The sequence below is a fragment of the Cydia amplana genome, chromosome 25 (genome assembly GCF_948474715.1).
Source record: "Cydia amplana chromosome 25, ilCydAmpl1.1, whole genome shotgun sequence".
Taxonomy (NCBI): Eukaryota; Metazoa; Arthropoda; class Insecta; order Lepidoptera; family Tortricidae; genus Cydia; species Cydia amplana.
Genome location: NC_086093.1, coordinates 6696517 through 6748591, shown reverse-complemented (window position 1 = coordinate 6748591; position 52075 = coordinate 6696517). Strand labels below are relative to the sequence as shown.

The 52075-nt window shown below is 38.3% G+C and overlaps 8 protein-coding genes across 8 annotated transcripts; 4 read left to right on the top strand and 4 right to left on the bottom strand.

Moving 5' to 3' along the window:
- Positions 1 to 1746: 1746 nt before the first annotated feature.
- Positions 1747 to 2466, top strand: LOC134659446 (gastrula zinc finger protein XlCGF26.1-like). The gene has a single exon (XM_063515088.1). It carries the CDS (start codon positions 1747 to 1749, stop codon positions 2464 to 2466), a length of 720 nt encoding a protein of 239 aa, XP_063371158.1.
- A 1796-nt stretch (positions 2467 to 4262) lies between these two features.
- On the top strand, positions 4263 to 5428 carry LOC134659445 (oocyte zinc finger protein XlCOF6-like). The gene is made up of 2 exons (XM_063515087.1): positions 4263 to 4284; positions 4692 to 5428. The coding sequence occupies exons 1-2, from the start codon at positions 4263 to 4265 to the stop codon at positions 5426 to 5428; spliced, it is 759 nt and encodes a 252-aa protein (XP_063371157.1).
- A 1674-nt stretch (positions 5429 to 7102) lies between these two features.
- On the top strand, positions 7103 to 10151 carry LOC134659444 (zinc finger protein 596-like). The gene is made up of 4 exons (XM_063515086.1): positions 7103 to 7239; positions 7489 to 7625; positions 9424 to 9582; positions 9835 to 10151. The coding sequence occupies exons 1-4, from the start codon at positions 7103 to 7105 to the stop codon at positions 10149 to 10151; spliced, it is 750 nt and encodes a 249-aa protein (XP_063371156.1).
- A 5615-nt stretch (positions 10152 to 15766) lies between these two features.
- On the top strand, positions 15767 to 16135 carry LOC134659443 (protein krueppel-like). Its single transcript, XM_063515085.1, has one exon. The coding sequence runs from the start codon at positions 15767 to 15769 to the stop codon at positions 16133 to 16135; it is 369 nt and encodes a 122-aa protein (XP_063371155.1).
- Positions 16136 to 25733: 9598 nt separating this feature from the next.
- LOC134659678 (zinc finger protein 83-like) lies at positions 25734 to 29611 on the bottom strand. The gene is made up of 2 exons (XM_063515363.1): positions 29543 to 29611; positions 25734 to 27020 (listed from the first exon to the last, which is right to left on the bottom strand). Exon 2 carries the CDS (start codon positions 26760 to 26762, stop codon positions 25755 to 25757), a length of 1008 nt encoding a protein of 335 aa, XP_063371433.1. The 5' UTR covers positions 26763 to 27020; positions 29543 to 29611; the 3' UTR covers positions 25734 to 25754.
- LOC134659441 (gastrula zinc finger protein XlCGF7.1-like) lies at positions 28662 to 31843 on the bottom strand. Its single transcript, XM_063515083.1, has 2 exons — positions 31626 to 31843; positions 28662 to 29377 (listed from the first exon to the last, which is right to left on the bottom strand). The coding sequence occupies exons 1-2, from the start codon at positions 31841 to 31843 to the stop codon at positions 28717 to 28719; spliced, it is 879 nt and encodes a 292-aa protein (XP_063371153.1). The 3' UTR covers positions 28662 to 28716.
- Positions 31844 to 32687: 844 nt separating this feature from the next.
- LOC134659440 (zinc finger protein 57-like) lies at positions 32688 to 35561 on the bottom strand. The gene is made up of 3 exons (XM_063515082.1): positions 35498 to 35561; positions 34367 to 35359; positions 32688 to 33996 (listed from the first exon to the last, which is right to left on the bottom strand). Exons 1-3 carry the CDS (start codon positions 35559 to 35561, stop codon positions 32753 to 32755), a joined length of 2301 nt encoding a protein of 766 aa, XP_063371152.1. The 3' UTR covers positions 32688 to 32752.
- Positions 35562 to 40839: 5278 nt separating this feature from the next.
- Positions 40840 to 42034, bottom strand: LOC134659677 (zinc finger protein 879-like). The gene has a single exon (XM_063515362.1). It carries the CDS (start codon positions 41872 to 41874, stop codon positions 40849 to 40851), a length of 1026 nt encoding a protein of 341 aa, XP_063371432.1. The 5' UTR covers positions 41875 to 42034; the 3' UTR covers positions 40840 to 40848.
- Positions 42035 to 52075: the final 10041 nt, after the last annotated feature.

The following is a 52075-nucleotide window of genomic DNA, read 5'->3' as shown; positions in this document are numbered from 1 at the left end:
TCCCGTTCCCATCTTGTCAACATACTTATCATAATAAAGTAAACTGCGCTCTCGCCTCCAAAAACGCGGACGGGAAATCGTGGACGATATCATATAAAAAAGTATAAAAAAATACATTTATGTCGCCCCCCCCCCCCTCCCCCTCCGTCACATAATAATTTCATGTACCTAGTACTACGATAAAATATAAAAGCGTCCATATCATAAATGATCGCGCCCAAATGAGTCATGGCGATAAATCGTACCACGGTCTCCACGATAAAGTATAAAAACACCCATTGACTTCTGGATTGAAGTTCGCTCCTTATTCACCAGCTTGCTTGCGCAGCTTGCATTTTTTCAATGTATCAAACAAGCCTTTTAGTACAAATGTCGGTATGGAGTAATTGAATTAAAGCAATAAAATAGCTCGAAATAACTGTTATATTCTAAGGTCAGATCAGAACAATGAGAAATATGTACTGAATTTTGATAATGAAATTGTACATTTAAGTAGGTATTTTAGGATTATACCTTATTTCTATTTATCTGTAAGGCATTACCTATGTAATTTATGTATATAACACATTTACATTTCTTTTTGATAGATAGACAAATACGAGTAGATATAAAATTACGGAATGTTTCACAACATTTTATGTTTTTTGTCCTTTCAATTAACTTTAATATTATGCATAAAATCCCTGTTATATTTAGTTATAATGCGTATCTTATAAGTTTGCTTTTATTATGTAACTAAACTCTTGTAGAATTCAACATTGTCAGTGATTTTATTTGTATTTTAAGTTCTTTGTTTACTTAGAAGTAAGCTTATTTTAACTAAGTCTAGTTATTTTCCCATTTCATAATTTACATGTCAATAAAAATTGAGTTGAATCAATGTTTTTTAATTGATTTGAAGTCTACTATGAAGGACACCTGCTAAGCTATGGGAGCAGTAATATATTTTAGTCTAGCGGCCCACCATACAAGGAAAATGAGCAATCACTATAACGATAAACTCAAATAAAAGAAACCCCACCACACAAACAGATGAACCAATTTTGATAAAACATGTCTAAGAACCGCCTCTATAAAACCTGCTCATAAATGTAAAAAAAAAACAGCATCCCAATCGGTTCACCCGTTTAAGAGCTACGGTGCCATAGACCGACACTCGCCTACCTAAACCTAAACCATGAATGTGAAGTAGTTGTACAGTCGCCATCAGATATATCGGAGCAGCCAAGGTGCTCACAAATATCTGAACACGCCTCTATTGTCAAGGCGCTAGAGCGTGTGTTCAGATATTTGAGCACCTCTGCCGCTCCGATATATCTGATGGCGACTGTACAACTACTTCACATTCATGGTTTAGGTTTCATATTCGTAATTTTATATTAAAGGAAAAAATGGAAAAATTACGTAAGCGTAATTGCCGGAAGCGTAATTTTTCAATTTTTTCCTTTAATATAAAATTTGCAATATCGATCGCAGACGTAATCTGCATGTTTAAAAAATTGGTTCATATTCGTATATTAATAATAATTCATATTACATGTCATTTTATGTTACATTAAAATATAGTACAAAATAAATTACTAATAAAAATTAAAACCTTGGTGTAATGACAAAGCAAGCGAGAGAGAGCGTTGTTTTTTATAAAGTGTCTTATTATTATAAATTAATTTTACAGTCAGTTAATGGCAATAAAATCTTACCTCTCTCTCATTTCCTTTGGTTACAGACTCGCGATATGGGCAATTTATGAAAAAGTTACCAGAAGCCAGACCCGACCAGAGGTACGTTTGTCTTCTGTGCGACTTCCGCACCAATCGCAAGGCCATCTACCACCACATACGCAACCACGTGCTCAAGATGGAGTGCCCGATATGTTACGAGATAATTCCCAACAAACACGACTTCGCAATTCATATAGACCAATCACATGCAGACAAAAAGAAAACCTTACAGTTCTGCGAACCATGCAAACTTGAGTTCCCAAACACTGCTGAACTGATCCGACATAAAAAATTCTCCCATAACGTTGTCAAATGCACATTCTGCCCAGAGAGTATGATTCGAAAGAAGATGGTGAAGCATATGAGACAATTCCACGAACTCGACTTGCCAACTTGCGAGATGTGTGGCTTCAAATCCATACATAAGAGCAAAGTAACCCGGCACAAAAAACTAGTTCATTTGAAAGAGAAAAGGATGACATGTGACGTTTGTAAATACCAATGCTTCGATACTTACGCCTTAAAAAAGCACATGGTTAGGCACGAAGGGGAGAAGTCATACGAGTGTAAGTTTTGCAAGAAGAAATTTGCGCGTAAGACAACTTGTAGTATGCATGAGAAGATCCACACGGGGGAGAAGAACAAGGTTTGTGAGTTGTGTGGCGCCGCCTTTGTGCAGAAAGCGAGTTTGAACTACCACATGTTGAAATACCATCCTGATAGTGTTCAGGACTGCAAGCAATAGACCGGGCTATACATTATCGGACGATTCTCAATACCGGAATTCCGTAATTAATACCGGTACTGAAAATTACCATTACAAAGCTTTTTTTAACCTCTAGTGTGTTTAAATGGAGCAGAGTTGCTTTTACTTGTATGGTGGGGTGGGCCGCTAGAGGTAAATAAAGTAAAATCAGTTAAATAGTTAATGAAAATAGTCCTAATTCCGATATTGGTCCTCTTTATTTCGGTATTGGAATATCGTAAAAATTGGTCTGTTTGGATTTCCTAGTATGTACTTGCAACTAGCAAACGATTATTCCCGACCGCTATTGGAACGTGAACAATGTACATGTTATGAACTTATGAACGATCATTGGGTTGTTTGAAAATAATCTTTCCTTATGAGAAATTTGCTTATTTGTGCCCCACGGGTTGCCGCGGCATATGTTGAGCGGATTTTAGTGAAATTTAGTGTCCAATGTTTAAAACGAGTCGGACTCGCCCATGAAGGGTTCCGTATTTAGGCGATTTAAACCAATCGTTCAAACCAATTTTCGGTGGAAGTTTACATGGTAATGTACATCATATATTTTTTTTAGTTTTATCATTCTCTTATTTTAGAAGTTACAGGGGGGGGGACACACATTTTACCACTTTGGAAGTGTCTCTCGCGCAAACTATTCAGTTTAGAAAAAAATGATATTAGAAACCTCAATATCATTTTTGAAGACCTATCCATAGATACCCCACACGTATGGGTTTGATGAAAAAAAAATTTTTGAGTTTCAGTTCGAAGTATGGGGAACCCCAAAAATGTATTGTTTTTTTTTCTATTTTTGTGTGAAAATCTTAATGCGGTTCACAGAATACATCTACTTACCAAGTTTCAACAGTATAGTTCTTATAGTTTCGGAGAAAAGTGGCTGTGACATACGGACGGACAGACAGACGGACAGACAGACAGACAGACAGACATGACGAATCTATAAGGGTTCCGTTTTTTGCCATTTGGCTACGGAACCCTAAAAAGACATGCTAAGATTCTTTTTCTTAACGTACTATGTTCAATAAATGTATTGTATTTCTTTTTCATTCTAAATTATTTTAGTTCTTGATACTCGTAGTGTTCATAAGTATTTATAACGATTAACTTATGTAAAAAGCACAAGAACCTTGAGAGTACATAGATAGGTACCTAGGTAATCATTTTATCGGTTTTTCCGTTGGTAAGATATTTAATAATGTATACGCTCAATTTTAAAATGCATAACGATTTAATGTTTGGCTTTGAGTTAATATATATCATATATCTAAGATACTGAATGTTTTATTTTAGTCTTATCCTTCGCTCTTCTGTTTAATTAAATTTCTACCACTGAGTCCGAACAAATGATAATACCTACTTAAACTATCTACTTATGAAAACCTAATGTGCAATTCTTTTAACATTGCTAAAAAAACATCGTAGTAAGTAAGTCTTTCTAAAATATACTACTTACCTGGGGTGAATAGTCTAAATTATTTTTATTAGGGCGCAGCCAAGAGTAGTAGGTATATTGAATACAAATTGGAAAATAAAACCTTTTAAATAACCGACTTCCAACAGGATAAAACAAAATATCAGCCCTCTTATATTATGCGCTAGCAATCGGAAGTCGATGCCAAGCCAAACCTTTAAAGCGTCAACACACTGTCGATCCGAATACAGATCCCTGCTACACTTGCACCATCCCACTAACCCGGGGTTAATCGGTTAAACCGTTAACCCAGTGTCAAATTGTACTGAATAAAACTTGTACTGGTAGTGCTAACATAACCATGGTAACTCCAGTTTTCACCGGTTAACCGGGTTAATGAATGGTGCAAGTGGCTCTAAAAGGTTTTGCGTTTTTTTTCGCGTTTCAAGTTTCAAATTTCAAGATATGTAGCAGGATCCATCAAGATTTGGTGAGTCCCCTCAATTCCTCATGGTCATGAATCTATTCATTACAACTGGATTTTGACAAAAATGGGACCATTTTGGAACTAATTAGCAAAGCAAACACAGTCGTATGAATTCGACCTTATTCTGAAACTAGTAAAAAAGGGGCCTATTCGCCGGGTAACTTACTTAAAAAACTAACCTTTTACAAATGGATGAAGAATGATTGGACGACGAGCGTGTCACACACGTGGCACGACGATTGTGCTTAGACCACGTTTGATGAGCAAACATTTTCTCTTTAAGTTGCGTTTTTTTATTTGCAGGACGAAAAAGGATCCACAAGTCGAGCTCAAAATACCAAAAACTGTTCAAGGTCATCCATGGAGAGGAACTGAAGTACGTTTGCTGCCAGTGTGACTGTGAGAGTCATGATCGGTCTGAGCTGATAACGCATATCCGCAGATACCACATCCAGCAGCTGTCTTGTCCAACGTGCGGTGAAGTCTTTACCGACATAAAACAGCTACAGGAACACAAAACCCAACCGCATGAAGCGAAGTATTCGTGTGAACCATGCGATTTGAAATTCACAAAAAAAATACTGCTGACAAAACACAACAAACATCACCATGGTCTCGAAAAATGTTATTTTTGTCCCAAAATATTGTCGAAAGTGGAAGTAAAGAATCATGTGGAGGACGTCCACAAAGACATTCCGACATGCGGAGTGTGTGGTTTGAAAGGACTAACGGAAGGCGCGATAATAAGCCACCAACGGAAAGTTCACTTGAAAGAGAAAAACAAGACGTGCTCTATTTGTAAATTCCAATGCTACGGTTCCACGCAAATGAAGAGACACATGATAAGACATAAAGTTGACAAGGTGTACACGTGCAGGTTTTGTAAGAAGACGTTCCCGCGGCCGACGACGTGTCGGATACACGAGATGATACACACAGGGGAGAAAAATAAAGTGTGTGAAGTGTGCGGCGCCAAGTTTGTTCAGAAAGCTAGCCTCAACTACCATATGTTGAAACATCATCCTGATCATCACAATTAGTTAGTTCAAATTGTACTTATGTAAAGATAACGTCACAACATTTCCATTGAATCTTCTTCATATAAGCAAAAACACGCCATATTATTGTATACCGCGTAGGCTGCGGTGGCGCCTCCAAAACACGTGCGAGCAAGTTAGCTCGAGGGAGATGGTCTCTTTGATTGGTTCTCGATGGTGACTATGAATGAACGTTGCCACAGGTTTTTGGAGGTAAGAGCGTAGTCTACTTGTATGTCTAAGCTTGTACTTTGAGCGGTTGACGTTCACGAAATTTATGTAATCTGTAATGTAATATGGGTAATTTGTTATCTGCAATAAATAATATGAATAAATGAATTTAAGCAAGAAATGTATGTAATCTGTAACTGCTTACATAACATATGATATATAATTTGACTTTTTGCACCTACTTACTAGTTTTTACATCTTTTCACGACAAATGACAAATGCGATTTTGACACCAACCAACTGGCCCACTCCGTAGTTCCTGTGACCTGTGAGGCCAGTTTTTTCGATGTAATATTACTAAAATTGCTAAAATAGAAAAACATAGGTGTAAGTACCTATACACTGTTGATAAGAGCATTGTTGAACTTAAAAAGTGTGAGATTATGAAGTTGGTTTGGTTACATTAAGTTGTTTACTATACAAAGATTATTTATATGTAAGTACCTATTATCACTGGTATTAAGTAATTGGAATGTAAACGTATTTTCCGTAATTTATTTTAATAAATTAAATAAATGTTGGACTATTCGTTTCATTATTGTTTTGCTGTCCTGGGAAAGCTGAAAAACACTGGAATAGTATAAACAATGTGCTGATACATGAACGAAATTTCGGTCTTTATCGACGAAATCGAGGCGGTCAGGGATGGGAAGTATTCATTCCCATTTGTCCCCGCTGGCCACAGATGGGAATAGATGCATTTACATTCACTTCTTCTTTTTTAAATGTATGACGTTTAAAATAACACTTGCACAGTCTGTGCTAATAAAATCGCTGCCAACTTAGCTTGAACTAACTCTAATGACTTACATGAGACGTGGTCAGAACCAATCCTATACGTTCAGTAAACGTTACTGAATTTTGAACTATGGTGTTTAAAGAGTAAAACAACCAGTTTTCCTTTTAGATTGCTTTTTGGTTGCAGGATTGAAAAAGTCAAAATACGAGGATTTCATCAAAGTCATACAAGGAGAGAAACCCTACGCATGCCGCCTGTGCGACTTTTCCTGCGAAGAACGAAGACCGCTGTTCGCACATATCTGTAAAAAACACATACCTCAGATCGCCTGCCCTATATGTGACGAATACTTTCCGGATCAAAAGCTACTAAATGCTCACAAAACCCAACCGCATCACGCGAAGTATTCATGTAAACCATGCAATTTAAAATTCACTAAAAAAGAACTCCTGACAAAACACAACAAATGGCATCATAACCTTGTGAAATGCTCTTTTTGTCCTGAATTTATGTTGAAAAAGGAAATAAAGAAACATTTGCTGAACTTCCATGATGATCAAGTTCCAACATGCGGAGTATGTGGTTTCAAAGCTCGGACACAAGGTATCGTAGCGTCGCACCAAAGGGAAGTGCATATGAAGGAGAAAAATGTGACGTGCTCTGTTTGTAAATTTAAATGCTTTGGATATCCAAACTTGACGAGACACATGATAACCCATAAGGTGGACAAGGTGTACACGTGCAGGTTTTGTAAGAAGACTTTCCCGCGGCGGACGACGTGTCGGATCCACGAGATGATACACACAGGGGAGAAAAATAAAGTGTGTGAAGTGTGCGGCGCCAAGTTTGTTCAGAAAGCTAGCCTTAACTACCATATGTTGAAACATCATCCTGATCACGTTTAGTTAGTTCCAAGTACTGATGTGCCTAAGGAAACTTTCCAAAATTGCGAAATGTTTCGGAAATTTAACGTAGGAAAAATTCGGAAAATGTCTTACATTTATATGAGAATTGAAACTTTCCAATTTTAAATCTGCTTGAAATGCGTCGGGCGTTTTTCAAGGCATCATGCTATCAATGATGTGATCTGCAGGGCTCTGGTGTCGGCCAACGTTCCTTGCGTTTTGGAGCCTCCAGGGTTGTGCCGCACAGATGGCAAGAGGCCTGACGGTCTGACATTGGTTCCATGGCAGAAGGGTCGGTGCCTCCTTTGGGATGCAACGTGCGTCAGTACGTTTGCGCCGTCCCACTTGAATCTCACGGTGAGGTCCGCTGGCTCAGCCGCGGAGTATGCGGCTAAAATGAAGCATGCTAAGTACTCTTGGAGCCAATGTACGATTTTGTGCCAGTTGTAGTCGAGACTGCGGGACCTTGGGCTTTAGAGGCCAAGGAATTCGTAGGGGGTTTGGGCCGGCGGCTGAGGGACAGGGGGTGCGACCCTCGGTCCGGATCGTACCTGGTTCAACAAATCTCATTGGCCATTCAACGTGGTAACGCTGCCAGTGTGATGGGGACTTTTGAGCCAGGTACGATTCGTGACAATTGTTTTGTTTAACTTTGCATTATTGTTTAAAAATGACGAAGCCTGTTGCGGATATCATCATTGGTTTGGTTGGGACGAAGCATGTTGCGGATTTGTATTTGTGGCCACCTGACGAAGCCTGCGTTGTGGATATCCTAACTAAAAATTTGATCATATTAATGTTAGTGTTAATTTAATTTTTGTGTATATTAGTTTCTGCTTAATGTCGAGAAAATAAATGATGGTTAGAAAAAAAAAAAAAAAATTAAATAAAAATATAAATAAATAGAAATATAAATTTCCCATATTTCCTAGTGAAAGTTTCATCAACTTTCCGAGTATTTATAGAATTTTATGGAAACTTTCCGCAACTTGCACATCTGTAGTTCCAAGTGTATGTAAAAAGATAAGTAGGCCTTAAAAGTTAGAAGCAAAGATTTCTTAGGACTGACAGAAAAATCTATGCTGATGCTGGCGCCATCTTTAAAATACTTACATAACATTATAGTTATGATGACAGATTTTGTTAGCATAGCATTTAACATAAGTATCGTAACTTTCGTACGAAGGTTGTTTTCACTGAAATATAAATACCTAATTAAAATATATTACGTATACTTAACTAAAAATGCTAAAATAACAAAGGAAACCCTATTGATAAGATCATGGTTGTCCTTAAAAAGTGCATAATTACGCGGTTGATTTGTTTACATTTTTAAATCTGCAATTTCTGTTGAACTCCACGATACAAAAAATGTCAATATTATTACTGATATTCGAAATTTGTACATGTTCATTACTTACGAGTATTTTTCCTATTTTATTTTAATAAATAAAGTAAAAGTTGGTCTATTCGTTTCATTTGGTTTACTATCCTGCGGGCTCAGCACGGATCCATTTTTATCCACTATCACTATGCCCGTCACTTTCGCACTTACCTACTTGTTAGAACGTGACAGGCATGGTGATAAATGATAAAAATGCGACCGTGCTACTAGGGCTGGAGAATCTGAAAGTCACTCATCCGCTAATTGTAAATAAATAATGGTGACAGTCTTTAGCCTATGTCAGTAAGCATTCGCATATTGCAACTAGTAAATTCTAATTTCACTAATTATATTTTTAATTGTTATATACCATATACCGGTTTCCGACCCCTGACCATTATACTACGATAACGTAACTTGTTTTTTATTAGGCCAAATGTTGTTGATATCGATTGATGTACCTACTTTTATTAATTTTAAGACGATGGATAAAATATTGTATCCCCGCCATGTGCCACGGGTAACTTAAGTATATCATGTCAACTTGGTACTAGCTACCAAAACAGTTATACATTAAATATTTGTGTTTCTTATCCATCCTTGATCTTATCAACAGTTTATGTCTACTTACATAAATCTTTATTAAATATAAATTTCAGGGCCCTATACACTGATGAGTACTTAAACGTTAATGAATCGTTCACCATCGTATTAAGTAAAACAACCATACCTTTTTCAGTTGCAGGATTGAAAAAGTCTAAATACGAGGATTTCATCAAAGTCATACAAGGAGAGAAACCCTACGCATGCCGTCTGTGCGACTTTGCCTGCGAAGAACGAAGACCGCTGCTCGGACATATCCGTGGAAAACACATTCCTCACATCGCCTGCCCTATATGTGACGAATACTTTCCGGATCAAAAGCTACTAAATGCTCACAAAACCCAACCGCATCACGCAAAGTATTCATGTAAACCATGCAATTTTAAATTCACTAAAAAAGAACTCCTGTCAAGTCACAACAGATATCATCATGACTGTGTTAAATGCTCTTTTTGTCCTGAACTTATGTTGAAAAAGGAAATAAAGAAACATTTGCTGACCTTCCATAATGATCAAGTTCCAACATGCGGAGTATGTGGTTTCAAAGGTGTGACACAAGGTATCGTAGCGACGCACCAAAGGAAAGTGCATTTGAAGGAGAAAAATGTGACGTGCTCTGTTTGTAAATTTAAATGCTTTGCCAACGCACAGTTGGCGAGACACATGATAATCCATAAGGTGGACAAGGTGTACACGTGCAGGTTCTGTAAGAAGACGTTCCCGCGGTTAACGACATGTCGGATACACGAGATGATACACACAGGGGAGAAAAATAAAGTGTGTGAAGTGTGCGGCGCCAAGTTTGTTCAGAAAGCTAGCCTCAACTACCATATGTTTAAACATCATCCTGATCATCACGTTTAATAGTTGGTTCCATAAGTATGTTAAAAGAACACATACCTAAGCAGGCCTTCTAAGCCAAGATTTTAAAAGTAAAGTAATAGCGTCAGGAGGCCTAGCCAAGGTGACAGGAACAGAAACGAAACGCTAATGTGTCTCTATCGCTTCCATATTACCTAGTGTGATAGGGACAGGTTCGTTTCTTTGCCAATGGCACGCGGTTGACTGTCATAATCACATAATGTAGTTACATGACAACTTAAAACTTGTTATTAGCAAGAGATTAATGTAATCTATAATTGTTTACATTAGATGTGAGATCTCGTCTATTCGATTTTTCTGTAATAGGGCAATAGCCTTTCACGACACAACTAGTGAGTACCTAGTCATTAATAAAATGCTGCACTACGCATTTCGGATTGCGACTGGATCGCGTTGGTGTTACAAATGAGATTTTGACACCAGCGAACTGGCCCCACTTCGTAGTGCACGTAAGGCCAGTCTTTACGCTTCGAGAGCTTGAGCTTGTAGAAAACATGACATTTTATATCGTGAGATTCGTGAATATAGACCGTTGGAATGATTTTTGCGTTGTATTCAATCGAACTCAACCCCTCAACGTTCGTATCATCTACAATGTCTATATGTAATCTTTGTTGTTGTTTACATTCCAAAGATGTACCTGAACATACAATTTTAAATTCACACGCGTGCTGTTACTGTCATTGTTAAATATTTGTTGTTTGGTATTAAAACCTTCACGCGCTTTACTAGAGTTAGACCAAGAAAAGTCTGCAGCGATTTTGATGGCCCACGCAGTGCAAGTGTTATTTACACGTCATAATTTCATAGAAGTAGTAGTAGTAGTAATCACTTTATTGTACACAACACAGGTTTACATAATGTTTACAGAAATAAAGGTTTGACGTTTAAAATGACACTTGCACTGCGTGGGCTATCAAAATCGCCTCAGACTTTTCTCGGTCTGACTCTAGATTAAAACCAATGACATGTAAAAATAGTGTCACTTTCTCGATTTAATATTGTACTAAAAACACGTTATTTTATATTTAATAAAGAATCAGTGGAAAATATGTGTTTGATTGAAAACACTCCTTCGAACCTGATAAATTAATAGCAGTTTTTTTTATTTAACTTAAGTGGAGATCAGTACAAATGAAAAATACTAAAACATTCTTGATTAGGTGGCAACTGTCAAAGGTTTGTATAGATAGCGCCATCATAGGATTTACCTGTCTATATCGATTAATGTATTTTTATTAATTTTAAGACTATTGATAAAATATTGTATGCCGGCCACGGGTAACTGTGGATACGTCTTAATTTAAGTATATCATGTCAACTGTGTACTCTAGCTCCTTAATCTTATCAACAGTTTATATGTCTAATACTTAACTAAATCTTTATCACAACACCTTATCTAACAAAATCCCCTACCGTGCCGCGTCTGTCTGTTTGTGTGGTCTGATTTCTTGCGGTTTTATCTATCAATAGAGTGATTCTTGAGGAAGGTTTAGGTGTATAATTTATTAAGGTTTTGTGTAACCCGTGCGAAGCCGGGTGGGTCGTAGATTAAATATAAATTTCAGGGCCCTATACACTGAGTACTTATGAATAATATCGAGTAATATAGAGTAGATATGAGTTATATCGTTCACCATCGTATTTAAGTAAAACAACCATACCTTCTTCTTTTTAGATTGCTTTTTGGTTGCAGGATTGAAAAAGTCCAAATACGAGGATTTCATCAAACTCATCCAAGGAGAGAAACCCTACGCATGCCGCCTATGTGATTTTGCCTACGAGGAACGAAAACCGCTGCTTGGACATATCAGTATAAAACACATTCCTCACATCGCCTGCCCTATATGTGACGAATACTTTCTGGATCAAAAGCTACTAAACGCTCACAAAAACCAACCGCATCACACAAAGTATTCATGTAAACCGTGCAATTTAAAATTCACTAAAAAAGAACTCCTGACGAAACACAACAAAAATCATCATGCCCTTGTGAAATGCTCTTTTTGTCCTGAGTTTACGTTGAGAGGGGAAATAAAAAAACATTTGCTGCAATTTCATGAAGACAAAGTTCCGACATGCGGAGTATGTGGTTACAAAGCTCAGACACAAGCTATCGTAGAGAGTCACCAACGAAAAGTGCATTTAAAGGAGAAAAATGTTGCGTGCACAGTTTGTAAATTTAAATTCTTTGGCAACGCACAGTTGGCGAAACACATGATAAGCCATAAGGTGGACAAGGTGTACACGTGCAGGTTTTGTAAGAAGACGTTCCCGCGGTTATCGACATGTCGGATACACGAGATGATACACACAGGGGAGAAAAATAAAGTGTGTGAGGTGTGCGGCGCCAAGTTTGTACAAAAAGCGAGCCTCAACTATCACATGTTAAAGCACCATCCCGACCATGTTTGATTTGTTTAAACAGTGTTGCAAAATACAAAAGGTACTAAATAGTGGACTTAATTAATTTTTATTGTTTGCTCTGAAAGTAACTGACGGTATATGAAGCGGGTTGAAAGTGGTACATTTTGACCCTGGCAAAGAATAAATAATAGTACTAGGTACAGAAGATTCACTCTCTAACAAAACGCGTCTGTCATGATTAGGACAGATATGACCGCTAGGTGGCGACAGGCTTATGGCTAGCCACAAAAATGAGGGTTTCCGCGATCGAGATTTTCACTAGATGGCAGCACCGTGACCGTGACGAGAGGTATTTTTGACAGCTGCTGTCAAAATCCACCAATAAAAAAAAACATGGTTAAACATGATTGGTGCATTATGACAGCTAGACAGCTAGACCTCTCGCCACGGTGCTGTCATCTAGTGAAAAACTCGATCGCGGAAATCCTCATTGGTGTGGGACGGACGGATGTAGCTACCTGTTGCAAAGCGACGAAATCGCGGAGTGAGCCATGCCTGACCCGGGGGACATTCATTTTCGCAATAAGTATATATTTTTTCACGATTATCGAAAAAGGGTTAAATTTGTCACATGATTTTCATTTAGATACCTATACTCTGGCAAGTCAACTTTGTTACTGTCAGTAGAAAAAGGCACAAATTTCAGAACTTGTATGACAATCCTAATGTGCCTACATTTTTAAAATTTGCCGTAAATTCCTACTACCAAAGGTGGCTTGTCAAAGCGTAGGTAATTTAATTCTAGATTCCATGAAAGACGGTTTATTTACTTACCGCAATTTTTTACTAAGACAACTACAACGGTACCTATTTTTACTTATGTTTTATGAAGTACGTATTTGTGTACTTTCAGAAATAACTAAATTTCCAAGTAACCCCAAAGTACCCTTCATGTAGCTATTTTATTTACTATTCTCGTATTTGAAATGAAAGTTCCCATTCTGCCTTTCATCCCTTTTTCCTTAGTTCAATGTTTACTAGTAGGTAACGGCACCAATCATACAGTCACAGTATAATAAAGAGTACTAGCATAATACAGTGATCGGCAGAGTTGGTGCCTAACGGGGTTAATGACCTCAATCATTATGCTAATAAAACAAATCAAATTTGAGAGAACATTTGGAGTATTTTTAACCTTTGATGCAACAAGTGATATATGTTTGACGCCAATGTCTTTTCAATCAATGTCATGTCAATGTGCCTGTACTGTAATGGGGTTGATAATGTGTTGTTCATGGGGACTATAATGGAAGTACAGATGTAGTGCATAATTGTATTCTTTCGTATTTTCTTGGAAACGTTGGTATTTGTCATGCTACTTCAGTCAACCTCAGTACTTTTTGTACTGAGGCTGACTGATATAGCAAGACACGTTCGGACGTTTCCGTGAAAATACTAAGGAAAACAATTATGCACTACCTACATCTGTAGTCATAACCCTCCCACATTTAAGTCGCATATTTTATTGTGAAATAGTTATTTGTTTTAACAAGGGGGCAAAGTTGTTGTTTAACCGCTCGTGCTAATAATGATACCCGAGCAAGCGAAAGATTCCAAAATCTAAAAATGGAATCTTGAGAGTTACGAGAGTTTCAAAGCTAACCTAACCTAACCCTCGTTTAAACAAAATTTGCCCCCGAGTGAAACAAAATTTTCATCACACCAACCCGACGCAAATATTAAATGTAAAATATCAAACAAAATCAAACCAAATAAAATCCAAATGGATGTTATTAAATTTATCATCCAAAATCGTCATTTAAAAGTAAATTCTACCAGCAAACATAAGAAAACAACTCAAAATTTGCATTTGATTAGTTTGCCTCACATGTGAATGAAATGCAACTTTGCTATCAGTTTTTGAAGTGCAAAGTAAGCCTTTCCGAGCTGGTGTGGTGAAAACATAATAAAGGCATTTAGGCACGCGGCATTAAATGGATCTTCAAACTATTTTAATGTAGAAGTGGAAGTAAACGTGGTTTTATAAGAGCATGCGCGAGATTTGTACAGTTTAGGTATAGTTTGTAGCTTTCTAATAGACCCCGAAGGCTAATCCTATTGTCTATTGTTAAGAAAAACCGCTCGTGCCACGTGCCACAACCACCTGCATAAAAAATCGGTACTTCGGTTACTGAGTGCCGGCGAGTCGAACGCTACAGAACCAGTCTAAAATGTGTCATCGAGATGCGTAACAAAGGCGCGTTATCGGAGAGCGCACCTACACTGGTTTTTTGAGCGTTGGACTAGCCCGCGCTCAGCTGCCAAATAGAATAATTAGGACCCTTTTTTGCAGGTAAGTAGCACGTGCGATTTTACTGAACAATAGACAATAGGATAAGCCTTCGGGGTCTACTAGAAAGCTACAAACTATACTTACATACTTTACTTACTGCTGAGGCACGACGCCGACAAGACCCGAAGTGCACATTAGTTCCTCCTCTGTCTAAAGCCGTTCCTGTTCAATCGCCGGCTTTGTTTCTCCACCGGTGGGCACCTAGTACTACCTAGCTAGGAGATTCGTACTGATGTCTCAAAACTCTCATGTAAAATGGACGCCAGCTTTCGTGAACGATTTTTCACTGTGCTAATATTTCGTATCTAACGATTTTTGTCAAGATCTAGATAGGTAGGTATATGGGTTTACAAAATGAGGATCATTTCTGGAAAGATTCTTTTTTCCCGCTGTAATTTATGTATAGAATAAAATCGACGAAACCGACATTTGTTCCCATCTAAACTATTTATCTTACATTCGCGAATTTGTAGTTTCATTACAATTTCCATCTTAACATTCCGTTTTTTTTGTTACAGTATCCATACAACCGAAATACCGAGATTTCATCAAAGTTATCAATGGAAAGAAACCGAAGTACGCCTGCCGAATCTGCGATTATGAGATTAAAAATCGGGCACGGCTGATACTTCACGTCCGCTCGAGTCACATTCCGCAACTGACCTGCCCTACATGCGGCGATATCTTCCCTGACCAAAACCTATTACAAGCCCATACATCCCAGCCACATCGAAAAGAGTTTCCATGTCTATCATGCGAACTAATTTTTCCCACCCATGCAAAGCTAACGCATCATAGAAAACATAACCACACCCAAATACAATGTTCTTTTTGTCCCGATGTGATATTCTACACAAGTAAAGAGCGAAGGATTCATATGTTCAAGTTTCACGAAGACCGCCTGCCGACGTGTGGAGTATGTGGTCTCAAAGCCATCTCGCAGGGTGAGATAGATAGACACCAACGAAAGGTGCATTTGAAAGAGAAGAATGTGGCATGTCCAATATGCAACTATCAATGCTACGACAATGCGCAGTTGAAGAAACATATGATAAGGCATAAAGTGGACAAGGTGTACTCGTGCAGGTTTTGTAAGAAGACGTTCCCGCGGCCGACGACGTGTCGGATACACGAGATGATACACACAGGGGAGAAGAATAAAGTGTGCGAGTTGTGTAATGCGTCGTTTGTTCAGAAAGCGAGCCTGAACTACCATATGATGAAACATCACCCCGATCATGTGTAGTTCCTTTTTTATTTTGCAACAAATCGTCAGGTGCCAACCAAAACTCACAAAGGGTATAGCCGGGTAAGCATGGCCAAACTGCCCTTAGCGAAAAAAACAATTTCCTTTTACTGGATTATTAACCTATGTATATGTAGTGCTTTCACCAAATATTAAGCCTCAAATGCTTCAGATTTAAAAAAAAAATGCAAAAAAAGAAAAATCATTTTTATTTTATTACAGCCAAATTACTAATCCGATTTCTTTGTAATTTGGGTATATTGTATATACAATTAAGGTCGCTTTCTGAAAAAAAATAATATTGAATTATCTCTTAAAATAATAGTAAAAAATTTAGATGAAAATTTTCAGAAAAATAAAAAAAATACATGCGAAATAGCGACAGTTATCAAATTTACATATTTCATGTAGAATTTAATAGTGTTTAACATATATTTTTTTCAAAAATTAAAATCGGGATTAACAGTGTTAAAAACTCGAATTTGTAACATCCCATAATACTCTCTTCATACAAAATAACTTGTACGTTATACTAGAAAGTTATATTCTCAACGCAATTTGAATTTAGAACGCGACTTATTTCGCTGAGCGCGGACCTTAAACTCCGTGGCTGTATGCGGCTAGGGCGAACGGCATTCAGAGATTTAAAAAGCGGCCAAGTGCGAGTCGGACTCGCCCATGAAGGGTTCCGTATTTAGGCGATTTATGACGTATAAAAAAAAACTACTTACTAGATCTCGTTCAAACCAATTTTCGGTGGAAGTTTACATGGTAATGTACATCATATATTTTTTTTAGTTATATCATTCTCTTATTTTAGAAGTTACAGGGGGGGGGGGGGGGCATTTTACCACTTTGGAAGTGTCTCTCGCGCAAACTATTCAGTTTAGAAAAAAATGATATTAGAAACCTCAATATCATTTTTGAAGACCTATCCATAGATACCCCACACGTATGGGTTTGATGAAAAAAAAAATTTTGAGTTTCAGTTCGAAGTATGGGGAACCCCAAAAATTTATTGTTTTTTTTCTATTTTTGTGTGAAAATCTTAATGCGGTTCACAGAATACATCTACTTGCCAAGTTTCAACAGTATAGTTCTTATAGTTTCGGAGAAAAGTGGCTGTGACATACGGACGGACAGACAGACGGACAGACAGACAGACATGACGAATCTATAAGGGTTCCGTTTTTTGCCATTTGGCTACGGAACCCTAAAAAAAGCGCGGGAACAGGAAAATAGGCACGAATTTTATACAGAGCGTTAACGATTGAAAAATGTCTGTTCTTTTGATGAATAAAATACGTCACATTCTAAATTCAAATTCGTAAAGACTGCTGCGTTCACAATATACTTCATTCGTTTATGACTACTTAGCTTTGCTTGTATGAAGAGAGAGTATTATGGGATATTACAAATTAGAGTTTTTCACACTGTTAATCCCGATTTTAATTTTTGAAAAAAATATATGTTAAACATTATTAAATTCTACATAAAATATGTAAATTTGGTAACTGTCGCTATCTCGCACGTATTTTTTTTATATTTCTGAAAATTTTCATCTAAATTTTTTACTATTATTTTAAGAGATAATTCAATATTTTTTTTTTCAGAAAGCGACCTTAATTGTATATACAATATACCCAAATTACAAAGAAATCGGATTAGTACTTTGGCTGTAATAAAATAAAAATTATTTTTCTTTTTTTGCATTTTTTTTTTAAATCTGAAGCATTTGAGGCTTAATATTTGGTGAAAGCACTACATATACATAGGTTAATAATCCAGTAAAAGGAAATTGTTTTTTTCGCTAAGGGCAGTTTGGCCATGCTTACCCGGCTATACCCTTTATCACAAATAGAGGGCGATTGTGAACCGTACTAGTATCAAAACAAGGTTGATTTTTACTACATTATTTTTTTGCAATTCGGGAGTTTTGGTTGTCACTTGATGATTGAACCCAGGGTTTGAATGAGAAATATGTTAGAGTATGTTGGAAGCTTACAATTTTGTAGATACGATTTGATGACATCAATATTAATTATCAGTTCAACTTACTTTACTCTTCGTATCAGTTTCATTAATATGTGTTTGTAACCTTGAATTACTATCTTAGCGGATAAAGTGTACATTTGCGCGCAGATCTTGAATGATAACGAACTCCTAAGAAGTTTTGTAAGTTTAATTTTTTGTTTCAATAAATATTTTCACGGGGCGCATTGCTTTATTTTAAAAGTTCTACGTAAATGTTACATATTTCCTGTGTCTGGGTCTTATTTTGTAAACCTGCAATCTTAACGAAAACATTGCTAGAACATCTGCTAAGAAATATTATGTACTTACATACCTATAATTGCAGTCTCCCTGCATGGACATCTGCAACACCAGAGGGGTTGCAAGTACGTTGCCGGATTTAAAAAGGGAGTAGGCACTATCCACGCTCTATATTATTTTTATTTATTTATTTATTATTTGTATCTCTTTTTATTATTATTAACATACAGTACAAGGCTTAAATCTATACAGATCCCTGCAAAACTGTATTTACAGTTATAGGTACATATTCCTCTGCTTGTTTGCCTACTACCTATATTTTTAAAAAACTTAGGAATTGTGTAGATAGGTACTCGTACTACATACCATAGATTCTATGGCATAGAAACATGATGAACCAGTGCTTGTTTCTGTTGCGACCCGTTCCCCCAGTGATGGCGCCACTGGACGGCCGATGCTCACGAACCTAACCGCCCCGTTACGCTCTCAGTAACATAAGAACACCTTGTAATACCATGGTTGCAATAAAGAATTATGATTATGATATGACATTTTGAAATAACATGAAATTTGACATGAACATTCAAATAACGTATATCTATGTCTGGTACTAGTTATCTTTGCGAAAAGATATAAAAAGAAAATAGAGAATCTAATTTCTTTGTATTACAATTTCTAGCGGCAGCTAGGGCCTTAAAACTGTATTCTGTTACAGGAAGGATTTATAACTAAGTACTGTAGGTACCGAAGAAATACAAGGATCTAATTTGGAATGCCAATTTATTAATCAATAATTAGGTACGAAATATTAATATGTACGATCGTCGAGCCTGTTTGACCATCAAATCTTACTCTGTACTTGACAATTACATTTTGTTCGAGCTGCTGAGGTGAAAACTTAATTGTTGGTATATCTTAAGAAAACATGACTTAAAAGAGGTAAGTGATGAACAAGGAATACATTTATCGGGTTCTCTAATATGTTCTCACTGCTGAGGTGAAAAGTTTTGTGAACTACACGAGATCAAAGTTATTTACATCTCGTGCGCTTTTGAGTCCCTTACTACGCTCAAGATTCTAAATTAGATTCACTCGCTACGCTCGTGAATCTAGTATAGAATCTTTCGCTTGCACGGGACTCAAAATAAGCACTCGAAGAAATATCAAACTTTGATCTCTTGTTGTACAAATAACTATTCTCCGGCTCAGCTGAACGTTGGAACAACTAGTCTATTTTTTTATTCGGTAGACTGAAATAACATTTCATAGTATGAAATGACATATTATGTTCATACTATGAACTGTCATTTCAGTCTACCGAATAAAAGAATAGACTTTAATGAAACCTATGATAGGTAAAATTGATCCTTGTCTCGTACGTGTATTCATTTAAAAGTTTTAATTACGAAACAATAAAGAAAGATCGAAGCGTATTAGATACAGATGTAGTGCATAATTGAAGGGATGTTTACAAAAACAACATAACTGCTTAGAGCGGTTGACACTTTTTTAAGAACATTGTTAATCGTTTCAGGTGTCAACCAGTGTAGTCAGTTATGTTGTTTTTGTAAACATCCCACATCCCTTCAATTGTTTTCCATTGTATTTTTTCGGAAACTTTCGTAGGTATTTGTCATGCTCATACCTCGCAACCGAGCTAGCAAATCTGTAGCAGTTGTACGTCAGGGTTATGACTACTACGCATAAACTAAAGTACAAAAAATATTTTTTCTTTGTTTTCAAACACACCAATATTTTCAAGCAGTGAAAATTCCATGGTAATATTTGAAAGAAATGCGTAAAAAAACGTGATTTTATAAACAAAATAACAGATACATTGAAACGCATCTAATATTGACATTGACCTGTTAATTTATATTATTTTGACAGTAAATTAAACCGGGTTATATCGGAAGAGGGTCAACAAGGTTCTCGATCAATTTTATTAATCTTACATACAATAAAGTTAAAGCAAAATGGTTCATCAGAATCGCCAACCCTGACACAAAACTGTCATATGCTACGGTTTTGCTAGCTCCGTTGCGGGGTATGGACTCATGCTGCTTCAGTTAACCTCAGTACTTTTTGTGCCGCGACTGACTGAAATAGCAAGACACGTTCGTACGTTTCTGTGAAAATACGATGGAAAATAATTATGAACATACAGATGTAGAGATAATGGCAAAAGCCTATCTCGGGCAGTTTGATAATACTTACTCATAGCGTCACATTCGACGTTCAAATCTCGAAATCAATGCCATAATACTATTTCTGTGTCAACGCTGAGTACTTCCTCCTGATGTAGTCGGGATATCGGGATAGCGGTGATCTTGTCTTGCAGCGTGTTTCAAGGTGGACTAGTAAGGTTTGGCGTAATCGGGTAATTCAGACTGCTTCAATATGTCGGATCATTCCGAAAATCACCCATAATTCCATCCTAATAGAGTCCATTTTTTGAATAACCCGACCTTAATATAAGTACGAGTATTTGTCAGAACGAATGAGTTTGTACTTTTACTTTTTTTTAAACAGTTACAGTAAATGCAATACGTAACTACAGTCCCCCTAATCTAACTTTGCACCAACTTGAATAAAACAAAGTGTGTCTCATAGAAATTTTAGATTAATGACGACATTTCCACACTTTGTTATTTCAAACGCCATGCAGGATTAGTTTGGTCGGACTCTAGACTCTACACTCATTTACATAAATATAAATAAGACATAGTACATATTTGAGTACCTAATTTTATAATTTCAAAGGATTTGATGTTTTTGGACTCCGCCTCTGCATCAAATGGAATGTTTTAGTGTGGACTGTAAGCGACCTTTGGTTATCAAACGTCTTGGTGCAAGCCTGACAGTTCAGGACTACCGGCTTCACCCCATGAACCTTCACTTCGTGGTCGTTCTTCTTAGTGTAATCCGTGAATTTTTCCCCACAGTATCCGCATTTGTTCCGCTTGTTCATCAGAACGTGGACGTTCCGTTCGTGTTCCTGCATACGTAACTTAGCATCGAACACTTTAGGACAATAGCGGCAGCTAAAGTCACCAGTGATATGCCTGTAGCTGTGAGCCTGTAGTATTCTCTTAGTAACAAACCCAGCCCCGCATATTTCGCAAATGCAGTTCCTGTAATGCTCGTTCATGTGCGCTAACAACACTTTAAAGGTGAGAGTCAGGATGGCGGGTGTATGTAAATAAAAATAAACAAAAAGCATACCATATTTTAGTACCTAATTTGTACTATTTGGTACCTCATATAAAAAAATTAGTACCTCACGGAATTTAAAGTTATTACCAAAACACGTTACACCCGCCAACCTGACAGTCAGAATGGCGGGTGTATTTTATTACGCTATGATCCCGCGATTATTGATAAATTCTATAAAAGCCAAATTTTAGTACCTTTTTAGTACTTTAATATTCAATTATAAATTGAGCCATTTTATTTGTGGTTTCCGAGTTTTACTAATTTTACAATTTGCATTGCTATTAAAAAAATTCAGGCGCTTTAATTTTTCACCGTATCTATATCGTTTTTAAGAAAAAACGCTACGCTACAACTATTTTTATTACGCCAGGATTTAGTACCTTTCATGTTTAATCTGTTACCCTTTCACGGTTAATCTGTTAGGTTCAATTAACTATGAAAATTACGTCTTACAAATGGCCAGGCGCCATGTCAAAGGATGCTTCCTAAGAAGAAATTCCGCTCTTCATTGTGCATGTAATTGTGCACCTAATACCTACTCTTAAGTACATGGTGATTAATCAAATAAAACTTGCAAATTATGTCTGTTTGTCCCTATATTAGTGTGATGAATATACTTCTTTGTGGGATCCCGTTGATGTCCTTGTTTTGCTAAGATATGCTAAGTACCACATACTATATTTTTACTGTGAGTACGATTGAAATACATACCTTTTACAAGCAATATTTTCATTTAACTATTCTTACATGAGGTTTTTCTATCGTCTTGGTTAGTTTCTTAACTTATACATAACTAACAAAATACCACACCCGGTAGTATTTTCATGTTTAATATCCAAAAGGTTCTATACAGGGTGGATTTTCTTTTTGAGTCAGTGAGGGCAGCTACCAGATCCCGTGCTGCTACGTGAAAACGGTCTTAGAAGACCTTCCCTCGATTTCAAATTAATAAAGATTGGCTTTTACAGATTTTGAAAAAAAAATACAGGGTGCGAGAAAAAGGTCATTTTTGCAAACTTTTTTTTGATGCCAATCGATCTCATTCCTATTGAGGATCAAAAGAACCAAAAGAAAATCCGACTAGAAAAGCCACAAATCGAGGAAAACTATTCCCATACAATTTGTATGAAAATGAAAACTTTTATTTTTCACATGCTATTTTTGTATGAAAATCGATTCCATTCCTATCCAGTATCAATAGCTTCCTAGGGGTCAACTTCCGATAATGTACTAAAAAGCCACAAATTAATAAATACTTTTTCCATACATTTACTATGGAGAAAACGAGAAATTTTATTCACAATTTTCTATCTCGCCCATCAGTCTTACAGCAGTATGATGTCTTCATACAGTATTATGATCTTTAAATGTAACAGGAACAGGACTGATTGGGCAGATAGAAGAATGTGAATTAAATTTCACGTTTTCTCCATAGTAAATGTATGGAAAAAGTTTTTTTTTATTTGTTGACTTTTTAGTACATTACCGTAAGTTGACCCCAAGGAAACTATTGATACTGAATAGGAAGGAAATCGATTGGCATACAAAAATAGCATGTGAAAAATAAAAGTTTTCATTTTCATACAAAGAGTATGGGAAAAGTTTTCCTCGATTTGTGGCTTTTCTAGCCGGAAGTTTTTTTTTTGGTTCCATACAAGCTTTTGATCCTCAATAGGAATGGGATCGATTGGCATCAAAAAACAAGCAACAACGGTTGCACTCCGGGAGTGCCGATAGAAGTGAAAACTCACCACACTATGTTACCGACGCCCTGTAACACGATACATACGTTTAGCGGAGGTATTCTATTTATTTATTATATATTATTATCATTCTCAAATAAGATCACACTTTTTCATTGACATGTTTATTTACATACTGCCATGACAACGTCAAATTATTTGAACATAGGTAAAGAGTCTTGAAAAGGAGTCCGCAACATAAATGTCAAATAACATTGAGTTTTTCTTTATTCATTTAAATGCCACGTGATCGCCTTACGCCCCTTACGGTCACGTGATCGCCTTACGCTGTCTCGAGTTTATCATTTTTTCCCCACCTCAAAAAGTGCCCAGCGCCGCCAAAGAAGTTTTCACTTCAAAAAGTTTGCAAAAATGACCTTTTTCTCGCACCCTGTATATTTTTTTCAAAATCTGTAAAAGCCAATCTTTATTAATTTGAAATCGAGGGAAGGTCTTCTAAGACCGTTTTCTCGTAGCAGCACGGGATCTGGTAGCTGCCCTCACTGACTCAAAAAGAAAATCCATCCTGTATCCACCTTTTGGATATTAAACATGAAAATACTACCGGGTATGGTATTTTGTTAGTTATGTATAAGTTAAGAAACTAACCGAGACGATAGAAAAACCTCATGTAAGAATAGTTAAATGAAAATATTGCTTGTAAAAGGTATGTATTTCAATCGTATTCACAGTAGAATATAGTATGTGGTACTTAGCATTTCTTAGCAAAACAAGGACATCAACGGAATCCCACAAAGAAGTATATTCATCACACTAATATACGGACAAACAGACATAATTTGCAAGTTTTATTTGATTAATCACCATGTACTTAAGAATAGGTATTAGGTGCACAATTACATGCACAATGAAGAGCGGAATTTCTTCTTAGGAAGCATCCCTTGACATGGCTCCTGGCCATTTGTAAGACGTAATTTTCATAGTTAATTGAACCTAACAGATTAACCGTGAAAGGGTAACAGATTAAACATGAAAGGTACTAAATCCTGGCGTAATAAAAATAGTTGTAGCGTAGCGTTTTTTCTTAAAAACGATATCGATACGGTGAAAAATTAAAGCGCCTGATTTTTTTTAATAGCAATGCAATGTGTAAAATTAGTAAAACTCGGAAACCACAAATAAAATGGTTCAATTTATAATTGAATATTAAAGTATTAAAAAGGTACTAAAATTTGGCTTTTATAGAATTTATCAATAATCGCGGGATCATAGCGTAATAAAATACACCCGCCATTCTGACTGTCAGGTTGGCGGGTGTAACGTTTTTTGGTAATAACTTTAAATACCGTGAGGTACTAATTTTTTTATATGAGGTACCAAATAGTACAAATTAGGTACTAAAATATGGTATGCTTTTTGTTCATTTTTATTTACATACACCCGCCATTCTGACTCTCACCTTTAAAGTTACTAAATTCTGCAGAACACTCGACGCAAGTATGCAAGTTGGATTCGAATCTGAACGGGACTAGGTGGTTCTTCATGTCTGTGATTATAGGACGGTCGTGAGCGACTTTCAAGTGCTCCATTAACTGTCCTAAATCCCTTGTAGTCGAGGAACAGATGTTGCATCGAAGAGACGTTATGTCCAGCTTTACGATGAAACCTACGATGGACTCGCCTTTCATGTAGTTAGCTTTAGTTGTGTCGTCGTGGGCGGTTATAGTATGTTGCTTCAAGTCTGCAGGATCGCGGTACTGGTCGCTACAGAAACAGCAAGCATACCCCACGCTTCCTCTACAGCGAATTGGCGTCGCATTCGAGCTAAGTAGGATTTCCTTTAGATTAGCTTGGTGTTTGTGGGCTTCGTTCAGTTTCCTAAATGAGACATTTACGGGTGCCGGCTTAATTTCGATAATCTTACACCGTTTCTTCCGAGGTTTCTCTGTCTTTGGACTTATGACGATCGTTTTCAGTTTAGATTTGGTGTTCTTACTCTCACGGGGTGCGATCATGGATCTCCGGAGCTTCCATCCCACACCTATGGAAATAGAAATCGGCATTAGAATTCCACATGCATTACATTTCAGATAGGTAAGTACCTATAGTACTTAAATATTTCCTTGGTTGATGCTACTAGTTGTCTCTTCTGTTGGTAACTTTTACCGTGCAGAAATGAAGATGCCTTGAACTAAGGACTGAAACTAAAACGAGAGAAATCTTTTACCGCGCGGTTTAGGCCGCTTTTAGGGACCTCTTTAAAATATTGTTGTTTATAGTCGCTGACACGTAATTTCTTAAAGTAAAACAAATTTATCATATAATAGAGTAATTAAGGTAAGTACATATATTATACAAAGATTATAATAATTTTTTATAACATTAAAGAAAACGTTTATTAAATATCAATACAAAATCAAAGCAATTTACACTTCCTCCCCGTGTTTAGATCTCATGTGCCCCCTCCAGCTACATTTCTGCACAAACGTCATTTCACAGTATTCACATTTAAACCGGCGATCGTCTGCGTGTATCCTCATATGCTCTCTCAGCGTGCTCTTCCTTCCGTACGATTTGTTACAGATCACACAGTGAAAGTCTCTCTGCCCTGTGTGCGTCAGCATATGGTTCTTTACCTCGGGCGTGGAGAAAAACATTTTGTCACATTCAGAACACTTGTGCCGTTTCTCCATCATATGAAAGGTCCGCTTGTGGATGGCGAGGTATTTATGGCTTTTAAAAGCCTTTTCACACGCCGGACACCTGATCTCAATTGCGGGTTTGCCGTGGACATTTACCATATGGATATTTTTGGCTATAGTCCCGTTGAAGCGCTCGTCGCAGTAATCGCACTTGTTACGTTTGTTGAACCCTAGATGTACGGATTTCTCGTGCTCTTTCAATTTGAGGTCGTTATTGAAAACTCGCTGACATGTCTCGCATTTATGCTCTCCGTTCGCGTGTTGTCGGACGTGGTTTTGCAAACTCCTCTGGTTTACGTATCCGCTGCCGCAGGTGTTACATACGAAATTAGGGATGTGTATGTTCATATGATGAACCAACGTTTTAAAATTGTGGAATTCATGATCGCAGTTCACGCATTTCAGGTCTGTTCTGTTAGTGTCGAATCTAAAGGGTACCATGTAGTTTTTATCAAACGTATGTATCGTTTCTGAATGTTCCTTTTTTAAATGCTCCATTAACTTCTCGATGCTGTGAACTTCGCACTGGCAAATTTTGCATTGCAGGTCTGTTATATCCACTCTTATTATTAGTTGCGCGATATCCCGGCCAAAATAAGCGTTTTGTCCAGTGGGGTGTTTCTCTGCGGTATGCCTTTTCAGAGCCGCCGTATCATCGAACCGTTCAGGGCAACAGCAGCAGGTGTACCACTTGCCGTGCAGTCTTAAAGGCGTGGCGTTCGAGCACCTCATTATCGTACGGAGATTCTGGATATGCAAATCAAACTCATTAGGTTTTCTGGTTGTGTCACTCTTAGCTACAGACTTTTTAGTTAGCCCTTTGCTTTGGGAACTTCCCTTCTTCTTAGCTAAATTCTCATTTTTGTCAATGGTTCGATCTTTCTTTAGCTTTTGTTTATCTTCTTGTGCCAACTCGACCTCGACTTTTATTTGGGAACTCCTTTCTTCAGGTACATCTGCAAAGATAAGTTTTGTTTTACAAAGGCCACACTTTTTCGCCACCTTCCTGCGTATATTGAAACACGTAAGTCAGCTTATTATTATTTATTATTCACATTGTAGACATTTTTTTACAAATATATCTTACATATGTATAAGGGTGAACTGGGTAGCAAAATCACACTTCTTCTCCATGCTTAGATCGCATGTGCCCCCTCCAACTACATTTCTGAACGAAAGCTATACCGCAGTGTTCACACTTGAATCTGCGGTCATCTGCGTGTATTCTCATATGTTCCCTTAATGTACTCTTCCTACCGTAAGATTTACTACAAATAATACATTGGAAGTCACGTTTCCCTGTGTGAGTTAACATATGTTGTTTCACTGCATGGGTAGAAAAGAACATTTTATCGCATTCTGTACATTTGTGCCTCTTCTCCATCATATGAAACGTCCGCTTGTGGATGGCGAGGTATTTATGGCTTTTAAAGGTCTTTTCGCACGCAGGGCACTTAACTTGGTTCTCTGGCAATCCGTGAGCTTTAATCATGTGGACGTTTTTTGCTATATAGCCAACAAACCGTTCTTCGCAAAAGTTGCATTTGTTTCGTTTGTTGTATCCCTGGTGTACGGATCTCTCGTGCACTTTTAGTTTGGCGTCGTTATCAAAGATCCGCTGACATTTCTCGCACTTGTGTTCTCCGTTGGCGTGCCTGCTCACGTGGTGTTGGTAGCTCCGTTGATTGACGAAGCCGTTGCCACAAGAACCGCACACAAAGTTCGGATAATGAACATGCATGTGTTGAACTAACGTCTTGAAATTATGGAATACATGTTCACAGATAACGCACGTCAGCTCATTGTCGGTATCGAATTTGAAAGGGATCATATAGTTTTTGATCCGTGTGTGTATTCGTTGTGAGTGTTCTTCCTTTAAATGCTTTGTTAATTTCTCTAATTCACCGATTTTGGTATTGCAAAGGTTGCATTCTAAACCCGTTATATCAACTCTTATAATTAGTTCTGAAATGTTACGTCCGACGTTTGCCGCTTTTCCGTCTGGATGTTTCTCAACCGTGTGTTTTTTCAAGGCCGATGTTTTTTCATACCGTTCAGGGCAGAAACAGCAAGTGTACCATTTACCATGCATTCTCAGTGGTGTAGCATTAGAACATCTCATAATCGTTTGTAAATTCTGTAGATGCAAATCTAGTTCAGTAGTTCTTTTAAGGATAATTGATCTGTTAGTGGTGATTTTTTGACCATCATACCAAATGAGTTGGTCGACTGTAGATTTTTTATTTTTTATTTTAGCGCCTTTGTAATTGCCTTCTGTTCGTAGTATAACAATGTCTTCTACGCAGTCCTCTTCAAGTGATTCCGCTTCCAGCTCAGAGTTGGTCTCGAGTTTTATTAACATGCTCCCGTCCTCGGAATCATCTGTAAAGACAAGTTTTGTTTTATTCTAATGCTCAAACTTATTATCTTCATGGTAACATCAACATGATACCGAAAGGATTACTTTATTTAAAAGCCAAATCGCATTCCACATAGAGAGCCTTGGTGAAATTAAGTTTGTTTACCATTTAAACTGGACAAATTTCTCTTTTAAAATTCAAGAATTAGTCACTTTATTAAAATAAAACGATACCAGCAAAATCATAATTATATATATTTATCTAAAAAAAATCGCATTGTAACAATTCATTTTGTTTTTATTTTTCTTTATGGAAATTCACTTTTATTATGTGACATCTTCCCTATGCTTTGATCGCATGTGCCCCTTCCAACTGCATTTCTGTACGAACGCCATGTTGCAGTGTTCGCATTTGAAACGACGGTCGTTATTGTGAATCCTCATGTGCTCCCTTAAAGTGGAGCGCCTGCTGAAAGCCTTAGAACACACCGCGCATTTAAACGCACGCAGCCCCGTGTGGATTGTCATGTGATGCTTCAACGTGTGTTTTTGGAAGAATTTCAAGCCACAGTCCGGGCAAGTCTGATCTTTCTCCATCAGATGAAATCCTCGCTTATGGTTCCTCAAACTCTTCGAACATGAAAACTTCTTATTGCATACTGTGCATTTAAACTCTGGCTTTTTAATCCCATGGACTTTTTCTAAGTGGTCCAACTTCCAATTCAGCTCAGCGAATTTTTCGCCACAATAGCCACATTTATTTCTTTTAATACCGAGATGAACTACTCGCGTGTGATTCTTTAGTTTAAGGGTGCTACTGAAGAGTTCGTTGCATTCCTTACATGTGTATTCGCCTACATTATGCCCGAGCTGGTGAGTTTTCATACTGTTATAGCTTAAAGAGCCTTCGTCACAGACATCGCAAATAAAATTCCTATAGTGCTTTCGCATATGATCAATTAAGGAATGGAAATTATTGAATTCTTGGCTGCAACAGCGTATTTCAGTTTCGAACTTAAAAGGAATGATTAGGCTTTTGGTGAGTGTGTGAAGTGGTTCTTCGTGTACTTTCATAAGATGTTCGGACAACTGTTCAAATTGATCGATTATTCGATCGATCGATTGTTCAAGTTTTGATTTACAAAGGCCACACATTTTGTCCACCTTTCTGCGTATATTAAAACACGTAAATCGGCTTATTATTATTTATTTTTCGTATTGTAGACATTTTTACACATATATCCAGGGCCGGATTAACCCTAAGGCAGAGTAGGCAACTGCCTATGGGCCCCGCCTCGGCTAGGGGGCCCCGCCTCGGCTACGGGGCCCCGGCGGCCCCGCGCGCACCAAAAAAAATGGGTTTCATATGGCCAAAATTCATAAATATTTTTTTATGGTACCTAATGTCCAATATAGACACACAATCATCAAATGATTATGTAAATTATGTTATTTTATAGCTTTTAAAGTCTGTAAATCGAGCTCGAATTTCAGGCTCCCGAGGGCCTAAAACCTCATTAATTTTTTTATTTTTATTTATTTATTCTATACTAAAATCTTATAATAAATCAAACAAAAAAGTGCCGTGAAACCCTATCGGATTTGTACCGACACAACATTCGTAAATACATTTTACGCATTGTTGTGATACATGGGATAATCGATATTTATATAAAATTACAAGTGAGATTACTTAAATTCTACAAGAAATAAATTAGCGGGTAAAACTAAATATGTAGCTCCCACTCGAGTACACAATCGGCCGTGCATTCCTTATCGCTGTGCGGTTTACGTGTCAAGAAAGTCTTAAGCGGCTCAGGTTTTCCTTAAGGCATATGCCATTAATTGAGTACCGAGTTATGAAACTTCGGCCCTCCGAGTATGACACATATATTATTGTTGAGTAACATTTGACGATTGGTTCGTATCAGAGCGCTGCTTTCTTACAGCTCGACCTTCGGCGTCGCTTTTTAAAAAATATAAACATTGATTTCAGAAGCTTAGCCTTTTGCCTCGCATGAAAGCTCACCTCGCTGGTTATAAGTAAGCTTCGGGTTTGTTAAGTATGTGGAGATTTCTGAGCTCGACCTTCAGCCTCACTTTTTACCTCAATTTTTGGTTCGTCTACCAAATCTCTTCTTCAGCTTAGCCTTTGGCCTCGCTGCGCCAAGCTCGGCCTGCGGTCTCGCTTTTTAATACAATGGACATTGGTTGGCGTCTGTGATCTTGCTGAGCTTATCCTGAAGAACGGCTTTCACCTCGCATGAAAGCTCGCCTCACTGGGTAACTTCGGATTTTTAGGCTTTTTTTAACACGCTTTCACAATTTTTTCACAAAAAATTTCGCGCTCGCTGCGCTCGCGATTTTTATTGCTTTTCCGATTTACCCTGTACTTACATGCTAGTTTAACTGATTAATTAATAATCATTTAAACACATGTAAAATATTTATTATTAGGTTAATTTTAATCATGTGGCTCGTATGGCTGTTCAGCCTCGCAAAATATTTAACTACTTATTGAGAAAAGAAGAGCTCTCCCCACACTGGACGCAAGGAGGAATCGGCAAAAACTAATATAAAAAACCTTTATGTCCACGCAAGAGCGAAAAAAACATCGTTCGGCATGTTCGGATCGGCTCAACCGACACCTGAAGATTGAAATTAAAACCGCAAACTTACTTCCCTGTACTGAACAACTGAACTTATGTATGCAGAATTTAACTTTAAGGGGGCCCCGAGCATTGCACTGCCTAAGGGCCCCGACATGCTTAATCCGGCCCTGCATATATCAAACATTTTTAAAAAGGAACAAGTAAATTGAGTACCAAAATCACACTTCTTCCCCGTGCTTGGATCGCATGTGCCCCCTCCAACTACATTTCTGAACGAAAGCTATTCCGCAGTGTTCACACTTGAATCTGCGATCATCTGCGTGTATTCTCATATGTTCCCTTAATGTACTCTTCCTACCGTAAGATTTACTACAAATAATACATTGGAAGTCACGTTTCCCTGTGTGAGTTAACATGTGTTGTTTCACTTCACGGGTAGAAAAGAACATTTTATCGCATTCTGTACATTTGTGCCTCTTCTCCATCATATGAAACGTCCGCTTGTGGGTGGCGAGGTATTTATGGTTTTTAAAGGTCTTTTCGCACGCAGGACACTGAACTTGGATCTCTGGCAATCCGTGAGCTTTAGTCATGTGCACGTGTTTTGCTATATAGCCAACAAACCGTTCTTCGCAAAAGTCACATTTGTTTCGTTTGTTGAATCCCTGATGTATGGATCTCTCGTGCACTTTTAGTTTGGCGTCGTTATCAAAGATCCGTTGACATTTCTCGCACTTGTGTTCTCCGTTGGCGTGCCTGCTCGCGTGGTATTGATAGCTCCGTTGATTGACGAAGCCGTTGCCACAAGAACCGCACACGAAGTTCGGATAATGCACATGCATGTGTTGAACTAACGTCTTGAAATTATGGAATACATGTTCACAGATAACGCACGCTAGCTCATTGCCGGTATCGAATTTGAAAGGGATCATATAGTTTTTGAGCCGTGTATGTATTCGTTGTGAGTGTTCTTCCCTTAAATGCTTTGTTAATCTCTCTAATTCACCGATTTTGGTATTGCAAAGGTTGCATTCTAAACCTGTTATATCAACTCTTATAATTAGTTCTGAAATGTTACGTCCGACGTTTGCCGCTTTTCCGCCTGGATGTTTCTCAACCGTGTGTTTTTTCAAGGCCGATGTTTTTTCATATCGTTCAGGGCAGAAACAGCAAGTGTACCATTTACCGTGCATTCTCAGTGGTGTAACATTAGAACACCTCATAATCGTTTGTAAATTCTGTAGATGCAAATCCAGTTCAGTAGTTCTTTTAAGAATGATTGATTGTTAGTTGTGATGTCTTTAGATTTTTTATTTTTACTTTTAGCGCCTTTGTAATTATTGCCTTCTGTTCGTAGTTTAACAATGTCTTCTACGCCGTGCTCTTCCAGTGATTCCGCTTCTAGGTCAGAGTTGGTCTCGAGTTTTATTATCATGCTCCCGTCCTCGGAATCATCTGTAAAGACAAGTTTTGTTTTATTTTAATGCTCAAACTTATTCTCTTCATGGTAACATCAACATGATACCCAAAGGATTACTATTTAAAAGCCGAATCGCATTCCACATAGAGAGCCTTTCGTGAAATTTACCATTTAAACTGGACAAATTTCTCTTTTAAAAGTCAAGAATAGTCACTTTATTAAAATAAAACGATGCCAGCAAAATCATAATTATATGTACATATTTATCTAAAAAAATCGCATTGTAACAATTCATTTTGTTTTTATTTTTCTTTATGGAAATTCACTTTTATTATGTGACATCTTCCTCATGCTTTGACCGCATGTGCCCCTTCCAACTGCATTTCTGTACGAACGCCATGTTGCAGTGTTCGCATTTGAAACGACGGTCGTTATTGTGAATCCTCATGTGCTCCCTTAAAGTGGAGCGCCTGCTGAAAGCCTTAGAACACACCGCGCATTTAAACGCACGCAGCCCCGTGTGGATTGTCATGTGATGCTTCAACGTGTGTTTTTGGAAGAATTTCAAGCCACAGTCCGGGCAAGTCTGATCTTTCTCCATTAGATGAAATCCTCGCTTATGGTTCCTCAAACTCTTCGAACATGAAAACTTCTTATTGCATACTGTGCATTTAAACTCTGGCTTTTTAATCCCATGGACTTTTTCTAAGTGGTCCAACTTCCAATTCAGCTCAGCGAATTTTTCGCCACAGTAGCCACATTTATTTCTTTTAATGCCGAGATGAACTACTCGCGTGTGATTCTTTAGTTTAAGGGTGCTACTGAAGAGTTTGTTGCATTCCTTACATGTGTATTCCCCTACATTATGCCCGAGTTGGTGAGTTTTCATACTGTTATAGCTTAAATAGCCTTCGTCACAGACATCGCAAATAAAATTCCTATAGTGCTTTCGCATATGATCAAGTAAGGAATGGAAATTATTGAATTCTTGGCTGCAAACAGCGCATTTCAGTTCTTCCGTTTCGAACTTAAAGGGAATCATTAGGCTTTTGGTGAGTGTGTGAAGTGGTTCTTCATGTATTTTCATAAGATGTTCCGACAACTGTTCAAGTTGATCGATAGACTGGCCACAAAGTTTACAGTGCAGAGCGGTTATATCTAATTTTACGAAGTAGTTGGAATTGTTGCCCTTTATGAATGGTTTATCTTTATAAGTGTGGTTGTCTCTTGTATGTTGTTTGAGACTGGAAGCTTCACGACAGGATGTGTCGCAAAAGTAGCACGTGTAACCGAGGTTACCGCGACTACGGATTAGCGTTGCGTCTGAACATCGCAGTATTATGTTTAAATTCTCCTTGTGATGTCTTATTTCTTTCTTCATATAGTGTCCCTTTCGAGATGGTACTGGTTTATTTCTAATTTCTAAAACTAATTCGGAACCATTCTTTCTTTTGTCCTCTGTTGAATTTGAAAACACATTCTTCGACTTGGTCGGTTCTACATCTTCAACCTCTATATTTATCTTCGTCTTTGCTTTTGTGGTCTGATTTTTGTTCTGGCAACATTGTCGTCGTTCTGGAAAGAAATATATAATGTTCACTGGAAGTGGATCAATTAAACATGGTAAGTTTGCTACGAAATTATTAAAAAAAATGACAGCTACCTAATTAGTCGCTATAAGACATGCTTGATAAATAAAAGACTGGAAATCTTAATCTTAGCAATTTATCGAATAATTTCCAAAGACATTACAAATTCTAATTTAAGTTTAATTCAGAGTGGTTAGAACGCATATGACCCCTTAAGCTGCTCTTTTGCACGAAAGCCATTTCGCAATGTTTGCACTTGTACCGTCGATCGTCGGTATGAATCCTCATATGATCCGACAAAGTCTTCTTCCGACCAAAAGACTTAAAGCAGACGGCGCATGAGAACTCCCTAGTACCAGAATGAATAACAAAATGATTCTTCAACTGAGCCTTCGCGTAAAATGACATATCGCACTGAGAACATTTATGAGGTCTTTGAATTAAATGATCCCTTTTGATGTGAAGTCGAAGAGCTGCCATGGTCTCGAATGTTCTTTCGCAAGCTTTGCATTTAGGAGATTCCCTTTGTACACCGTGCACATCCTTCAAATGTTTTACTTTTTGCCTGAAATCTCTGAATCTCTCATTACAATAAGCGCATAAATTTAGCTTAGGGAGCCGGTGTACTTGTTTTTCATGCGCCCTTTGTTTAAGTGCCGTGTCGTAAACTTTAGGACAAAAACTGCAAATAAACGATCCCGTTTCGTGGGTTTTCTTGTGGTTCCTTCTCATGTTGCGTGTAACGAAACCACTGTCGCACGTTTCGCAAATATAATTTCTGAAATGGACATTCATATGCTCCTGTAAAACCTTGAAAGTGTTGAAATCATTGGGGCAGAAGACGCATCGCAGCGTTTCGTCGCCGAATTTGAAGGGTAAGATGTGGCTTTCGATGTCTGTGTACATTTTTTTGCCATGCTTGTCGATTAAATGACTCGTGAGTAGTTCTAGTGAATCAACATTGCTATTGCACAGTTCGCAGCGCATCGCCGTAATGTCAAGCTTCACAAAATATTCAGCCATAGTTTTTCCCCTCATGAAGGCGCGCTTAGTCTTAGTATCGTGGCCCTGAATAGTGTGTGTTTTGAGATCAGCTGGGTTTGGGTACTGCTCGGGACAGAAGCAGCACTGGTAGCCAATACCGCCGTGAGCCCGAATTGGAGTAGCATTCGAACTATCTAAAATAATTCTTATATTATTTCGATGCATTTCTAATTCTGTTGGGCCTTTTGTCTTTTTTGCTTTATCTTCGTTCTGAGCTGTCGTCGACCCTTGATTTCTTGTAGATCTTTTGGAATCTTCTTTTTTCGAAGAGCACTCAAATTGGACGCCAATATGCGTCTCTTCACCTATAAAGAAAATCAGGAATTATTGCGTTTCTATTACCCCGACGACAAAAATAAAAAAGAAACGTGCGGTTCCTATTTAGTACTCTAAAGGTATACCTACTGATTGTTATTTAAAACTTAATTTCGATAGGTAGGTACCTTTTAGGTTTAGTATTCTGCATTTAAGCACGTCTTCTGAATCCAAAAAGTAAGTGTGTGCCATGCTCGAGGGTGATGCCAGAGCATTCCTTCCCTGAATATTGAATAAAATGTAGGAAAGTTCATTTTGGAATATTTACATCGTATAAACTTAAACTTGACATTGATACTTCACGCCAATAACCAAGGGCATTTTATGTTGCCCCCTAGTCTACAGATGAGGGATGTTGCGAATATCCGCATCCGCATCCGCAACCGCGGAACTTCCGCATTATTTTCAACATCCGCATCCGCATCCGCATAAAATCGATGCGGATTTAATGCGGATGCGGATGTGGAACAGGTCGGTACAGGAACGTCTTAGCATCGGCGTAAGTGCTAGACTGCTAGGTAATTTAGTCATTAACCAAACAGACCTATTAGAAATGAGCAGTCAAGCGTGAGTAGGACTTAATGTACGGAACCCTTGGAACGCGAGTCCGACTCGCACTTGGCCGGTTTTTTGAAATAAAAATTACTAAAATGTAATATTTGACGTTTTTTATGTACCTATCTTGACATCCGCATCCGCGGATGTGAGCCTTTAAAAATCCGCATCCGCATCCGCATCCGCGGATGTCAAAAAATCGGCATCCGCAACATCCCTGCTACAGATGCTCGATCGATGACACTTAATATTAACCTCCAACCGTCCACGAGGAATAACCTAGCTGGGTGGCGTTTTCCGATTTTATAATTAGGGACTACAAAAATTATGTGATGAGGCACGCGGCGTTTTATACAAACCCTTGTTCTTATATGTACCTACCTACTCGGAGATAAGATAGAAGTAATTTCCGATTATGACGTTTAAATAACACTTGCACGTGTGTGCTATAAAAATCGCTGCAAAGTTATCTTGGTCTTACGTCTTACTATAGCCAAATACTAAAATGACAGTTCTATTTCCCCAATTTCTCATTTTTGTACTACAACAACAACCACAACAAGATGATTGTGTAGCAAATTGGCCAATCAAACTGTTGTTATTATAGGATCTGGGACACAGAACAAGTAGAATGGCGATGCGAGCAGGGTACGTGTCGCCGCCGGTTATGAGCAAAAGCTCGCATGCTAGTACTCGCCCGCGCTGACCGAAAACCGCATGCCTTTTGCGCCACAATAACGTTCAGATTAAGAAGCCAGACATCAAATCTGTCTAAAGGAGGCGTATCCATTCACCAGGCACACAAGTTTTTACTACCGTTGCGCGAGAAATGTGGAAATGTGGAGAGGAACGAGCGGCGACACCGGTTCCGATACTAACTGCGCGCGATAGCCGTTCTAACCTCTTTAATGTGTTCTGTGATCTGGGATATATGTAATCTTGTGAATAAGCAACATGTGAATAGTGTCCGTCAAAGTTAACACTTTCTGAAGAGTTCTGTTCGTAGGGAATCGGATCAATCGGATCAGACTAAAAAATCTGTTGATATTTAAAATATTGCTTATGACTAGCGTTGTTAAGAGGAGACACATACGACGCAATTTTAGTGTGCTTATATCAATGCGATATTTCAAATATCAATGTATTTTTAATCTGATCCGCGTGCGTAGCCAATGTGCAATCGATAACGCTCCGTAACGTAACGTAACGTGTCGCACTAGTATGGAAGAATGTGATAGAGAGAGTTGACTACGATACGCTACGGAGCGTTAACGATTGACACGTTGGCTATGCGCCCCAGTTATCGGCTAGGGTCGTAGATTTGGCATGAGCCAGTGTATGGAATGCATACGAAGAAAGATTAGGATCACCAATTTACCATAGTACCACGAGAATGTCGCTTACGTAACGCTTTCGCCTTGTATGGCAGCTACCTTAATCAAATCCCTAAAGTTCTAGAATATACTGCCAATTTCTTAGCCAAGTCGTGAAATATTAACAGACCCAATATAGCTTACTAGCATTTTCAGAAGTATTAGAATAATGTCGTTACGTAAGCGACATTCTCGTGGAATGCCCCAGTAGCGACTCTGCACATCATCAATTCATCATACTTTCCGCTTACCACTCTCTCATCTCATCATACTTAAATATCGTCTCATCGCGTTCTCAATATCAATAGCGCAATAATAAGCCGACAAGATGATGAAAATGTGGTGAGTTGCGAATATGGTGATCTGTTCATAATCTCTAAAAAACAACACAATATTATTTTTAAAAAACTTTATTTTGCTCAATACAAACAATTTTTACAGCAATTTAATGATCACTATTAATCATAAGTCACAGTAAAAATAAATTGTAAGAACAGACTTAAAGAGCTATTAACATAGATATGTTATTTTCATACTTCTATTTTTATTTGATATCAGAGTGTATGAATGTACAAAATATATATAGTCGTGAATAAAAATCGTGTCCGTTAGGTTGAAGGCTGAAATAGGAAATAGATGGTGCATATGTTTTATGGTCTATACATTTATCGCTTTAGATTTACCGCTTATAGGATGATACACGCTAGAACGTTCCGGGACCGGGCCGAGGGGCCCGACAATTCCGTTTTCTATAAGAAGCATAACGTGGTTGTGATCCGTATTGCGCCATCTACATCAGCTGTCAAATTTGAAGCACGATTTTGTCTTGGAGTTTTAACGCATATTATACCTAGGTACAATTAATATATCTTTGCCTAATACTTATAAATTGGAGTTTAGTTCTGTTTTAACCTTTTAACCGCCATAGAATACGTCATCGAGCGTGCTCATGTCGCTGGGGGGTACGAAGTTACACGAAGTTTTGTCTTATTTATCAGACAGCGGCGAAATGAGCCCGATTTTGTATGTCTTATATATCAGTCTACGGCGGTTAAAAGGTTAATTGTTTATGTACCTATCTGTCACAGGTAAAAATGAACATTTTCATTACAATAGAGGATATACAAACTAGTAATCTAGTGGACTTTAATAGGAATACAAATATTTAACGACATTTTTTTCTATGTGCACATTGCCGCCTGGTAACTTTCATGAGCATTTTAACAGGTTTATTATTTTTAACTTACAATGGACATACAATTTCTTCAGGTTGAGTATTACAGCCATGAACTAGGCATTTGGCAACTTCGAACATATACCTACATATAATGAAATGAAATAATAGATACCTATACCATAAGGATGTTCTATAAATTATATACTAAAATATTTAATTTAACAAAATAATCAAGAACCTAGTGTGAAAGGATACAATAAAAATAATAGAATACCTACATAATAATTATGTATTCTATGGTAAATATTATTTACCATACATTGATAATTCCTAGGTTCAGAATATTATTGTTTTAGAGAATTTCGTTTTGCCGAACCTTTTTATACCTACACCATTGTTTTATTACTATGTCGTAACTAAAGCTAACATAGCATTTTACATAGCTAATAACTAATTAGTGGTTTCACAAAGAAGTTTTCGGCGGATTTTTTTTTAGACAAATGAAACGATATCAACAATTATACGTAAATATCCCACCCCACGCACCCACACATGTACAACAACAAAAAAATAAAGTAAAAAGTAAATTCATTCCTTTAATTTATTTTTCTGTGACTTTCTTATTCTTTTAGCCTGTAAATGGTAGATCCTGTAATGTACTCTTAGGCGCTCGTAGTTAGCGAACGTTTTATCACACGCCTTGCATTTAGTTTCTTTAGGACCTACTCCATGCACTTGTACTAAATGATCATACTTCTGCGCAAAACGCGTGAATTTCTCATCACAATAACCACATTTGAATCTCTTATCTTTTCCCTCGTGAACGCAGCCAATGTGATATTTTAATTTCCGAATGGAATCATAGACTTGGTGGCATTTGTCACACTGGTAATCCCCAAGTTCGTGTTTTTTCTTATGTGCTAACATGCTATCTTTTTTAACGAAGCCAGCATCACAAACATCACATACGTGATTCCTATAATGCCTGTTCATATGTTCTATTGCCATTCTGAAAGCGGAGAAGTCTGCGTCGCAATGGACGCATTTTATAGGATAACTGTCGAATCGAAAAGGCAACAAGTAACTTTTGACATCGGTGTGAATGGGTTGATCGTGATCTAATCGCAAGTGACCTATTAATTCGGCAAGTTGAGCGAAATTTTTAGAACACACTTTACATTGTAAACGCGTGATGTCGAGTTTCACAGAATAGTCAGTGTAGTTAGGTCGTCGCCAATGTCGAGGATCGTGTTTTAGATCTCTGTGGGAGTCAAGAGTATGAGTCTTGAGATCGGCCGGCTCAGGGAACTCCGACGGGCAGAAGAAGCACGCATAGCCAATGCCGCGGTAGCTGCGTATCGGTGTCGCGTTGGAATTAAGCAAGACTATCTCTAAATTTTTCTGGGCTTTAGCAACTTCAGTCTCACATCTTTTTATCGACTTTTTTGACCCTTTTAAACGCTCATTTATGGGTGTTGAAGACTGGTTGAGGGAAGTGGTTGACACAATAATAGGGAGTACGGTTTTACCTGATGAGACGAGATGTTTAATCTTTGGGACTGGTGATTGATGTGTGACGTCTGCAAAGAAAGGTAAGGGTCACAGAAGTTCGCAGTCTGGACTTATTAATCTTAGTATCATTATTCATTAATTAAATTCCTTTAGAAATGGACTTCAAAAAAAATAGCATCTAATTAAGTAATGGAAAGTAATACAAAATTTAATGAGACAATCCCTGAAAGCCATTGTTTCTAATTTGTTTTCATAAATACGCTTCATGAGGATCCCTGCCATTAAACAGTTCTCTGAGCACGCCCCAAATGGTTATTTTAACGTCGGTGTATCGCACTATTATTTATTCTGTGGTATCGCGAAATGACCATGGCAATGCTTCAAAGTAAGTAAAAAAAACACGACGTACTTTACGACGTAGATATTATATTGTCAACTAAGACACTCAGAAATGTAACTCAAAAGGTTATTTCGATAAATATATAAAAGCGGCAGCAGACGAATCGCCTGATGGTAAGGGATTACCACCGCCCATGGACACCTGCAACACCAGAGGGTCCAGAGGGGTTGTAAGTGCGTTGCCGGCCTTTAAGATGGGAGTCCGCTTTTTCCTTGAAGGTTAATTTTAAATGATCGTTCTTAAATCGAAAAGTTCTACCCGCAAATAGTAATATAATCAGTAGCAGGGTTAGTTGATTGCAACTTTTCAGACATTTTGCACTCAACTATTTGTAATGTACATTTTTACTGAAACACGTTCGTTACTAATCTTTAATGAGGTATTAGAGATTGTATTTAACTTTGACATGACTGATAAATGTCATTGCTGTCTTAATTATGCACATTGCACATCATTCCGATTCTATTTATGTTTTGACTGTATGTGCGATTTCAGAGTGCATTTCTGGACGAACGCCATCTCGCAATGGTTGCACTTGTACCTGCGGTCATTGTTGTGTATCATCATATGCTGCGTCAACGTAGACTTCCTTGCGTACGCTTTCTCGCAAATATCGCATTTGAAATCACGAGCACCTGTATGTTTCAACATGTGCCTGTTTAAATCGTGGCTATATGCAAATTCCATATTACAAACTGAACACTTAAACCTTTTTACCATCAAATGAAAGGTCTTATAATGTGTTCGTAGACTACTGTTGTTCGAGAAGACTTTATCACAAGCCGTACACTCGGCTCTCATGGGAGCTACTCCATGCTCTTTAACTAGATGATTGTTCTTCATGACTAAACTACAGAATTTTTCGCCGCAATGGACACATTTGTACCTTTTACTTTGGCCTTTGTGGGCGGAGCGAATGTGATTAGCTAACTTCGACTTAGTATTGTAGACTTGGTCGCATTGTTTGCATTGGTTATTTCCATTCTCATGAGTTTTTTGGTGAGTTCGTAGGTTAGCTTGGGTGACGTATCCCGCATCACAAATGTCGCAAATGTAATTTCTGTAATGACTTTTCATATGTTCTACTGCATTTCTGAAAGCTGTGAATTCTCGTTCACACGATGCGCATTTTACTTTACCGCTGTCGAATCGAAAAGGCAAGAAGTAATTTTTGATATCAGCATGAATGAGTTGATCATGATCGACTTGCAAGTGATGCATGAATTCGGTGAGTTGAGCGCAACTTCTTAAACATAGCTTGCATGTTAAGTTTGTGATGTCAAGTTTTACAGAATAGTGCTCGGAACGTTGAGACCGTTTCGGTTTTATGTCGTTATGGGAGTTGAGAGTGTGTGTTTTGAGATCGGCCGGGTCGGGGAACTCCAGCGGGCAAAAGAAGCACACATAGCCCGTGTCAAAGTGACCGCGTATAGGCGTCGCGTTAGAATGACGCAAGATGATTGCTAAATTATGATCATGCTTCGCCATTTCTGCTGCTAATGTGGCTCTCTTTGACGGTTTTTGCGGTTTTACGGTTATGCATGCTGAAAGTTGATTGTGAAGAGACGTGGTTGACGTGATAAAAGGCAACCTTTCATCATCCGACGGCGACACATATTCTACCTTCAAGACGGGTGTTTCATGTAGAGCGTCTGAAAAGAGAAGTAAAAGTCACAGAAGTTTTTCTACCGATGCTTAGAATAAATTATAAACTGGAATATATGATCTATTCCAGTTTAGGACTAAAATTGCTAGGGCTGGCCTAAAAGTTGTTAACTGCTCCGGCTGTACTATGGGCCAATGGCTCTAATATGATGCGATTTGAATATGATACCGTCTTAAACGAACATTTCAATGCTAAATATGGGTGTGAAAAAGTTGTCTATTTAACAATTCAAAGTATATACCTAATGGTAAGTTAAAACTGTAACATAGCTGTTTAATATTTGATAGAGTAACAGACTAAGTATTCAAGAATTACTCTTTACGGTCTCCGTTACTTTTTCCATTCCGATTCCATGTTTCGAGTACAAATGAGTTTTTAAGCTGATTTTTTGCACGAAAGCCATCCCGCAGTAATCGCACTTGTGCCTGCGATCACCGTTATGTATCATCATATGTCGTGTCAACGAAGACTCCCTTCCGAACGCTTTCTGGCAAACATTACATTTAATATCCTTAATCATTAAATGGCAACACTTGTAATGCTCTTGCATGACCTTGTAGTTCACGAAGGTTTTATCGCACGCCGTGCACTTGACTACCTTGGGAGCTACCCCATGTTCTTTCACTACGTGATTGTTCTTCGTAAAAAAATTTGAGAATTTTTTGCCGCAATACGAACATTTGTTCCTCTTATCTTGACCTTGGTGGGTGTATGTAACGTGATTCTGTAACTTCACCTTAGTATTGTACACTTGGTGGCACGTCGTGCATTGATACTCTCCATTGACATGAATTCTTTTGTGTGATTGCAGGCTAGCTCTAGTAACAAAGCCTGCGTCACAAACGTCACAAATATAATTTCTGTAATGCACATTCATATGTTCTACTGCATTTCTGAAAGCAACGAATTCTGTTTCGCACGATGCACATTTTAGCTTACCGCTATCGAATCGAAGAGGCAAGAAGTAATTTTTAACCTCGGTGTGAATGAGTTGGTCATGGTCGACTTGCAAGTGGTGCATTAAATCAGTTAGTTGATCGAAACGTGTAAGACACTGGCATGTTAAATTCGTGACGTCGAGTTTTACCGAATAGTGATCGTATTTTGGCGGTCTTTGATCTTCATACATTAAATCTCTGTGAGAGTCTAGAGTATGTGCTTTAAGATCGTCCGGGTTGGGAAACTCTATCCGACAAAAGAAGCACATATAGCCCACGTCGCTGTGGCCACGTATAGGCGTCGCATTAGAGTGGCGTAAGACGCTTTCTAAATTATGCTCATGTTTAGCCATTTCCGCCCCAAGTATACTTCGTGTTAGTTTTGAGTCTAATTTCACAGACCTTTTTGTCGTTTTCGGTTCTGCTGTTATGGGGAAGATAGGTTGATTGAGAGGGGACGTTGATACGTCAAAAGATATAGTTTTTTCATCGGACGATGTGGCAAGAAGTTCCACCTCTAAGATCGATGTCGGGTGTGGAACGTCTGAAAAGAGAGGCAATGGTCACAGATGTATGTGAAATAAAGATGTGATTACGATATAAACCTATAAGCCTTACCAGGACTGCCTTAGCAGTGTCAAACTGACATAGTAGCTAACGTCTGCGTAACTTACTATCAATACATCTCACTCGCACTAATGTCCGAGTACTAGCGAGATGCATAGAAAGTAAGTTACGCACACGCTAGCGAATATGTGAGTGTCAAACTGGTGGTAGCCGTACTAGTCTCCGTGGCTAATAAACTAATCTTTCCACCAGAGTACGACGTGCTACGTGCTACTGGCTTAGTAATGTTCATGACAGAGGCTTTTAATATAAACTGGCTATTTCAGAATGTCTTCATGCTACTAGGAGTTTATTACCGCGTATTTTATCTCGAAGTGGCTCTCTAAATGTAGGTAGTATCAGTATTTTAATGTCGTCATTTAAAACGACTTATTTAACGACCGTCATATACAAGCGTGGCAGTGAATCTTCTTCAATCAGATACATTGTACCATCTAAGCGACTCTTCTCATAGACCTGCTTAGAGCCTAAAGTGCGCATGCCGTTCATCAATTGTTATTTGTTATTTACCATGTCGAATTTGTATGGCAATATAAGTCAGGTTTGGGGCGATAATATAAAGTAAATCATACAAAATAATACATAATATTGTGCATTAGACAACTTAGGAGTATCATATCCTTGCAACATAGGTATTAAATTTTTGACACAGTAACAATAGACTGGATAACTTGACTGAGTATTCAAGAAGTACTATTTAGTGGCTCGGTTACTTTTCCATTTCGATTCCGTGTTTCGAATATAAATGCGATTTTAAGCTGCATTTTTGGATGAATGCCATCGGGCAGTGCTGGCACTTGTGCCTTCGGTCATTGATGTGTATCCTCATATGCTGCCTCATCGTAGACTCCCTTCCAAACCCTTTCTGACAAACTTCGCATTTGTAATCACGAGCACCGGTGTGTTTTACCATATGCCTTTTTAAACCGCCGCTGTTTGAAAACTCCATAGTACAAACTGAACATTTAAAGTTCTTAATCTTTAAATGGTAAGACTTATAATGCATGCGTAAGATCTTGTCATTTCCGAAGGTTTTATCACACTCCGAGCACTTTGCTATCTTGGGAGCAACTCCATGTTCTTTAACCAGGTGACTGTTCTTCGCTGTTAAACACGAGAATTTTTCACCGCAATATGAACATTTGTTCCTCTTATCTTGACCTTGATGGGTGTAGCGAACGTGATTGTGTAACTTCACCTTAGTATTGTACACTTGGTGGCACGTCGTGCATTGATACTCTCCATTGACATGAATTCTTTTGTGTGCTTGCAGGCTAGCTCTAGTGACAAAGCCTGCGTCACAAACGTCACAAATGTGATTTCTGTAATGGATATTCATATGCTCTACTGCATTTCTGAAGGCTTCAAATTCTGTTTCGCATGACGCACATTTTAGCTTGCCGCCATCGAATCGAAAAGGTAGGAAGTAATTTTTTACCTCGGCGTGAATGGGTTGGTCATGGTCGACTTGCAAGTGGTGTATTAAGTCAGTCAGTTGATCGAAACGTGTAAAACACTGGCACGTTAAATTCGTGACGTCGAGTTTTACCGAATAGTGATCGTATTTTGGCGGTCGTTGATCGTCATACATTAAATCTTTGTGAGAGTCTAGAGTATGTGATTTGAGATCGTCCGGGTTGGGAAACTCCATCCGACAAAAGAAGCACATATAGCCCACGTCGCTGTGGCCACGTATAGGCGTCGCATTAGAGTGGCGTAAGACGATTTCTAAATTATGCTCATGTTTAGCCATTTCCGCCCCAAGTATACTTCGTGTTAGTTTTGAGTCTACTTTCAAAGACCTTTTTGTTGTTTGCGGTTCTGCTGTTACGGGTAACATAGGTTGATCGAGAAGGGACGTTGATATGTCAAAAGGTATTGGTTTTTCATCGGACGACGGGCCGAGAAGTTCCACCTCTAAGATTGATGTCGGATGTGGAACGTCTGAAAAGAGAGGCAATGGTCACAGATGTATGTGAAATAACCACGTTATTAAGATATACACTTAGTTTCCGTGGCTAATTAACTTATATTTCCACCAGAGTATGACGTGCTAGGCTTATCGAATTGGCAAGGGAAATGGGGCTTTTTTCATACATTTAAATTGGCTATTTCTTAAAACTAACAGTTGAAAGGATACTTCATCCCGAATTGCCTTTCTTAAGTACCTACACTTATGAACCAACGGGTATTCTAAAGTGTTAAATAATGACAGCATGTCATGCGCTGACGGCATGAATTATAATGACCTCAATTATAACAACTTATGACTACCACCATATGCACGCGTGGCACTGAGTCTTCTTCAACCAGATAGGTACCTAAATTGTACTATCCTACCGTCTCTTCCAATAGAACAGCTTAGAGCCTAAAGTTCGCATGCCCTTACACCAATTGTTATTTGTTATTTACCATGATTTTTTGATTGATGAGTGATTGTTTGATGATTGATGAGTGAGTTTGATTATAATAAAAAGTCAATCACACAAAACAATATATAATTCAAATTACCGGTACAGATGGTATGGTAATGGTATGATAACGATACTATCGTATGTCATAACTGCCTCTTGCTATTTATTTTGACAAAATACATTGGCTAATTAAATCATCCCGAATTTTTCGAACCCATGTTTCGAGCGCATGTGTGATTTTAAAGTGCATTTTTGAACGAACGACATCGGGCAGTGGGTGCACTTGTGGCTGCGATCATTGTTGTGGCTCCTCATATGCTGGACCAGTGTGACCTTTCTACCGTATGCTTTCTGGCAAATATCGCATTTGAAATCTCGAGCGCCGGTGTGTTTCACCGTGTGATCTCTTAATTCGCCGTTAGTCGAAAACGCCATTTCACAATCACTTGAATTTCTTTATCATTAAATGGTGTACCTTATAATGCTCACTTAGGCCTTTGTTGCTTCGGAAGGTTTTGTCACAAGCCTTGCACTTGGCTAACTTGGGAGCAACTCCATGCGCTTTTACTTGGTGATTATTTTTCATTATTAGACCCGAAAATCTTTCGCTGCAATAGGCGCATTTGTGCCTCTTGTCTTGACCTTGGTGGGCGGAGCGAATGTGATATCTCAACCTCACCATAGTATTGTAGACCTTGTGGCATTGGTGGCACCGATAATCACCGTTCTCGTGAGATTTTTTGTGACACCGAAGGCCTAATTTGGTAACAAAACCTGCGTCGCAAATGTCACAAATGTAATTTCTATAATGCTTATTCATGTGTTCTAGTAACATTTTGAAAACCGCATATTCTGTGTCGCATACTACACATGTTAGACGATCACTGTCGAATCTAAAAGGTAACAAGTATTTTTCTGCATCAGTGTGAATGGGTTGATCATGGTCCACCCGCAAATGGTGCAGTAGGTCAGAAAGTTGGGCGTAACTTTTAAAACAAATTGTGCATTTTAAATTAGTGATGTCCACTTTAACTGATAATATTTCTAATCTCAGCGGTGGCAAAGTAGGATCTCGCTTGTTATCATGGTGGAATTCTAGAGTGTGTCTCTTGAGGTCGGCCGGGTCGGGGAATTGTGTAGAGCAGAAGAAGCAGGCATAGCCGATACCGCGGTGGCCTAGTATCGGTGTCGCGTTGGAATGACGTAGAATGATGTCTAAATTTTGCTGATTTTTAAACACTTCTCTCCCTGAGTTTGTTAAGCGCGGACTTGTCTTTTTCTGTGCTTTGGTTTCAGATGTCGATTTTTTAAGGCTACAAGTCGATATGATAATGGGCAGTTTGTTTTCAGCTGACGTAATAAGAGGTCCCATCTTTACAACTGGTGTATGACGTGGAACGTCTGAAAAGAAAGCTAATTTTCATAGATATACGTGGAGTTACGACACCGGCCTGGTGTTCATTAGCAATGACTTGTTATTATTTCCTTTGACATACAATGTGAAACATAAGCATCACAAAGTTGTTACGGACTGAAGCTGTAAAGAGTTCAACAAAAATAAGTTTGAATATACGATTTCTTAGCATTACGAGTTCACGCTATCATGCTGTAACTTGACATTGTTATCTAGATTACGCTTCTGAACGAACGCTGGTCCCTTTGTCTCGACGACTTGCTTTTGTAACACTACTAACACTGCCACAATGTTCACCGAAAATCTTTCATTCCGCCATAGATTAACATAAGATTTTCCTTCTGATTATTAAAATTGAACTTTGACACACGTGTCTTCGTTCCATGAAATGGTAAGTTTAATCAAGTCGCGTCAACGCTCTTAGTCTTGCAAAGGTACGAACCGTTGAGTTGAGAGTTGAACTAAGTGCGTTGCGATTGTATTGTACCTACAGTTGTGTGCCAAGTGAAACCTGGCGAAAAGTATTTGGCCCAAAGAGAATTAAGTACACCCTCAGTGCCGCATAGCGCACAATGAAACTCTTCAAAGTCAAACGGTGGTATTAGACTCTTATAATTAGAGTAATAAACACTCATGATATGATTGATATTGTTCAGTGAACTCTATATATTGTTACAAAAGGGTCACGGTTGGTAGCTGGTAGCTACAGGTACCAAAACATCGGAGAAAATATATTCTCATGTTTCGATAGCCAATAGCCATGCGTTAATCCGCTAATTAACTTGTGTACCTAGATAGTGTAATTTTTAACTAAATTTAATTTCCAATTTGACAACGTGCGTGGAGAGTGGAGACACAGCCATATGCGCCATATCAATTGGTCCCCATTGTGCTATTCAAGAAATTGTTTTTAGGGTTCCGTAGCCAAATGGCAAAAAACGGAACCCTTATGGATTCGTCATGTCTGTCTGTCCGTCCGTATGTCACAGCCACTTTTTTCCGAAACTATAAGAACTATACTGTTGAAACTTGGTAAGTAGATGTATTCTGGAAACCGCATTAAGATTCTCACACAAAAATAGAAAAAAAAAACCATACGTGTGGGGTGTCTATGGATAGGTCTTCAAAAATGATATTGAGGTTTCTAATATCATTTTTTTCTAAACTGAATAGTTTGCGCGAGAGACACTTCCAAAGTGGTAAAATGTGTCCCCCCCCCCCCCCTGTAACTTCTAAAATAAGAGAATGATAAAACTAAAAAAAATATATGATGTACATGACCATGCAAACTTCCACCGAAAATTGGTTTGGACGAGATCTAGTAAGTAGTTTTTTTTTTAATACGTCAAAATCCCCTAAATACGGAACCCTTCATGGGCGAGTCCGACTCGCACTTGGCCGCTTTTTTTTTAATGCGGTTAGGGAACCGTTTTGGGCTTTTATTGGACTTTTGCATTAGGATTAGGGAATGGAAACCGGTTATTAACCGAAATATTCAAATAAAAACCGGTTTACATTTCCTAATTAGGATTGTGTAAAAGCTGACCCACATTATGCAGGATCTTCCTCGTCTCACTGGGTTTGTTTTTAAATATGTATTTAGGTCATAAGGCCATCGTCGCTGTGCGATGATGTCGGGCTAATAACAAGTCATTTCATTCAAAAATACTATTTATTTACTAATTAAATTTTCCCCCTCTTATTTCTGGGACACGGGATGTTTCGAGCGCATGTGCGATTTTAAAGTGCATTTTTGGACAAACGCCATTGGGCAGAGGGTGCACTCGTGCATGAAATCATTGTTGTGGCTCCTCATATGCTGGACCAGAGTGATCTTTCTACCGTATGCTTTTTGGCAAATATCGCACTTGAAATCTCGAGCGCCGGTGTGTTTCACCGTGTGATCTCTTAAATCGGAGCTGGTTGGAAACGCCATTTCACAATATGAACACTTGAATTTCTTTATCATTAAATGGTGTACCTGATAGTGCACACGTAGGCCTTGGTTGTTTCGGAAGGTTTTGTCACACGCCTTGCACTTGGCTAACTTGGGAGCAACCCCGTGCACGTTTACTTCGTGATTATTTTTCATTATAGAACCCAAGAATTTTTCGCCGCAGTAGGCACATTTGTGCCTCTTTTCTTGACCTTGGTGGGCGTAGCGAATGTGACATCTCAACCTCACTATAGTATTGTAAACTTGGGGGCATTGGTCGCACTGATAATCACCGATCTCGTGACTTTTTTTGTGAGACCGTAGGCTTGTTTTGGTAACGAAACCTGCGTTGCAAATGTCACAAACGTAATTTCTATAATGCTTATTCATGTGTTCTAGTAACACTCTGAAAACCGTATATTCCGTGTCGCATACTGCACATGTTAACCGATCACTGTCGAATCTAAAAGGTAACAAGTATTTTTCTGCATCAGTGTGAATGGGTTGATCATGGTCCACCCGCAAGTGGTGCAGTAAGCCAGAAAGTCGGGCGTAACTTTTAAAACAAATTGTGCATTTTAAATCAGTGATGTCTGTTTTAACTGATAAATTATCGAATGTTAGCGGTGGCAAAGCAGGATCTCGCTTGTTATCATCGTGGAATTCTAGAGTGTGTCTCTTGAGGTCGGCCGGGTCGGGGAATTGTATAGAGCAGAAGAAGCAGGCATAGCCGATACCGCGGTGGCCAAGTGTCGGTGTTGCGTTGGAATGACGTAGAATGATTTCTAAATTTTGCTGATTTTTAAGCACTTCTCTACCCGCGTTTTTTATGTGCTGACTTGGCTTTTTCTGTGCTTTGGTTACAGATGTCGATTTCTTAAGGCTAGAAGTCGATATGATAATGGGCAGGTTGTTTTCGGCCGACGTAATCAGAGGTCCCATCTTTACGACTGGTGTATGACGTGGAAAGTCTGAAAAGAAAGGTAATTTTCATAGGTTACGTAAAGTTACGAAACAGAGCAGCGTTTTTATCTTTTAATATTGCCATTGGCATTTGATGTAACACATAAGCATCACAAAGTTGACACGGACTCATGTTGTAAAGGGTTGAACAATAATAAATTGGAATATACGAATTTCTTAGCATTGCGAGTTCACGCCATCATGTTTTATCTTGACATAGTTTTCTAAATTACACTTCTGAACGTACGCTTGTCCACAGGTGTCGCATGAGTACCGGTTGTCACCAGCATAACACGTCGAATGTTCTATTGGCGGCTTCTTGGTCATGTACAGTCACCAGTTCACCACACCGGATTGTTATGCCACTTAGGGTTCTAGCTAAATTGGAAAATCTATAGCGTAGTACAAAGTTCACCAAAAGTCTTTCATTCCGCCATGGATTAATATAAGGTTTTCCGTCTGATTCTTCAAATAAAACTTATGGCAACACGTTTCTACGTTCCAATAAATGGTCCCTTTTACCTTGCTCTTGCGAAAGTATATACGATCGCATGTTTGACATTTGAAAACAAATATTAGTGTGGCCTCAAAAATAAACCTTCTGAGATGAACATTAGTAAACTATGTGCATCATAGCTGATAGCGCACAATGAAACGTTTTAAAGTCAATCGGCTGTATTCCTGTCATAAAACTCATAAATTATAAAAAATAATCTTCCTCGCGTTGTCCCGGCATTTTGCCACGGCTCATGGGAGCCTGGGGTCCGCTTGGCAACTAATCCCAGTAATTGGCGCGGGCACTAGTTTTTACGAAAGCGACTGCCATCTGACGAAATTTAATTTAGTAACGAAACCCGCGTTACAAATGACACAAATGTAATTTCTATAATGCTTATTCATGTGTTCTACTAACTTTAAGAAAGCCGTATATTCTGTGTCGCAAATTGCACATCTTCATTTTAGCCGATCACTGTCGAACCTAAAAGGTAGCAAGTACTTTTCAGCATCAGTGTGAATGGGTTGATCATGGTCCACCCGCAAGTGGTGCAGTAAGTCGGGCGTAACTTTCAAAGCAAACTGTGCATTTTAAATTAGTGATGTCTATTTTAACTAAATATGTATCGTGTCTTAGAGCTGGCAAAGTAGGATCTCGCTTGAAATCATCGTGGAGTTCTAGGGTGTGTTTATTAAGTTCGGCCGGGTCGGGTAACTGTCTAGGGCAGAAGAAGCAGGCAAAGCCGATACCGCGGCGGCCAAGTGTCGGTGTGGCGTTGGAATGACGTAGAACGATTTCTAAATTTTGGTCATTTTTAATCATTTCTCTCTCTGATTTTGTTAAACGCTGTTTTGGCTTTTGCTGTGCTTTGATTACTGGTGACGATTGTTCAAGTTTGTTTTCAGCCAGAGGTCCAATCTTTACGTCTGGTGTTTGATGTGGCACGTCTGAAAAGAAAGGTAATATTCGTAGATACACGTGAAGTTACGACACGACTGTTTTTTAATTTAATTCTTTTGAAACATATGCTTCTGTCACAAAGTTGAAACGGACTCAAGTTCTAAAGAATTGAACAAGAAGACATTGGAATATAAATTACTTAGCATTAAGAGTTCACGCCGTGATGCTTTAACTACACATGGTTTTCTAAATTACACTTAACGAACGCATACCGAAGGTCTCGCATGGGAACCGGCTGCCACCAGCATGTCACGTCGCATGTTCTTCGACTTCTT

Coding starts and splice junctions, on each gene's coding strand:
- LOC134659446 (XM_063515088.1), top strand. CDS start 1,747: ATGAAAAAGTTACCAGAAGCCAGACCCGACCAGAGGTACGTTTGTCTT.
- LOC134659445 (XM_063515087.1), top strand. CDS start 4,263: ATGGTAACTCCAGTTTTCACCG. Junction 4,285..4,691: donor GGTAACTCCAGTTTTCACCG/GTTAACCGGGTT, acceptor TTTTATTTGCAG/GACGAAAAAGGATCCACAAG.
- LOC134659444 (XM_063515086.1), top strand. CDS start 7,103: ATGATAACCCATAAGGTGGACAAGGTGTACACGTGCAGGTTTTGTAAG. Junction 7,626..9,423: donor TTGGGATGCAACGTGCGTCA/GTACGTTTGCGC, acceptor TACCTTTTTCAG/TTGCAGGATTGAAAAAGTCT. Junction 9,583..9,834: donor TCACATCGCCTGCCCTATAT/GTGACGAATACT, acceptor GTGGTTTCAAAG/GTGTGACACAAGGTATCGTA.
- LOC134659443 (XM_063515085.1), top strand. CDS start 15,767: ATGTTCAAGTTTCACGAAGACCGCCTGCCGACGTGTGGAGTATGTGGT.
- LOC134659678 (XM_063515363.1), bottom strand. CDS start 26,762: ATGAGGTGCTCGAACGCCACGCCTTTAAGACTGCACGGCAAGTGGTAC.
- LOC134659441 (XM_063515083.1), bottom strand. CDS start 31,843: ATGCATGTGCATTATCCGAACTTCGTGTGCGGTTCTTGTGGCAACGGC. Junction 29,378..31,625: donor TGTGACTTTTGCGAAGAACG/GTTTGTTGGCTA, acceptor ACGCTGTTGCAG/CCAAGAATTCAATAATTTCC.
- LOC134659440 (XM_063515082.1), bottom strand. CDS start 35,561: ATGGCACACACTTACTTTTTGGATTCAGAAGACGTGCTTAAATGCAGA. Junction 35,360..35,497: donor CAGAATACTAAACCTAAAAG/GTACCTACCTAT, acceptor TTTTCTTTATAG/GTGAAGAGACGCATATTGGC. Junction 33,997..34,366: donor TCATTTTGTTATTCATTCTG/GTACTAGGGAGT, acceptor ATTTCTTTCCAG/AACGACGACAATGTTGCCAG.
- LOC134659677 (XM_063515362.1), bottom strand. CDS start 41,874: ATGGCGAAGCATGATCATAATTTAGCAATCATCTTGCGTCATTCTAAC.